This window comes from Malus sylvestris, chromosome 5, assembly GCF_916048215.2.
Source record: "Malus sylvestris chromosome 5, drMalSylv7.2, whole genome shotgun sequence".
NCBI classification, from domain to species: Eukaryota; Viridiplantae; Streptophyta; class Magnoliopsida; order Rosales; family Rosaceae; genus Malus; species Malus sylvestris.
Window position 1 is genome coordinate 8,034,431 of NC_062264.1, and position 60,948 is coordinate 8,095,378.

General features: G+C 39.1%; 3 protein-coding genes across 9 annotated transcripts; 2 read left to right on the forward strand and 1 right to left on the reverse strand.

Moving 5' to 3' along the window:
* Positions 1-9,497: 9,497 nt before the first annotated feature.
* LOC126623165 (pentatricopeptide repeat-containing protein At3g24000, mitochondrial) lies at positions 9,498-14,905 on the forward strand. Of its 5 annotated transcripts, XM_050291962.1 has the most exons (4): positions 9,498-9,740; positions 9,912-10,066; positions 11,165-11,241; positions 12,212-14,905. In XM_050291962.1, the coding sequence occupies exon 4, from the start codon at positions 12,308-12,310 to the stop codon at positions 14,354-14,356; it is 2,049 nt and encodes a 682-aa protein (XP_050147919.1). In that variant the 5' UTR covers positions 9,498-9,740; positions 9,912-10,066; positions 11,165-11,241; positions 12,212-12,307; the 3' UTR covers positions 14,357-14,905. The 5 variants fall into 5 exon arrangements, with proteins under 5 accessions (XP_050147919.1, XP_050147917.1, XP_050147918.1 ...); XM_050291960.1 differs by lacking the exon at positions 11,165-11,241; XM_050291961.1 differs by lacking the exon at positions 11,165-11,241 and having other exon boundaries at positions 9,933-10,066.
* A 22,337-nt stretch (positions 14,906-37,242) lies between these two features.
* On the forward strand, positions 37,243-50,643 carry LOC126623163 (copper-transporting ATPase PAA1, chloroplastic). Of its 2 annotated transcripts, XM_050291956.1 has the most exons (17): positions 37,243-37,787; positions 37,877-37,930; positions 38,037-38,190; positions 42,030-42,104; positions 42,262-42,539; positions 43,390-43,623; positions 43,947-44,045; positions 44,180-44,329; positions 44,763-44,909; positions 45,106-45,156; positions 45,643-45,815; positions 46,839-46,971; positions 47,643-47,740; positions 48,520-48,760; positions 49,176-49,379; positions 49,715-49,795; positions 49,954-50,643. In XM_050291956.1, exons 1-17 carry the CDS (start codon positions 37,344-37,346, stop codon positions 50,206-50,208), a joined length of 2,871 nt encoding a protein of 956 aa, XP_050147913.1. In that variant the 5' UTR covers positions 37,243-37,343; the 3' UTR covers positions 50,209-50,643. The 2 variants fall into 2 exon arrangements, with proteins under 2 accessions (XP_050147913.1, XP_050147914.1); XM_050291957.1 differs by lacking the exons at positions 37,243-37,787; positions 37,877-37,930; positions 38,037-38,190 and adding an exon at positions 41,287-41,439.
* An 803-nt stretch (positions 50,644-51,446) lies between these two features.
* Positions 51,447-60,120, reverse strand: LOC126623164 (potassium transporter 7-like). 2 transcript variants are annotated; one of them, XM_050291958.1, is made up of 10 exons: positions 59,644-60,119; positions 56,807-57,035; positions 56,358-56,606; positions 56,112-56,162; positions 55,676-55,936; positions 55,313-55,365; positions 55,052-55,166; positions 54,660-54,914; positions 52,634-53,156; positions 51,447-52,366 (listed from the first exon to the last, which is right to left on the reverse strand). In XM_050291958.1, the coding sequence occupies exons 1-10, from the start codon at positions 59,920-59,922 to the stop codon at positions 51,823-51,825; spliced, it is 2,559 nt and encodes an 852-aa protein (XP_050147915.1). In that variant the 5' UTR covers positions 59,923-60,119; the 3' UTR covers positions 51,447-51,822. The 2 variants fall into 2 exon arrangements, with proteins under 2 accessions (XP_050147915.1, XP_050147916.1); XM_050291959.1 differs by lacking the exon at positions 54,660-54,914 and having other exon boundaries at positions 59,644-60,120.
* Between the last annotated feature and the right edge of the window lie 828 nt (positions 60,121-60,948).

Consider the following 60,948-nt stretch of genomic DNA (forward strand, 5'->3'; position numbering starts at 1 on the left):
GGTTAGATTTTACTTGATCGTTAGATGTTTATTCCAAAGGCATTTATTGCCTTCGTCTTCTGGGGCTGTACCGCGTAATGAAGCTCAAAATGATCAACCTTCGGTGCCTCCTCCTTCTGAGGTTTTGCCTAGTGCTGAGGCTCCGAATAATCACCCTCTGGTGCCTGCTCTTTCTGAGGCTCTGCCGACTGCTGAGACTTCTCCTGAGCAACCTTTGTAAAGGCTCCCTCTTGTTGTTTATTTTGATTCATGTATATGTACATATTTGTAACTTATTGGAGATATCAATAAACAAGCTTTGCTTCATTTCAACGTATTGTGTTAAATACACCAATGCCTTATTCACTAAATTCTTTGAATTTTTCCTTTCGTTGAAGCTTGTATGTTGAAGCTTTGTGAGTGAAGCATGTAGGTTGAGGTAGCGCTCCCTTAATTTCCTGAGTGAGAAAAACTTCTCGGTTGGAGACTTGAAAAAATCCAAGTCACTAAGTGGTCGTGAGACTTCTGAGTATCAAGATGCAGTAGCATATGGTAGGAGTCCCCCAAGTCTCCGGTCGAGGAGTTGACGAAAGAGGTGTCTTGCTAGTAGCCAAGTTTCCAAAGTAACAAAACTTCATCATTTTCCTTTCTAAGTGGTAGCCCAAAATTCCTCCTTCATATATATTTGTTATGAAAGTTGTTAGGCCCAAAGAAGAAGAGGCCTAGGCAATTTTTTTTTTTTTTTGAATTTTCGAATTTTCGAATTTTCGAATTTTTGACTTTTCGAATTTCTAAAAATATATATATATTAAGCTTTCTAAGTGAAGCTTTGTTGGGTACCATGAATTGATTTTGCTTCACACTATCTTGATCAAGATAGTGTGAAGCTTTTGTAGGTGAAGTTTTTGTGTTGAAGCTTTGTAGGTGAATCTTTTGTAGGTGAAACTTTTGTGGGTGAAACTTTTGTGGTGGGTAAAGCTTTTGTTGGTGAAGCTTTCATGGGTGAAGCTTTTGTGGTAGAGGAAGCTTTTGTAGGTGAAGCTTTTGTTGGTGAAACTTTTGTGGTGGGTGAAGCTTTTGTGGTAGTGGAAGCTTTTGTGGGTGAAGCTTTTGTTGGTGAAACTTTTGTGGTGGGTGAAGCTTTTGTGGTGGGTGAAGCTTTTGTGGGTGAAACTTTTATGGGTGAAGCGTTTGTAGGTGAAGATATTGTGAGTGAAACTTTTGTGGGTGAAGCTTTTGTGGGTGAAGCTTTTGTGGGTGAAGCTTTTGTAGTTGAAGCTATTGTGGGTGAAGCTTTTGTAGGTGAAGCTTTGGAGTTGAAGCTTTGTAGGTGAAGCTTTGGAGTTGAAGCTTAATTGATTTTGCTTCACACTATCTTCATCAAGATAGTGAAGCTTTTGAGAATTTGTAGTTGTCCTCCATTGATGAAGCTTTGTTGAATTTCCTTTTTTTTTTTTTTTGGGGAAACTAGAAATTTGAAAATGTGGGAGAAACAACATATACAAATTTTGCTTCCACACTGTTGAGTAAGAAATCATGATGCAAGCCACACCTTGTAGTAGTCGAAGGTTTGGATGAATCATATAAATTGAATTTACTTCGAACAGTCTTGAATTTGTTTCGAAGGTTTGAGAATTGTAGTTGCCCTCCATTGATGAAGCTTTTGTTGGCACCATAAATTAGTTTTGCTTCACACTGTCTTGATCAAGAGTGTGTGAAGCTTTTGAGAATTGTGGTTGCCATCCATTGATGAAGCTCTTGTTGGCACCATAAATTGGTTTTGTTTCACACTGTCTTGATTAAGAGTGTGTGAAGCTTTTGAGAATTGTGGTTGCCTTCCATTGATGAAACTTTTGTTGGCACTATAAATTGGTTTTGCTTCACACTGTCTTGATCAAGAGTGTGTGAAGCTTTTGAGAATTGTGGTTAAACTACTTTGATGAAGCTCTTGTTGGCACCATGAATTGGTTTTGCTTCACATTGTCTTGATCAAGAGTGTGAAGCTTTCTACGAGTTATAGTGTTTGCATTGTTACAGAGGGGAAATGTCTGAAGCAGATGCAAGAAGGCTGAATAGCTTGATCTTCGTATACCATGCACTGAAGTTGTTGTTGGCTTGCAATAAGACTTTGTTGGTGACTATAACTCTTGTTGGCCATAAGTGCTCCCCTAGTTGAGTTGTCAAGCTTGCGAGTTTTTTATTATTTGTGAATGCTAAGAGTTCACATGTACAAGTTGTACCACTCGTCTTCTGGTAGGTGGAATGAATGGTGAGTTGTTTTCATCATTTGGTTGATGGTACAAGGATGAGTTCCTTTATCACCTTTCATCACATTTCATCATCTGGTTGGTGACACGAGGATGAATTCCTTCTTCACCTGGTTGGTGACATAAATGGCAAGTTGTCAAATGATATTAGAGTACGGGTTTTACATTTCATCACTTAGTTAGTAGCATGAAGGAGAGTACGGGTTGTACATTTCATCACCTGGTTGGTGGCATGAAGATGAGTTCCTTTTTCACCTGGTTGGTGGCATGAGTGACAAGTTGCTAAATGATATTAGAGTACAGGTTGTACATTTCATCATCTGGTTGGTGGCATAAAGATGAGTTCCTTCTTCACCTGGTTAGTGGCATGAGTGGCAAGTTGCCAAATGATATTAGAGTATAGGTCGTACATTTCATCACCTGGTTGGTGGCATGAAGATGAGTTCCTTCTTCACATTTCATCACCTGGTTGGTGAGAATAAGAGAAAGGTGTTTAGGCACATTGTAGCAAGTGTCGAATGACACAAAGTATGTTGAACCATTTCAAAGCACAGTTGGCTTATGTATGAATGTGTTGGAATGTATGATTGAACGAATATATTGTGAAGCTGTTCGTTTATTTGTATAGTCTTGTTGACATATACTTAAACTTTGTTTCATGTTGGAAGCCTTCATGTTAAAGCTTTGAACCCAAGTGTTTCATTGCTAGGAATGTAAGGGGATTAAGACCGAGTTGTCTAAATCACCTCTTTATTGAATTCATGCCAAATAATCTTCGTTACATAGGATGCCGAACGGCTAAAGCTTAACACTTGTACAATGTGAGTTTACTTGTAATAGTACTTCAAGTGATCAGCATTACATAGATGGCCAAGGGTCTTGCCATCGGAGCTTCTAAGCTTATAGGAGCCAAGGCGACTGATGCTAACAACTTCAAACGGTCCATCCCAGTTTGGACTAAGTGTTTCTTCACTCAGGACTTTGTCGCAAAGTAATCTTTTCTTCAATACCCAGTCCTCCACTTTGAAAAAACGAGGTTTGACTTTTGAGTCATAGTAGTTCGAGATGCGCTACTTGTAGGCAACATTCCTCAAGTGAGCCTGATTTCTATGTTCCTCAACTAGATCTAAGTTGAATATAAGTTGTTTGTCATTTTTTCTTTGCACGTAGTTTTGGACTCGGAACGTTGCTTGCTCAAGCTTAACTAGGACAACTACCTCTGTACCAAAGGCAAGTGAGAATGGGGTTTCTCTTGTTAATGTCTGATACGAAGTGCGGTATGGCTAAAGAACTTGGGGTACAAATTCTGGCCAACAACCTTTAGCCTTGTCCAAGCTGGTTTTCAAAGTTCGCTTGATTATTTTGTTGATGGCTTCAACTTGTCCATTAGACTGGGGATGAGATAGAGAGGCAAAACATAAGTTGATGTTGAACTTAGAGCAGAACATCCTGAACTTATTGTTGTCGAACTGTCGCTCGTTGTCAATGACTATCTCATTGGGAATGCCGAATCTGCAAAGGATGTTCTTCCATATGAAGTCTTCTATTTTTGCCTCAGTAATGGTTGCCAAGGGTTCTACTTCGGCCCACTTTGTGAAGTAGTCAACTACAACGATTGCATAGCGAACCTTGCCCTTCCCTGCAGGCATTGGGCCGATCAAATCAAGTCCCCATTGGGTGAAGGGCCAAAGGCTGATCATAGGAGTGAACGGCTCGGGAGGGGAGTGAGGAATAGTTGCGTAGCGTTGACACTTATAACATAAGCGGGATATTCTGATGGCATCTTGGTGGAGTGTTGGCCAGTAATATCCTTGGTGAAAAGCCTTATGTGCTAGGGATCGAGATCCAGCATGATCTCCGCAGACTCCTTCATGTATTTCCTGAATGACAGTTTCCGCCTCTGCAGGCGTAAGGCATCTTAGGTATGGTAGTTTAAAACCTCGCTTGTAGAGTTGGTCATTAATGATCAAGTAACGAGTATCCTTGTATCAAATCTGCTTAGCTTGGACTTTGTCATTTGGAAGGGTGCCATGAGCAAGGAATATATAAATCGGGGTAATCCAACTATCCCCCCTATTGTAAGTTGCACACTTCCGCAGCCATTATGCTTGATGTTGCCAACAATTTGACCTGAATTTTTCTCCCAATCTTGTCTTCCATCGCTGAGGCGAGGCGAGCCAAAGCATCTGCATGACTGTTTGCCGTTCGAGGAATTTGGGTGATCTGGTAGTAGAAGTGTTTGAGCAACAATTGTGTTTGTGCCAGATATACTGCCATAGAGTTATCCTTAGCGTCAAAGTTGTTGGTGACCTGGTTAACCACCAATTGGGAGTCACTAAAGATATCAATTCGTTTAACCCTAAGATGTTTAGCCAAATGTAAGCCTGCTAGAAGGGCTTCATATTCGGTCTCATTGTTCGACGTCTTGAATTTGAAACGAAGAGCATACTCCATCACCACTTTGTCAGGGGTCGTAAGGACTAATCATGTTCCACAACCCTGTTAGTTGGACGAGCCATCAACATATAAACTCCATACTGGGGTTGTTGGTTCTATTTTCGGAGCTTCCGAGGGTAATGAAACCACTTCTTTAGGCGTAGAAACAAGGTCAACAAGATATGTGAAGGCGGCGATGAAGTTTGCCACTGCTTGGCCCTTCTCAACTGGTTTTGGTTAGTAGAAGATGTCAAACTCACCCAATGTTATCGCCCATTTGATCATTCGCCCGGAAGTGTCAGGACTTTGGAGTATCTGTCGAAGAGGATGATTGGTAAGCACGATGATAGAGTGTGCTTGGAAGTAAAGGCGAAGTTTTCGAGCAAACATGATCAATGTTAGAGCCAATTTCTCAATGTTGGAGTATCGTGTCTCCGCATCTTGTAAGGCCTTACTAGTGTAGTAGACAGGTCGTTCGACATTACCATCATTTCGAATATGAATGGAACTTACTACTGAAGCCGATACTGACAGATAGATAATAAGAGTGTCACCAACCTTAGGTTTGGAGAGCATATGGGCTTTACTCATGTAGTCTTTGAGGTTCTTGAATGCCTCAGCACATTCATCAGTCCATGTAATGTACTTCTTACTTCCCTTAAGTGCTTTGAAGAAATGAGTACATCTGTCTGTGGCATTAAAGATGAACCTAGTTAAGGCAGCCACCTTGCCAGTAAGGCTTTGGATGTCTTTTGAAGTTACAGTTCCTTCATGTCGAGGATTGCTTTGATCTTCTCGGGATTAGCCTCAATGCCTCGTTGGCTTATCATAAAACCTTAGAATTTGCCAGAGCCTACGCCGAAGGCACATATGTTGAGGTTCAACCTCATTCGATACCTCTTCAGAATGGTGAAAGTTTCAGATAGGTTAGTGATGTGTTGGTCAGCATGTTTGCTCTTGACTAGCATATCATCAACGTAAACTTCCATGCTCTTCCCAATCTGTTCAGCGAACATTGAATTAACCAGTCTTTGATAAGTCGCTCCTGCATTCTTTAAGCCGAAAGGCATGACTTTATAGCAATATAGTCCCCTGTCAATAGTGAAGACTGTGTGTTCTTGGTCCGGAGGGCTCATAAGGATTTGGTTGTATCCTAAGTAAGCATCCATGAAGCTCAGGAGTTCACACCGTGCCGTAGTGTCTATAAGTCTGTCTATGAGAGAAAGAGGAAAGCTATCATTCGGGCATCCTTTGTTTAGGTCGGCGTAATCAATACACATTCTCCACAAGACCTTTAGGAGCAGGAGACTTTCTTTGGTCGGATTCTTCTGAACAAGGACAACATTTCCTACCCACGTTGGATAATTGACTTCGCGAACGAAGCCTATGCCTTTGAGTTTTTCAACTTCTGCCTGCATTGCCTCGTACCGTTCAGCGTCATAGGATATTTGCTTCTGTCTCACTGGCTTGGTCTTGGAGTTAATACTTAAGCGATGACATACGATATCGGGAGAGATATCTGGCATGTCCTCGTATGACCAGGCGAAAACCTTAGTGTTCTCTTGAAAAAAAGAGATCAATGCTTTGAATGGGTGGTGACAAGGTGGTGCCAATCTTCACCATGCGATCCAGATAATCTTTTGAGATAAAGACCTTCTCCAACTCTTCAGCGAGTTGTGCTTGTTGAGTGAAAGAGTCATATTGAGGATCGTCGGGTTGACTGTTGCCACCGTGAAGATCCAAGTTGCCTTCGTCTGGGCTGGTCTTTATGACTTGGTCATGTATAAAAAGGGTTTCCTTGGGCACAGGCAGGTGATGTTGCTTGACCGAAGTGTTGTAACATGATCGTGCACTAAGTTGATCTCATCTGATGTAACCATTGCCATAGGGGGATGGAAATTTCATCAACAACATATGTGTGGATACCATAGCCTTGAGATCATTGATGCATGTACGTCCGAAGATGACATTGTATGCCGTTGGGCAATCAACCACCAAGAAATTAGTGGTAATGGTAGCTATGTAAAGGCTTGTACCAATGGTGAAAGGTAAGTGTATGCTCCCCAAAGGTTACACGATATCACCGGAAAAGCTTATCGGAGGAGAAATCGAGCGATCGAGCAAGTGTTCAGCTACATTAAGTGCCTTGAAAGCTTCAGCAAACATGATATTGACCGAAGCCCCCGTGTCTACCAAGATTCGTCGTACTTCAAAGTTGGCTATGTGAGCTTCCACGATCAGTGGGTCGTTGTGAGGGTAGATGATACCTCTTTCTTCCTCATGGAAGAAACATAATGGATCCTAGTTAGGCTTTTGATATTTGCCTCCCTTGATGTTTTCCACGTGAAACACTTGGTGGCCAGACCTTAAAGCTCGTTCACTATTTTTCATGGCCCTGTTGGAAGATTTAGATATAGGTGTGCCACCACTTATGGAATATATCACATTCACCTGGCGTTGGTTACGGTTACCCCTTGGAGGGTGAAGGAGGAATTGATCAATTTTCCTTCACGTGCCAAAGTTTCAATATGATCACGAAGGGTGATATACTTCTCGTCGTCATGACCGTTATGCTCGTGGTAGCTGCAAAATGTGCCTGTGTTCTTTGTGTGCTTGTAACCCCATTGCCTCGGCATTGGCTTCGGTATCAAGTGTACTATGCTGGGGTAAATGGTCACGCATATGGCGTTCAAAGGTGTGTATGTCTCATACCTCAGGATAGGGCCTGTCCTGACACATGCTTGGCCTACTGTGTTGACTGCCTGAGGGCGGGCATTATCGTGGCGATACCCTTGGTTATTGCGATAGTGTCCCTTACTCTTTTTACTAAAATGAGACTGGTGAGGATGGAAATCTTTTTTTTTGCCATGAGATTGATATGTCTGTTAACTTAGCAAAGTATTAAGTAAGGCAGAAGGAGGCACCGCTGCCGTTTGGAAAGTCGATGTCTTCTCATTTGTTGGATATGGCTTTCACTCCCTACTTGCTGATAAGGGGTGGCTGTGGGGAGTTTCCCTTGATATGTCATTGCCTCGGCAGAGGCATGGTTATAAGCCTGGGCCATCACCTCAGAGTAAGTCTTCCAAGTGTTGGCATTAATCATGTACTTAAAGAAACAGTCACGTAAACCTGCCGTAAAGGCTTTGAGGGCAGTCTTGTCGTCTACCTCGGCATAACGGTAATACTCATGACTGAAGCGGCCAGCATACATACGCAATGACTCGTCTGGCTTCTGGCAAATAGTGTACAAGTCATCCGCAGAGTGCAAACAATCGGTCTGGAAAATGTGTTGAGAAACAAACAGTTTCCTCAATTCTTCAAATGAGTCTACCGTTTCAGGTGGAAGACGGCAATACCAATTTAGAGCTCCACCAGAGAGGGTAGAGGGGAAGAGAAGACATCGCTTTTCGTCAGTGTGCATCTGGTATGCCATGGTGGACTCAAAAAGGTTAAGGTGTTCAATCAGGTCCTCATTTCCAGTATAGAGTTGCAAGCCAAGCTTCTGCTTTGTTTTTGGAAATCTCGACGTTGCTTTAGGAAATCTCGACAGTTGCGAAAAACGGCTTTCGATCCTTCCACTCCTTCTGTAAGGAGGTGGTTTCCTCCACTTCTCCTGCTTCAGGTCGAAGCAGCTGGGTTGAGAGAAGTCTCATGTTGATCAATGTTTTGATGATTAGCTCGTTCCTCATCAGGGATACCCATGTCGAAAGAAGGTGACCCTTCGTGTTAGGGGGCACCCAGATGATGGTTGATGTCCACAAGGGTAACGAGTTCACGTGTTTGAGTACGCCTAGTTTTGTGGACGTGTCAAAGAGCTTCTCATACTGCTCCTGGAGGACTTCATTCTTCATTGCTATCTTGTTGTTCTAAGCTTCTAGCTCATCGACTTTAGCTTGAAGAGCAACCCTCTTTCCTTCTTTCTTTCGTTGCCTCGCACCAGGAGTAAGAGGGGTGTTATTCTGTGTGCTGTGGCTTCCTTCGCTCCCCATGTTGGAGAAAGATGCCTGGTCAAAAGAGAGTGTACGAATGGTAGAAACCAGCTTAACAAAGCTGAAGATAGTGGGAATAATTGTTGTTCTCACAGACGGCGCCAAATGTTGATGCACAAAATCAGTGAGGACTTTGGTACAACAGAAAATGTCAAGTTTGTGACCTTCGCTAGATTGCTTCGGTCACTAGTGTGGATAAGTATGTAAATGGATAGAGACAGGGAAGCAAACACAAGATGTACATGGTTCACCCAGATTGGCTAAGTTCACGGAGTAAAGAAATTCTCATTAATTGTGAAGGGTTTACACAAATGCATAGGTTCAAGCTCTCCTTTATTGAGTACAAGTGAATGATTTAGTACAAATGACATTATGAAATATTGTGAGAGAATGATCTCTATTTATAGAAGAGAGTTTCTAGTTTCATTCTGACATTGACACGTGTCGTGTTTTGATTGGCTTCTGATGTTGACACGTGTCACGCTATGATTGGCTTCTGATGTCAACATGTGTCGCACTGTGATTGGCCTCCTAGTTGGAGGGAAACTCTTCTGGGTCCTTGACGGTATAACATTGACCGATGCTCAGTAGTTTCGGGATTGGTCAAGTATGGTACAACAAATACACATATATGATGGGCCAGCCATTAACCCTAGAAAATTCTGGTCAAAATTTGTCTCAAAAATGAATTTTGGGTTAAAAATTATATTTGACCCAAGGATTAAAGTAAATTAGAAGAGATTTACAACTTAATATTTGAATTTTATAGAGTATGTATCAAAAAAATAAAATATAAAAATGTAAATTAAAATTGTAAAACCAGCCATACCTTTGCTTCACCTGTTGCTCCAGAGAAGCCATAAACCCTCCCTTCTTTCATGACGCCATAGGGTTTTGGTACCTTACATTGTTTATCAAAACCCCACGCTGTTCTCTTTGTTTAGAGCGTAATGAAGCGAAGCGGAACCAAATTAGGTTTTTTTTTTCCCTTCAGATTTTTGAGTTTTGCACTACGATTTCTTAGTTTCTCAATTCACTTTTTCTTCTGATGTGAGTTGCTCAATAGTTGGTAAGTTCTCACTGTCAATGTTCAGATGTTAGTGGACTAGATTTTATTAGACTTGGGATAATCACATGATTAGAGTTGGGATTTTTGTTCCAATTATTTGGGGATTGGGAATTGGGGATTTCAATTTATTGCTTTGATATTGTATAGGCTTAATTCCTGTGCCATTTACAGATGATTTGGATACAAATGCAGGCCCGCATTTGACACCAAGTGCTAGAAATTATCCAGTCCTGTGCTTCTATAAGGAAATACAAAGTAGCACATATGAAGTTGTCAAGGGAAGATATGTACCTGCAGCCGCTGTAAAACCCGAAAGCAAGCTGAAGGTATTTCTCGTTGGTATCAGTATTTATTTGGTCTCATAACCAGCAAATCTCAGTATGGTAAAAAGAAATGGTAACTATTATATGGTAACCATCATTTAGGTTCAGATGTGATGAAGGTTGATTTTGTTGGTTATCTTTTATTAGCATAAATGGGGAAATTTATGGGGCTTATGTTCAGCAATTCATCTTCATTGCTAATCAGGTTAAATAGTAAACATTCAAGTTTTGCAGTCTCTAAGTTATCTTGTTATGTCAAACAGTTATTCTAGTTAATACTGAAGTCAACTTATGAACGGTACATGAAAGGAACTTAAAGGGTGATTATTTAGGTCGATGTTATACGAGTCCATCTGGCTGTCCCATACTCTGCAAATCTTAGTAATAATAAAAAGAAATGGTAACTATGCTAAGTTAACCATGATTTAGGTTCACATGTGATGAAAGTTGATTTTGTTGATTATCTTTTAGCATAAGTGGGGAAATTTATGAGTCTTTTGTACAGAAATTTATCTTCATTGCTAATCAGCCTTAAATAGTAAAAATTCAAGTTTTGTAGTCCCTAAGATATCTTGTTATGTCAAACAGTTATCCTAGCTAATACTGAAGTCAATTTATGAACACATGAAAGGAACGTAAAGGGTGATTATTTAGGTCGATATTATACTAGTTCATTTGGCTCTCCCTCTCTCGCTCTCTCTATATGTGCGACTTGCCAGTCTATGTTACTCTTTTTTTTTTCATGAAAAAGGTTGTGTTTTGTATATGAAATATTGTTTAACTAGGGGAGAGCCAGACCTGAAGAAAAACCTGGGATCTGGATTATATCAAAACCTTATGAAACTGAAATAGGCAAGTCAGGACGACTACAGTTTCACTGTTTCCATTACATGTGCTCTCCTTTTCTTTATTATTTATTACTGAAATTTGCAGACTACAGGATTCGTTCAAGTTAATTAATAGCTTTTCTCTCTTTCTCATCTTCTATTTAAATCTGTTAACGTTAATATATATATATATATATATATATATAGATATTTTTAACAGCTATAAAAGTACTTAGTGTTGCCATCTTCTTATGAAATGTATTTTTTTTTACAGGATTCATATCACTTTTCTTTGCTTTGGACGTGGTTTTGTTTATGATTTCTTGTCTTAAAATTTTAAGTAGTGTCCAGGTTAGTGGGCTTCTATGTATTTATTAAAGTTCTTGGCTTTTAAGGTTGTAATCAGAGATGCATATTGGGGGAGCATATGGGTAAATGCCATGTCCATTTGACTTGTTTCTAAATATAAGGGTAAATATCTTATATTTGTCTTGGATCTTATTAACTAAAAACATTTGGGTTGTGGCTAACTCAACCATGGATACTTACTGTTGGCTGCCAGGAAGATTTTTTGCGCTGTTTTTAGTCTCATTTGGTGTTTTATATGTTGTTAATTTTCATTATTATTTTTTATCTAGTGTTAGTGCTTATAGATGATATGGATAAGAGTTCGATGCAAATTCAAAAGAGGCAAGACACGATGTATGAGGAAGGAGTTGAATAAGTTCCTAAATTTTGGGTCTGGTAATACAATCATGTATTGTAACACTGCTTCTCTGCACCTCCATGTCATGGTTGGCCGATGACGAAGAAAAAGCAATATGTAATGGTATTTAAACATAAAAGTATCAAGTGTGGGAAGTAAATTTTCCGTTCTGTTTATTGAATAGTGAGATATCAATGTTATATTTAGTGGAATAACCGCCATACTCTGGAGTGCTGCCTTTTGTTTTATAGGTTTGGTCATGTAAGATTAATTCTCATTGTGTAATTAATGAAATTTACCTTGGTTCATTGCTTTGGTATACACACTCACACATATATATTAAGTTATTAACGGTCGTTGTTGTTTGTTTTAACACTTATGCTGTCGGGTTTTCTTGAAAAATGAGCATTCTTATTTTTTATTTTTACGTACCATGAGAATGCTATTTGTTTGGTTAATCTGTTGAACATTTTTGTTTTAAGGCATATTTGTTTGCTGGAACAGAACTTTGGATGTGCGTAAATGAATCTTAAGGTGTTATCAGTTCGTAACAAATTTTGATGCAGCTGGGTTGTATTTGATTATACATTGACTTGAGGGAATCCTTTTGTACAGGTTGTTGGGTTGCAGAAATGAGAGTTGAAATTGAAACAACTGGTGGACTTTTTCTGGCAGAAAGTTTGTATCTACACACGTCCATAGTCCATATTGATGAACCGATGTAATCTAATGAAGAGACATATTTTGGGAAGTCGATCCAAGGCTTTGCTGTTTCTGTACAACTACAACAATACTGCCGCTGCTGTTGGCATTCAAAAACTCTTTTCGTTATCAGCACGGTTTGGGACATTGTCTGCAACTCGGGCTTCGTGCGCCAAACTAATTGGGGATGAAGACTCTGAAACTTCAGAAGACGAAGACTGGTTTGCTTCTCGTATCATCCAAGACAAGGACCTTCTCCGCAGCAGCCCCCATATTTCAGGAACAGGGCTTCATGTTCTTGACTTGGTGAATTGTGGTTCTTTGGAAGCAGACCGGACTCTGTACAATAAGCTGCTACACCAGTGCACCCAGACGACCCAACTTAAACAAGCCAGAATTGTGCATTCACACATCCTTACTTCTCAATTTAAAGATGACCTTCCCATCCGCAACACCATCCTTCACATGTATGTCAAATGTGGCAGTTTGGACGATGCTCGCAACCTATTCAATCAAATGCCTCACAAGGATTTGGTCACTTGGACTGCCTTGATTTCTGGCTATTCTCAACATGATCGACCTCAGGATGCCCTTGTTTTGTTTCCTGAGATGCTCCGCCATGGGCTGGAACCCAACCAGTTCACCTTGTCTAGCTTGTTGAAAGCTTCTGGCGCTGTCTCTGATGACAATCATGGCAGGCAGCTTCACACTTATTGCTTTAAGTACGGTCTTGATTCCAATGTCTATGTGGGCACTGCTCTTGTGGACATGTATGCTAGGTGTGGTCATATGGATGAATCCCAATTGGTCTTTGACGCCTTGGACACCAAGAATGAGGTGTCCTGGAATGCTTTGATTGCTGGGCATGCTAGGAAGGCTCAAGGAGAGCATGCACTCAGGTTGTTCTGGAAGATGCTGAGGGAGGGCTTCAAACCTACGCATTTCACTTATTCTAGCGTCTTGACTGCTTGTGCTAGTGCAGGGTCTCTAGAGCAAGGGAAGTGGGTTCACGCCCACATGATCAAATCAGTTGTTACCCTCGTCGCTTTTGTGGGGAATACTCTTCTCGATATGTATGCCAAATCAGGCAGCATTGAGGATGCAAAAAAGGTTTTTGATAGGATGGTTAGACGAGACGTCGTTTCTTGGAATTCGATGCTTACTGGATATGCCCAGCATGGGTTTGGAAAGGAAACTGTGCAACGGTTTGAAGAAATGCTGAGAATTGGAATCCAACCTAATGATATAACCTTTCTTTGTGTTCTTACTGCCTGTAGCCATGCCGGTCTCTTGGATGAAGGACAATATTATTTTGACTTGATGAAACAGTACAACATAGAACCACAGGTTTCACACTATGTGACGATTGTTGATCTTCTTGGTCGTGGAAATCTGCTTGATCGAGCTGAGAAGTTCATAAGAGAAATGCCGATTGAACCCACTGCAGCTGTTTGGGGAGCCTTATTAGGTGCTTGCAGGATGCACAAGAACGTAGAGTTGGGTGCTTATGCTGCGGAACGTAGTTTTGAGCTGGATCCCCATGATTCAGGGCCCCATGTCATACTTTCTAATATCTATGCCTCTGCTGGCAGATGGATTGACGCAGCAAAGGTGAGGAAGATGATGAAAGAGGGTGGGGTGAAAAAGGAACCTGCTTGTAGCTGGGTGGACATCGAGAATGCGGTCCACATGTTTGTAGCGAACGATGATGCTCATCCGCAAAGGGTAGAGATCCTTAGGATGTGGGAGATGATTAGCATGAAGATAAAGGAGATTGGATACGTCCCAGACACTAGCCACGTACTTTTCTATGTAGACCAGCAGGAGAGGGAAGTCAAGTTGCAGTACCATAGTGAGAAGCTTGCTCTAGCATTTGCGCTTCTTAACACTCCTCCTGGCTCCACCATACGGATTAAGAAGAACATCAGGGTTTGTGGTGATTGTCATTCAGCAATCAAGTTCGTTTCGAAGGTAGAAGGGAGAGAAATCATTGTGAGGGACACCAATCGGTTCCATCATTTCCGTGATGGCTCTTGTTCTTGTGGGGACTATTGGTAGTGCTAATTTTATGGTCCTAGTTGCATTGCGTACAAAATTAACCCATTACCTGGCTGTTCATGTTCGAGTCCCCTGTGTTTTACATGCTTGTGATCTGTGATGAAACAAGCTTCCTCTTTAAAGTGAGAAGAGGAATTTGAGACTTCTACACACACAAATTGTAAAATGGTTATTGCCAATTGTGCCTTCCGGAAGCAACTTCAAGTTCAAGGTAGCGAAATGTTATTTGCGCAGTTGTTACCTCATGGGCTATGCTAGGAAAAATGTGTGCCGAAATGCTGTGAATTATGAACACCAAAAATAGACGACACAGAGACAAAAAGGTTAGATGCAAGTTTTTTTTTTTTTTTTTTTTTCTGGTGTATTGAAGATCATGAATACTACCTGACGACATGTAAGGTTTCTGCATACGGTGAGCTCTGAAGGGCAACAACCGACGAAGGGCCCTGTTAAAGAATGAATTTATATCCTATTTTACAACTAAGATATGCAGAATTTCTATGTTTCTTCTCTTGAATACAATTGAGGATGAACATTTTATTTCTTGAATTCAACTGTGGATACCTTCACTCCTTTTCTAATCCTACAGAGAGTCAGTTCAATTTCTTTGTTAGATGGAGATCAGGATCTGCTCTGAGTTAATACCTAGTTTTGTTAGACAATAAAATAGAATGAACTTGATTGCTTTTGCATCTTTTTTGCTTTTTCTGAACGAAATTGTACAACATGGCAAAACTAGTGGAGACAAAAAGAGGAAGAAACAGCAAGGTAGAAAAAGATTGGATCTGCTGATTGCCTGTGGTATTTGGAAAGTTGGAAACTGAAAAAATAGAGAGGCAAGAAAGAAAGGAACAGAGCACAAAAGGAGGAACTAACCCAACCCAATTCTTGCAAAGGGGGAGAGATGGGCAGGTAAAAAGGGTGATGGAAGTGTGCATGTGTTTACGTGTGCTTAGAGATGGTTTAGCTGAAAATTGCATAGCGTGTGAGCAAAACTCCTTTGTAATCACCATTCTTCTTAAGCCAGCAGATGTTACATTCATTTAACAACAACTCAGATATACAAACTGCCTCAACCTCAGCATCACCCTCAGCCTAAGCCCAATATACAGGTACGTAATGAATGACATGTTTCGATAAGTAGCGCTAGCATTTGCATGACACATTGATAGATTTGATGTTCAAAGTTTCAGCATTACCACCAGGTCGGACTCGCTCTTTAATACCACTTCAATTCAATCTTTGAATCTCAAGGTCACACTTTTTGAGGTTCATCTTTTTCCTACATTCAGCTCATGCATTCGCTTTATATATTTTCAAAATTTCTGTATATATACGTATGTTTCCTTTCCACTTTTAAATTAAGCATCTAGCTAATAATTTGACCTGTAACCTAGCCACCTGATTTTAATTAGCATGTGTCCTTGCTCAAGAGGTCGCTCTTGGTGCGATGGCAAGTGCCTTCGCCCATGAGCGGTAGGTCTCGGGTTCGAGACTTGGGAGCAGCCTCTTCATAAATGGGGGTAAGGCTAGCCGACATTCACCTCTCCCAGACCCTGCGTAAAGCGGGAGCCTTGTGCACTGGGTACGACCTTTTATGTGTCCTTGCTCAGAATCAACTTCAAACTTTAAGTTGTGTGAAAAAATTCCCGTTTGTATTAGCACTAACATTGTTAGCTGTGCATTCTTTTGCTAAGTACTTTCCTCATATGTTGTGGACAAACTAAACCCGTAAATCAGATCAGAAGAGGAGCGTTGCACTTGCTAACTCTCCCTAAGTTTGTTTCATTGTATTAATATTTAATAGTCCATATATCGTGATGTTTTTATTTTTTTTGTCGAAGTATCTTGATATTAATTTATATGTACGTAATTTTTCATTTGCAGGGAGGATTTCGTTAAAAATCATGGAGTGTGACAGCGAACAGAGAGTAAGAGAAGGAGATGAAGACAACAACAATTCTTCTTCTTCTTATTCTTCATTAGAGAAGCATGCAAAGAAGAATTAAGTTGATCCTAACTGCGGTATGTTGGACTTAAAAAACAACCTTGAATACAACAGCAACAGCAGCAGCACTACTAGTACTAGTAGCAGTTATACAATATCGGCTTCAGAAACCCACTTGGCATTAGGAGTATTTGATTTTCCGTGGCTGAAAGATGGTGTAATCTCCAAACCGGAGGACTTGAATTTTGGAGGGACATTTTGAAGGGACAAGGATTGTCTGCCCTCCTGTTTGTGTGGTCATGGTTAAGCCACGTCAACATTTTATATTACTATTTATTTTTGTCTTAAACAAAACAGGAGGGCACGGGAGGGCGCTGGAAATGGGAGGGCAGACAATCCTTGTCCATTTTGAAGACGTGTTCTCATCACCATTGGCAGTACTGGATGTCGACACACTCCCCTTTACCACCAGTCAGTGAAGAAAATATCGATAATATCGGCGATATTTCGCCGATATTATCGTTTTTTTTTTGGTCCGATATTTGTTTAACTATCCAAATTGTTTTCGGCAAAATATCGTGATATTATCGATAATATCGATAATATCGCGATATTTTCGAAACTATCGCGATATTTTGGAAATGTTCAAATCGGAGAAGAACGCCGGAGCAAATTAACCGAATCCCTAAATCCCCAAATTCGAATTCAAAGCAAATAAACTGAATCCCCAAATTCGAATTCAAAGCAAATGAACGGAATCCCTAATTCCTAAATCCCTAAAATCGAATTTAGTACAAAAATGAAATTACATGCAGAAAATTCGAAATCTGTACAAAAATTAAATTACAAACCGAGAAGAAGAGAAGTAGAAGCATGGGAACGTCGTCTTCCTCACGAATCCAAGACGGCTGGGACAACGTCGTGCTCCTCACCGACGACTACGATGAATTCCGGTCCATCGTCCGGTGTCCGCTGCCTCCGCTCAGTTTCTCCACAACCATTGATTTGCTATGACGCGACAGTTACGACTCGACGACTGGGACTAACGACACGGCTTCTCCATGGAACAAGGTGGTTTAGAAGGCGGTTATGGAGTGGTGTCGACGGCTGGGTTTGAAAGCAGCTGCATGCCGGATCTCAACGCACCCTCTCGAAATACCGCAGCAAAACACAGTTTGAAAGCAGCTGCATGCCGGATATGAAAGATGAAGGAGGATGATCGTCGCTGAGGGTGGGTAGGAGGACATGGCCGGATCGGGAAAGGACGCAGGGGGAAAAGAAAAAACAGAAGAGAAAGCAAAAAGAAAAACAGAAGAAGAAGAGAAAGAAGAAAAGACAGAGGAACAGACCGAGAAGGGAAAAACAAGAGAAAAACAGGAGGAGGAAGGGGGAAAGGGCAACCGACTCCAGCCGAAGCCAGAGTCGGCGCTGGAGAAAATGGGGTGAGAGAATGAGAGTTCGAGAGAGAGATAGAGTTGAGAACTGAGAGAGAGTGAGGGGTCCGAGAGGGACTCGGGAAAAGAGAGAGATATAGGGTGAGGGTTAGTGGTCTGCCACGTGGCAGCGTGACAGAGAGTGAGAATCAAGATGGAGGGTCCAGATTAGATTAGGATAAAAGACTCAATTGTACAATTTATATAATTTCAGGGAAAGAGTGAAAATATAAATTAATCTGGGTGTCCAGATTAGATTAGGATAAAGGACTCAATTTCAGGGAAAAAGTGAAAATATATAATTTCAGGGAAAGAGTGAAAAATATGAACCTTAAAGAGTGAAAAATTTGCTAGCTCGCTATATAATCAACTTAAATCAGTTAAATCCATCATGCAATGCATTTCCTTCCAATTTTTTGTGATAAACTAATAGATAATTGACTAAATAAACATCTTGCAAAGTTTCATTAAAAATTTCCAAGTTTTTCTTACAATTTCCGTGGTTTTCATGTAATTTTTATCGATATCGATATTATCCCGATATTTCCATCGATATTTCCGTATTTTCGGACTACCGATATTTCCGTGTTTTCGGACTACCGATATTTCCGATATTACCGATATTTTCTTCCTTGCCACCAGTAAGGTAGTACTACTACTACTCCTGGACATGTTATTGATGATCAATTTTCTTTCTACGGGCGGTGTTTCTATCATCATCACCAGACTGATCATCCTGATGCACTACTCCTAGACTTTATAAATGACAAGCTTGAGGAAGATTTGGAGCGACTGATATCTTAATCAAGGTGGTGGCCTGGAGACTGAAGCCGGTGTGGTGGCCTCTAGTAAAAAAATTATGAACTGTCTGTGTATTTATTATAATTAAGGGGCTAAACAACCTTGTTTTCAATAGATTTTTTATAGAAATGATCTTTACTAAATGATTTATAATATAAACAGTTCCGATAAAAAGTACGGAGTTCCATAAATCAATTATAAAGTATCTTGAGAAAAATTCCTCAATTTTAAAGAGTCAAACCTCCTCTCTTTACAGTTGACCAAGAAACAGCAACAGAGCAATTTTTGGTGGAACATGCATATAAATAAATGGAAATGCACCTTAAAATTATTTATGAAACAAACAATGTGTAAAACACACTATACACGTGATGATATGGAGATGGTGCTTTTTCATCTGGTTCAAAACTTTTTATAAAGTTTATATATTAATGAGGCATACTAATAAGTTAAAAACCTTGTTAAAATATTATATTATTTGTTCAAAATACAACCAAACTTATTAAATACAACACATATGCCACAACAGTTTAACATAATGTCTATTCATAGATGCATTTTATTTCTTATATTTTCTTATCAATTATTTCTAGGTTTTGTTAAGGAAAGGATTTTAAAAGAGTTCCTCCACTCGCATTTTCTCAATTTCGCCCATCTGCGCACTTGAGATGTTTTTTTTTTTTAATAAATCAACTTTCCGGACGAGTTTTGGCGTAAGGCCAATGGAATTTTCCATGAATCTGTTTGTATATAAAACACAAAATAAATATTGAGTAGACATTTAAAGAATTTCATTTCATATAATTCAATAACAAAGGCTAAAAAAAAGTGTATACTCACGGAGAATTTTAAACATAATTAGTGCTTTATCATTTCCCTCAAGCACGCTTTATCATTAATAAATAATATACATTCTTGTATATATCTCTTTGAAATGCTGGTACGAAAATAAGTTCATCAAAAGCAATCTGTGCCATTGATTATCATATCGACTGTCAAACAGTAACATATCAGATATTTATCAATATTTACCCAACTAAAATAAATAATATATAATATAAAAACCTACTCCTGAAAGGTGAACCAGTAGTAGGAATCTTTAGTCCAGCTTTGAACAAAACATGGAACACGTCATCCTTTACTTTTTCTTGTCCAATAGGTAAGTTGCATAAAAACTCAAATTCAATTACATAACACTTCCACCATATTCGTTTTTCTAAGTAATTGGTTGTAGTCAGTCTGAAATTTCTTTGATACTTTCGCCATTATTTTTCTAAGTAATCATTTTAAAAGTGACAGATTTTGTTGATATTTTTGACCAATTGGTTAAATATTGAAAAAATTATTATATTTCGTACAAACTAGTGTTTGACATTCCCTCAAGTTTAATTTTAAATTTTCATGTTTTCCATCGCAAGGAGCCGATATTGAAATCGATAATCCATCGATATTTCTACAAATTTGTTTATCGATATTTCTACCGATACGGATATTTTAAACATTGGTTGTAGTTAAAAAGCTGGATCTCATACAAAAGACCCCTTCGGTCATTTTGAAATATTTCATTTGAGGGATGTATGGACAACAAGAAGAATTGTTTTGGCAGCTCATAGCATGCTCGATTTCAGGAAAATAACTAAAATGATGTCCGAATCCAGCATATTAAACAACAATATAGAAAACTATCGGTTTCGACAAAAATAAAAAACTATCAGTATTAAAAATTAAAAAGAACTTATGCATTAAACACGTGCCTTACCGTATCCTTCGATCAGGTTGGATGGGCCTGAGAGGGTTGTCAGAGGTGCATTCTTAGGTACGAAGTTAGTGAAATAGATGCGTTCACGCAAAACAGTATGCGTGGTTGCACTATCTGCCAGACAACTAACTTTCCCACTAGTCATACCTAGAATGAAAAATTAATTTGAATCGGTCACATGCATAAAAGTTTATAAAAACAAGTATCAATTCAAAATAATTTCATTTATTCAAGGATTAAAAACTTAATATCCAAAATAAATAGCCAACTAATAATCCAAAACATAAAGGAAAATTGTTCAAAATCAACCAAAAAACAAGGTGGGGTTCGGCCACAAGGTGGAATTCGGCCCCAATTGTCTTATTTTAACTGAAAAATAAGTCTATGTCTAAGATTCTAATCTTCCATAGGAGTGGTATCTTCCTGAAAATCAGAAACCTCCATCTTTGTAGTCTCCGGTTCGTCCACTTGCAGGAAGTTTGATTCAAACTTCGTACGACGAGAATGATATGCATCCACAACCTTCTTGGGAGCACGGCAAATACGGGACCAATGGTCCTTGGAACCACAACGATAGCACATATCGTCATTCATTGTGGCAGGTGCTTTGCCCTTATTCTTGAAGTTCGGGGCCTTGGGAGCGAGGTTTGGGCGCTTCTGGGCTTTGTTTCCTCCCTTGGATGGTCCTTGGCTCTGTTGACCTTGGTGGGATGGCTTCTGGCCGCCCTTACCACGCCTCTTTTGGCGTTTTGGGTGCTGATTAGTGCTATAATGTGCTTCAGGCGCAGCAGTAGCCCCAGTAGGTCGAGCTTGATGATTCTTCATCAACAGCTGGTTCTGCTTTTCAGCAAGAAGTAAAACAGAGATCAAATCCGAGAACTTAGTGAACTTCTGAGCTCTATATTGTTGCTGTAGGACAATATTAGAAGCAGAGAAGGTCGAGTAGGTCTTCTCCAGGAGATCCTCTTCAGTCAAAGTTTCATTGCAAAACTTGAGAAGTGATCGGATTCGACAAACTTCAGAATTATATTCATTCACAGACTTAAAGTCTTAGAAGCGCAAGTGCTGCCAGTCGTGTCTTGCTTCAGGCAAGAATATGTCCTTTTGGTGATCGAAACGGTCAGCCAAAGCGACCCATAATGCACGTGGATCCTCCTCAGCAAGGTACTCAGTTTGTAGAGCGTCATGGATATGTCTTCGGATGAAGATCATAGCAGTGGCTTTTTCAGCCTCGCCAACAGGTTTATCTGTTGCTTCTTCAATAGCAGGACGCAAGTTCTTTGCAGTGAGGTGGAGCTTCACATCTTGAACCCACTTGAGGTAGTTCCTTCCAGAAACCTCCAAAGCGGTGAAGTCGAGTTTGTTCAAGTTCGACATGTTCCTATCACAAAATAGATGGACAAGATGTGGTTAGTGTAATGGAGAAAATCAATCCATTCACATAGGAGTAGAACATACAGGTTCTAATAGACATGTATTGGTTGAATTTTGCATGAAAAACTTCGGGTTTTCATGGGTGATATGTTTAAGTGAAAACTTCGGGTTTTCTAACAAGGCATGTGTATAAGAAACTTCGGGTTTCAAAGTAATTATGAACTTCAGGTTCATATATTCCTGCAGGCAAACACAAATATATATGCAAACAAATATGCAAAGAATATATGCAGAAATATTGTATAATGATAAGTGAATTAATTTATTTTTTGGTCTTCGGGGCCAAATTAAAGTGTGGGTGAAAATATAAAAACCCATATTATTTAAAAAAATTAAATAATAAAATCTCGGGGCCTAAAAATATAGGCCGAGTACCCCCGGGTGTAGGCTGCAGGCCCACGGGGTGAGAAAGGAATGGGCTGCTGTGTGCAGCCCTAAAAAAAATTTCTTTTTTTTGGGTATGGGCTGCTGCAGGCGAGCCCAGGAAAATAAAAAAAACAAATTGTTTTCTTTGTGGGCTGGGCCGCTGCAAGCGAGCCCAGTAAAAAAAATTGTTTTTTTTTTCTTTTGTTACACGGGCCGAGAGGCTGGAGCCCAATAGGGTTCGGGTTGGAACTAGGAACACCCCAGCTTTTGCTGGGAACGGTTGCCGGAGCGCCGCCACTGTAGGTGGCCGTGTTCTAGGAGGCTATCGATCGTGGGAAACACGGGGGTCCAACTGGGGAACCAAATATGAACGGAGATTGGAGAAATCTCGACGTTATATCAACCAAACCCTAGAAAATTTCAATCGGATTTATGAAAAATTCCGATGAGATCTCAGCAAATCTCATACCATAGGACACCGTGGACGATCTGTAGGTCGTCTGAGTATGCTAGGCACGGCGACAGGCCGTGCAGTACGGTGATGGATGGGTGGCGACACCTGCTGGGTGTCGGGTTTGGGGTTTGGACGAGGAGCAGAAGCTCCAGCCGTGGTCTTGGGCTCGGAGGATCGATGCAGGCTGCAGGCCTGGTGAGGAAACCGAGCTGGGCCATCGCAGGCTGCGGGCCTGGTGGCTTGCGGCTTGCATGGTGCAAGTGCATGGGTTCGAAGAACCCTAATTCCCAAATCGCAAATTTTTTTTCAATTCAAATATAATTATATGCATGTGGATTTCAATGAATCACATATTTACGTTGATGCATATGCAAATAATAGTTTCAATGCATGTACATATGTAGGATTCAATTCATGACAAATATCAAATTCACATAATTGTAGCAATTTTGATTATGAAGCATACACAATTTATGTAGAATCTAAAATACGTTAAACATAAAGTTGGGTCATGCATCATGGTGAATGTTCATGCTATCAGGGCTTGCAAAATATCGAGTTAAAAACCGTTGTTTGGAAAGAACCTGATTGCGTGATGATATGGATGAACTGGTTTGATGCAGAAAAAATTTCCAACGTCAGATTCCTAAGCGCAGCGGTAGAAGCGTGCTGATAACGTGTTGTGGTCTATTTTATCTGACAGAGGGACTAGGGCCGGCGGCAGAGAGAGAGAGGAGAGAGATGTGTGTTTGTAGAAATGTAGGGGAATGTGTGTGTTGTTATCCCTCCTACATTGTGCCTTTATTTATAGTAGTAAAGGGAGAGAAGATATTCCTTCTTCTCCAAGTAATACAAGTTGTAATAGGAAAGGATAACTAGAATCAAATCTTATCTAGGATTTACACAATCATACTTAAACTAGGAATGTTTACAACATTTAAAACTTATATTTGCACAGTAGGTGTAAACCTCAAATGATTTTGTAGACATCGAAATTTCGGTAAATAAATGTTGACCGATAAATCAAAGTGTCAACGCTCATATATTACATAAATTTTACACGTAGCGTGTGTCTAAACAAAAAAAATCGAAATAAGTTGGAAAAGTCATCAAATAGGACACGTGTCAACACCTGGCAGAAACGACTTATTTCATCTGGAATATTATATTCAAAATTAGGCCTTGGAAAATTCTATAAATAGAAGGCTAATTCATTCATTTGGGAAAAACCAAAAAATCATTAGGCAAAATTCTTGAAGCTCTGAAGCTCTGAAGCTCTGAAACTCCGAAACTCTCAAGCATCCAGGTTCCCGAAGAATCAAGAAAGCGTTCTTCGTTCTTCGTTCATCGTTCTTCCAAGATCAAGCCCCGACGGCCCTTGGATTAACAATCACCAATTCAAGATCAAGCCCCGACGGCCCTTGAAGAAAGTGTTCTTTGTTCTTCGTTCTTCCAAGATCAAGCCCCAACGGCCCTTTGGATCAACAATCATCCACCAATTCAAGATCAAGCCCCGACGGCCCTTGAAGAAAGTGTTCTTCGTTCCTCGTTCATCGTTCTTCCAAGATCAAGCCCCGACGGCCCTTGGATCAACCATCCACCAATTCAAGATCAAGCCCCAAAGGCCCTTGAAGAACTTCCACCAATTCAAGATCAAGCCCCGACGGCCCTTGAAGAAAGCACCATCGTTCATCATCCGTTCATTCTTAACATCAAGCCTCAACGGCTCCTTGAAGATCCGCTCAAATCCACCTTCAAAGATCAAGCCCGCGGCCCCTTGAAGAAACTTCCAACAGTTCATCCAAGATCAAGCCTCAACGGCCCTTGGATCAACGAAACATCCACAAATCAACACCTTACGGAGATCGAATCAGATGATCAAATTTGAGAGAGATTGTAACCCAAAATCATCAAATACAAATATTTGTTTGTGCACGTTGTTCTTGTCTCATTCGTTTCAGGAATTTTCCGTGTTCACAAATTGGCACGCCCAGTGGGACCATCTCTACCTCTCATCTCTTTCTCCGTTCAAGAAATTCAAGCACACTTCCAAAGTCAATGGCATCAAGCAAGGGACAAGCCGTTCTCGCAATCACTGAAGGAAGGATCCTAAGCACTTCTGCCGCAAATGGACAATCCATTGGCGCCACAACCGCTCCTCAAAATGCCACTTCAAAGTTGGTGCCGCTAAAAGAGCAAAGGGAGCATCAAAGGTGTGAGTCTGTCATCAACCTGACCTTGCTGGGGGCACCGAAGAATGCTGCTGAGGCACACAAGATGACATCCTAAAACAACCAACGACGTTCTTCGTCAGCATCTTGGATGTCTAAAGGAAAGTCACGTCTATTGGTTGCACAAGTCATGACCATTGGCGTTACCTCCATCGAAGAACAACTGGCTCAAATGAATGAAGAAATCGCAAGGCTAACCCGAACTGTGGAAGAAAAAGACTTGCAAATCGCTGCACTCGTTAGTCGACTGGAGCCACAGGACGGCGAGAACCCTAACCCAGAAGATGAGCCTACGGTGGAGAGAATCGATGTGAAGCTGGAGCCAGACCAAGAAGCGGCACTCATGGGATCTCTTTCTATCCAGCAGTTGCAAGAGATGATTGCCAGCACCGTCAAGGCACAGTACGAAGGGAGCTCAAATACCTCCGAGTTGTACTCAAAGCCTTATTCAAAGAAGATTGATGCCCTAAAGATGCCGAGGGGATATCAACCACCAAAGTTCATGCAGTTTGATGGAAAAGGAAACCCAAAGCAGCACGTTGCACATTTTGTCGAAACTTGTAACAACGCGGGGACGGAGGGAGACTACCTCGCCAAGCAGTTTGTGCGCTCGCTGAAAGGAAACGCCTTTGAGTGGTACACGGACCTAGAGCCTGAGTTCATCAACAGCTAGGAACAGTTGGAAAGGGAATTCCTCAACCGCTTCTACAGCACCCGCCGCACTGTAAGCATGCTAGAGCTAACGAGCACAAAGCAGTGGAAGGACGAGCCAGTCATTGACTACATCAACAGATGGCGCACTCTAAGCCTCGACTGTAAAGACAGGCTATCGGAAACCTCTTCAATCGAGATGTGCATCCAAGGTATGCAATGGGGTTTGCAATACATCATTCAAGGCATTAAACCACGGACCTTCGAGGAATTGGCCACCCGCGCCCATGACATGGAGTTGAGCATCGCCCATCATGGGAAGAAGGAACCGATCGCCGACTACAAGAACGACAAAATTCTTGAGACAAAGGTGGAGAAGGCTACGTGGAAATCCACCAAGGAAGCAATGATAGTCAACACATCTCCCGTCAAAATCCCTACACGAGGCAAGGTGATTCAAGCTGAAGCTTTTCGTGATCAAGAGATGCGTAGACGCACTTTGAAGGAGCTTGAGGAGAAAACTTATCCATTCCCCGACTCTGATGTGGTTGCCATGTTAGAAGACTTGCTGGAAAAGAAGGTGATCGGCTTGCCTGAGTGCAGACGGCCAGAAAAGATGAATCGCACCGACAGTCCAAGGTACTGTAAATTCCATCGCTTCATCAATCATCCGACAGAAAAGTGCTTCGTGCTGAAAGATCTCATCATGAAGTTGGCTCAGAAAGGAATCATCGAGCTAGATCTTAACGATGTGGTGAAGTCAAACTATACCACCATCACTTTTGGCTCTTCCGACTCAAAATTTTTACCTCAACCTCAGGGGGCATCCTCCAAGACAAGCAAAGTTGAAGGATGGACTCAAGTCACTCCTAAGAAATTGCACAAGAAGCATACGTCTCCTCCACAAGTCCGCCAATCGGAAAGGGGGCAAAACAGCTCTTGTCAACCTTCAAAGCAACGTGAAGGTGTTGAAGATGATGAAATTTCAACACATAAATCGTCCATCCCCATCACGATGCGCGATTTCTTTTCCAAAGACTTCTTCAATCACTTGGTCAAGGCTCCTTGCTATGAAGATTGTGAGGAACGCCTCTCCAAAATTGCTTGACAAAATTCACAAATTCTCTTTGCCCGCACGAGTCTAAACTGCATGGCACAAAGCTCCTGGTCTGCACGAGCATAAAAGGCAACACCAATGCTCATTGTTCGCACGAGCCTAAACTGCACGAACCAATGCTCCTTGTTCGCACGAGCCTAAACTGCACGAACCAAAGCTCCTTGCCCACACGAGTCTAAACTGCATGGCACAAAGCTCCTGGTCTGCACGAGCATAAAAGGCAACATCAACGCTCCTGACCCGCACGAGCATAAAAGGCGACATCAACGCTCCTGGTCTGCACTAGCATAAAAGGCAACACCAAAGCTCCTGGCCCGCAAGAGCATAAACTGTGTATGGCAAAATCATCATCAAAATCACTGTTAAATTCATCACTCATTTGAACTACGTTATGGCTTGATCTCTTCTTTGGAAGGGTACGTAGGCGGCTCAAACATTCAATTTCGAGTTCAGTCATATCAAAATAAAAAAATATATATAAAAGTTTTATTAAAGAAAGTCAATTTTATTACAAAAGAATAAATAAATAAATACATATGTTATTATGTATTTACAAAAAAAAAAAAGGGAAAAGGTTTTGGAATGGCGGATCAGTCCATGTGAAAAATTAATATGTATGTATGTTTGTGTGTGTGCATAATATATGTATGTTTACAGCAAAAAAAAAAAACAAAACAAAACAAAACAAAACAAAACAAAACAAAACAAATGCATTGAGAGAAATAAAGTCCGTTTTTATTTATTTTTTCTGGAAATTTTACATAAATTTGCATTATACATACTTAAAAAAAAATCAAATCAAATTTACAAGAGGGGATCTTCAAGGATGATCAGGTGCCGCCTCACCACTCGGCAGAGTTCCAGAAATGAGAGGCGCCAGAGGTTGACTGTTTGAAGCCACACCACTCGGCGGAACTCCAGGAAGAAGAGGAGCCAAAGGTTGATCATTTGGAGCTTCATTATGCGGTACAGCCCCAGAAGACGAAGGGAAATGCTGCTGGAACAAACCCACAAACCTCTGATGATCAAGTAAAATCTAACCATCAGATTCCTGCATCTGGTTAATCTTCCTCTTCATGTTTGTCGCATAGCTATGTGCGAGCTTAGGCAACTGTTTATTCTCCTGCTTGAGCCCTCTAATCTCCTATTTGAGACTCATCACTTCAGCCGCCAATGATTCAACTTGATGGGTTCGAGCAAATAGGCGTTGGGCCATATTAGACACAGAACCTGCACACTGCACACTGAGAGCCAGAGAATCCTTAACAGCCAACTCATCAGACCGTTTGGAAAGTAGTTTATTATCTCTAGGAGTGACAAGGTTTCGGGCCACCACCGCAGCTGTCATATCATTCTTCACCACCGAATCCCCAACGGTAAGAGGACCAGTAGGGGATATGAAGGATGGGTACCATATGTTATCTGGAAAAGACGGGACTACCTCTTCACCAAGGTTCAAATCAAAACGACGGTCGGAGGGTCCAGACATTTTCAAAGGTGTTGAAGAAAGAAGAGGTCGGACAAATCAAGATCTTAGAAGTGCAAGAAGGAAGTTTCTACAAGCGAAAATTCAAGTGTGCTTTGAAACGAACTGCGTGCCTCTATAAAGATCAACACTCGACGGGATTTCAAAGATCGAAGAGGCGAGCTCAGAATTCGAAGAGGCCAATTCAAAAATCAAAGAGGCAAGCTCAGAAATTGGAGAAGCATCTTGCTTTTCCAGACGCGTTAGCACCCGTCACGCGCAAACTCAGCTTTGCGGAAATCATGGGCAATTTGTTAAAGCGCCAATCCCAGATATTGAAGAGGCGCCAGTCTTTTTCAGCCTCGTCAGCACCTGTCACATGCACACTCAGCTTGACGAAAATTACGGACAATTTGTCGAAGATTTCTGATAAAGAAGAAAGCACGTGAAGCCATACTGATCAATCACGCATTGGTTGCCGACACGAGTAAAAGAATAGTACCTCTACAGGTACTAAAGAATTTCCTATAACTGTCCACCTTCACCCTCCATAGCAAGGCAGACATACATAACATTTCTTCATCTCCGAGAACCTTTCTTCATCTCCGAGAATGCCTTCCCAACGAAGCCTCTCGAGTCACTCAATGTTTCTTATTCCTTGGGGTACCTCTGCAAACAAATGACACCAAAGCAAAAGTATCTCATATCACCAGGGTAGAAAGCAAGAGTATCTCATATCATGCGTTATCCCTGTCATTTCCTTTGTCCTTGTTCTTACCTACAAAGACAAGGATAAAGAAAACAATATGTCGGAACCTCTACTCAAACTCGGATGCCACATTTGCCTGGAGAACAGATAAGGCAAGTGAAAATGATACCTTGCAACATGTGGAGACAACGTGCAGAAGAAACAAGCAGAGAAGAATGCAGTCTTCACAGTCAGCTCAGCAGAAGGAGTCCGAGCTGAGGAACTCAAGAAGCTGCCACATCTGCCTAAAGAAACAAGCAGAGAATAATGCAGCCTGCACAGTCAGCTCAGCAGAAGGAGTCTGAGCTGAAGAACTCGAGAAGATGCTACATTCTGCTAGAAGAATAGATAAGACAAGGGAAAATGATACATTGAAGCATGTGGAGACAAGCACAACAAAGCACATGCCGATTCATCCGCTACTTCTTCAAAATCAAAAGTATCTCATATCATCAGGTTTGCAATCACTCTGGGTGGAGGACTCGTTTTGACCCTCAAATTCTTGGGTCGACTTGCTAGGCGTTGTGGGCTGCATGTGCCGTTTCACCACCCTTGAATCAAATCCTTAAAGATCAAGTCACCAACTGGAAGAAGAGCCTATCAATCTTGAAGATCATACCGTTGACCAAACTGCTCAAGTGTGAATTAGAAAGATTGAACAAAGCAACAAGTCGTTACCTTCACCTCGTGCCTGCTTGCCATGTGTTCGAGTCAACCTTCAAGAATCAAGCCTCAACGACCCTTGAAGAAGTTTCCGGCCAAATTCAAGATCAATCCTCGACGGCCCTTGAGGAAATCACAAGTCCGATTCAAGATCAAGCGACCACCATATTTGAATCAAATCCAGTTCAAGAATAAGCTGTGGAAAATCAACAATTGGAGGAATCCAAAAAATCCTCCAACCCAGTTCAAGATCAAAGCTGTGGAAAGTCAACAAAGCGCAAAAACAAATACGTGCCGATTCATTCACTACCAAAGCCAAAGATCATCTACCACATGAAGCTCCTTGTGGTCCAATTTCAACCTTCAAGATCAAGCCTCGACGACCCTTGAAGAAATTTCAAACAAAGTCCAAGAACAAGCCTCAACGGCCCTTGAAGAAATCTCCAGCCCAATTCAAGATCAAGCCTCGATGGCCCTTGGATTGACATCTATAGTAAGGGACTTCAAAACGCATCTCCTACACGTGACAAGCACATGTATACGACACGCCTTGAAGTGGGGGCATTTGTAGACATCGAAATTTCGGTAAATAAATGTTGACCGATAAATCAAAGTGTCAACGCTCATATATTACATAAATTTTACACGTAGCGTGTGTCTAAACAAAAAAAATTGAAATAAGTTGGAAAAGTCATCAAACAGGACACGTGTCAACACCTGGCAGAAACGACTTATTTCATCTGGAATATTATATTCAAAATTAGGCCTTGGAAAATTCTATAAATAGAAGGCTAATTCATTCATTTGGGAAAAACCAAAAAATCATTAGGCAAAATTCTTGAAGCTCTGAAGCTCTGAAACTCCGAAGCTCTCAAGCATCCAGGTTCCCGAAGAATCAAGAAAGCGTTCTTCGTTCATCGTTCTTCCAAGATCAAGCCCCGACGGCCCTTGGATTAACAATCACCAATTCAAGATCAAGCCCCGACGGCCCTTGAAGAAAGTGTTCTTCGTTCTTCGTTCTTCCAAGATCAAGCCCCAACGGCCCTTTGGATTAACAATCATCCACCAATTCAAGATCAAGCCCCGACGGCCCTTGAAGAAAGTGTTCTTCGTTCCTCGTTCATCGTTCTTCCAAGATCAAGCCCCAACGGCCCTTGGATCAACCATCCACCAATTCAAGATCAAGCCCCAAAGGCCCTTGAAGAACTTCCACCAATTCAAGATCAAGCCCCGACGGCCCTTGAAGAAAGCACCATCGTTCATCATCCGTTCATCCTTAACATCAAGCCCCAACAGCTCCTTGAAGATCCGCTCAAATCCACCTTCAAAGATCAAGCCCACGGCCCCTTGAAGAAACTTCCAACAGTTCATCCAAGATCAAGCCTCAACGGCCCTTGGATCAACGAAACATCCACAAATCAACACCTTACGGAGATCGAATCAGAGGATCAAATTTGAGAGAGATTGTAACCCAAAATCATCAAATACAAATATTTGTTTGTGCACGTTGTTCTTGTCTCATTCGTTTCAGGAATTTTCCGTGTTCATAGATTTCCTTCAATTTTTATGTATATGTAAGGGCACAGTGGATTAAATTTTTATTGGATGGTGTGCCCTAGGGTTTGTGTTTCCAATTCTAACTCATCAATATGTTCATCTACCTCCAAAACTTTCCCTGCAAAAGTTGCCAATGATTCATTTTAAATTTTTATGTTTTCCATGAAAAATAGCCGATATCGAAATCAATAATGTATTGATATTTAACAAATTTGTATATTAATATTTTTATTGATACTGATATTTTAAACCTTGATTGCAGTAAAAGCGTTGGATCCCATACGAAAGACCCCTTCGGTCATTTTGAAATATTTCATTCAAGGGATGTATGAATAAAACAAGAATTGTTTTGGCAGCCCATAACATGCTCAATTTCAGGAAAATAATTAAAGTGATGTCCTGTGTAATCCTTCATATTAAACAATAATATACAAAATAATCGGTTTCAACAAAAAAAAAAACAACTATCAGTATTAAGAATTAAAAAGAACTTATGCATTAAACGGAAGGAAAATTAGTTTAAAACTTACATTTGCAATGTAAACCTCAAATGATTTCCTTCAATTTTTTCTGTATATTTACAGGCATAAAGTTTCCTTCAATTCGTCCAAACTAGTGTTTGACATTCCCTAAAGTTTCATTTTAAATTTTTCATGTTTTCCATCGAAAGCAACCGATATCGAAATCTATATGGATTTATCCATCAATATTTCTACAAATTTGTATATCGATATTTCCACCGATACATATATTTTAAACACTGGTTGCAGTAAAAGCATTGGATCCCATATAAAAGACCCATTTGGTCATTTTGAAATATTTCATTCGAGGGATGTATGGACAACAACAAGAATTATTTTGGCAGTTCATAACATACTCGACTCCAGGAAAATAACTAAAATGGTGTCTTGTGTAATCCTGCATATTAAACAATAATATAGAAAATTATTAGTATTAAAAATTAGGGTTAATCTCTGTTTACTACCCTGAAGTTTTGTGGTTTTCAACATTTGGTACATGAAGTTTTTTTCATCCCAGAATCATACCTCAAGTCTTAATTTTGGGACAATTTCATACATCCGTTAGGTTTTCCGTTAGAATTTCTGTTAACTGATGATGTGGTGCCTACATGGACAATAAATGAGCAACACGTGTCAATATGGACCCACTTCAATATTAAAACATTTAAAAAAAATACGAAAACACAGAAAATAAAAAAAATCCCCACCCCACCCGTCTTTTACCTCCCCAACCCGATCAGTTAACTTTTTTGGGCATCCTGCCCTACCCTTCCCGACCCCCTCCCTCATTCTCCCTCCCTTCTCTTTTCTGCACCCATCCATCCTCTACCCAACCTGTTCACCCATCTACCTATCTACCCCGCTTCCTCATTTCTCATCGCCGTATTCGAAACCCCCGCTCCCTCACTTCTTTTCCCTCTCGAGTTGGTTGAAAACAACTCAAGCAAAAGGGTCTTGAAGCTGTGGCAGGCCTCCCCGCCGCACAGATAGGTCAGCGTTATTGAAGGTCGGCCGCGGGTGGCGGTGGATCAACGAAGCCAGTAGCAGATCGCCGTTTCGGAGATAGTGAATCGTAGTAGATAGATGGACTTGCCATCGAACCTCCATGGACATTGAATAAAATACAAATCAAACAACCCAGAAGAGATCTTCTCTTCCTTGTTTCTTCAACCCCAAAATTTACCCTTTTTTTCCTTCATTTCTTGTGAACTTTCTCTCTACTGCTGAAAGGCTATAGCTAGAGACTTTTTTTCCTTCATTCCTTCATTTCTTGTTGCTGCCTTTGTGGTGGGGTTTGGTTTAGGGGAGTAGGCCCGCACTGAGAGAATTTTAGGTAGGAAACAGAAATAGTTTGTCTTTTTTGATTTACATAGATTAGGTTGTTCTTGGGGTTTTTGTTGTTTTTCGATTTCAAATTTGGAAGATGGTAGATGGTGCAGAGGTTGGGTGGGTGCAGATGAGAGAAGAGGGGAGTGGGGTAGATGGGTGGGTATGCAGGGAGGTGGGTGCAGGGAAGAGATGGGAGGGAGAGGGAGGGAGAGGGAGGGAGGGAGTCGAGAAAGGTAGGGCAGGATGCCCAGAAAAGTTAATTTTTTTAATAATGGATATCCCAGTGGTCCTCAATCGTCCTCGTCTGCAAATTAATTTTCTAGGGTTTGGTGGGCTGGTGCAGAGGAGAGAATGGAGTAATAAGGGAGGAAGGAGGAGAGAAGGGAGGGTGGTGCAAGTTGTAGAAGAGATAAGGGATGTAAGGGGTGCGTGTTGCAGAAGAGAGAAGGGAGGGAGAGGTTGTGGGAGGATGAGGGAAGGAAAGGGTGCGGATGGTTGTGGGAGATAGAAAACGAGGCTTTTTTTTTTCTTTTTTTTTTAACACCTTCTCCAAAAAAAAAAAATTCCACGCGGACCCTTAATGACACGTGGCTCCCAGTCATTGTCCACATATACGTCATATCATCAGTTAACGGTAGACTTAACAGTTTGACTAACGGATGTATAAGACTGTCCCAAAATTAACACTTTAGGTATGACTCTGAGACGAAAAAAACTTGATGTACTAAATGTTGAAAACCACGAAACATGAGGATAGTAAACAGAGTTTAATCCTAAAAATTAAAAAGAACTTATGCATTAAACATGGAAGGAAAATTAGTTCAAAACTTACATTTGCATTGCCAATGTATTAAAAGGCCGAGGCGTGGGCGAGGCATCCAAAGGATAGCCCCGCCTAGGCGGGAGGCGAAGCCTCACGAGATTAATTTTTTAAAATATATATGTTTTAAATATTATACATATAATTGTATAAAAAATAATACTTTGTAAAATAAACATCTATTCTCAATTTTTCATTCAAATCTATAGTCATTCAAAAGATAATATCATCTAAATTCATCATTCAAATGTAATATCATCCAAATTCATCATTCAAAAGGTAATACAAAGAAAGAAATCAATCATTCATCCAAATCCTCTTCATCTAAATCAAAATACAAACATTTCAATGCATATTCTTCAATGCATAAATAATATATAAACAAAACTATATAATTAGGCCATATGAACATACTATATAAACTATATAATTAGGCATTTATATGTCTTGACTTCACACTTGCATAGGGACCGTGAAAGTATATGTCTTGACTTCTTATAATTATATGAACATACTATACAAACAATAATTAGGCCTTTATAGGGCCGTGACTTCACATTTTCACACTGGTGTAATTACTAATTAGGCATTTATATGTCTATAACCTACTAATGCACAACAGTTTTGTAATTTGTAGTTACACACAAACTATATAAAATCTATATATTATGCACAACAGTTTTGTAAGCACAGTAGGTCCCTCAAGTAATCATTCAAATCAAGTAATCATTCAATTGATCAAATCACACAACATAGGCCAGTAAGATAACACACAAACTATATAAAAAAAATTTTAAAAATCAAAATCACAAACTTTTTCAGAAACCCTAACCTTTAAAATTGGGGATTTGTGGGCGCTTGCTGACGACAATGTTGTTGGGTGACGGCGGTGGGGTGACAGCGGCGTTGTTCTAAAGTTGGTGACCGTTGCTGCTCCAAGCTGGCGGCTGCTGATGCTGCTGTGTGCTCCGGCAAAATCGCACGCGAGGAAGAATAAGGAGTGAAGAAGGCAGAGAGGACGCGATCGAAGAAGAGAGATGAGGTATAGAATTAAAAACCTTTACCCAAACGACATTGTTTTGGGTTTAGGAGGTTTTAAAAAAAAAGAGCCAAAAAGACGCCTTGAGGCCCGCCTTTGCCGCGTCGGCATCTCCGACGAAGCCTTTCGTTGCCTTGGCATCTCCGGTGAAGCCTTTCGCCCACTCCCTCAAAACAGAGGCGGGAACACTAATGCCCAACCTCAGAGGCTACCTAGGTGCGCCCTAAGGCGAGCCTTTTAAAACACTGTGCACAGTAGATGTAAACCTCAAATGACTTTCTTCAATTTTTTCCATCGACATATGTACAGGCACATTCGACTAAGTTTTTATTGTATGGTGCCCTTAAATTTGTGCTTCCATTTCTAACTCATCAATAAGTTCATATGCCTCCGAAACGTTACCAAACAAAAGCTACCAATACGGGTGGTTATGTCATTATCTGGCGAACCTTCTTTCTTTCACGACAAATCAATTATTTCTAAGTTTTGTTAAGGAAGTGATTTTAAAAGAGCCTTTTTACTTTCATTTTCCCAATTTCACCAATCTATGCATTTGAGATTTTTTTTTTCTATGATAAATCAGCTTTCCGAATGAGTTTTGGTGTAAAGCCAATTGAAGGAAGCTAAGAGGATGTCTCAAAATTTCATAATTTTCCATGAAGCAGTTTGTTTTAGTTTTGCAAGTTAATCCCACAAAAGTTACAATCCCGTCAGAACTGCGCAACTGTGGGAGAATGAAGATTCGAAGTCTTTCTTGATTTTTCCTAGCAATATGTGATAGGTGCTTGGAAAACTAAGACATAGAACTACAAGTTTCCTATTTTTTCTTCAGAATTTTCCAGAAGCTGAATCTAACCCAAAACAGGTGTGCAAAACAAACAACATGTTTCCCAAGCCAAGAAGGATGTTTTCCTAGTTTGTATCATTAACTGTTTAGAAATTTGTTTCTTTTTAGGAGTATTTCTACCAGACCTTTTAAGGGTTTTCTAGAATAAATAGGGTCATTGTTTTATTTTTATTTCTATGTGTAACTAAGCTATTTGCTAAGGTTTATGATGAAGTCATGACCTAGATACTTGTGAAGTACTTTGTTGATTTGTATTCAATTTAAAGTTTTGTTAAATTCTTAATCTTTGTAATTAGTCTATTCTACATTCGAGTTTCTAATGGCTAATCACCCTTAAAATTTTTGCATCCGAATACTTAGATAAATCCAGGGGAGACACGCTATCCACTAGGTTTATTGGCACTGTGATTAAGAAAAGTAGACAACTAGGAGAGAAACACCATCCATTAGATCATTCGGTTGACATAATTCTTCTATGTGTAATGGATCTTGCATGTTAAATTTAGCACATTGACATGGTAGAATTACATATAAGGGAACACATTTTATTGACTTTGATGGGCTTCGTCATACTTTAGAAAAAAAAAACCTTTAAAATTGGCATGGTTTAAAGGAAATTGAATTGTTGGTGGCGGTCCTTTGGCCTAACAATGTCCAACCCCAATCTTGTAGCTATGGATTTTTACAAAACTGTTAAGATTTAACTCTAATGGATCATGAAAAGGACTTGTTGATAGCAGAGGTGAAGAGATTGATCCATTGGCCTCTACTTACAACTTCTTCAATCTCTTATCAAGGCATGTTGAGACCTAGCTAGATAATAAATACAAAACTTTGTAGAGAGAAGGACATGCCATTAGGACTGTTGAGCATGGATTTGGGAAGAGATAAGAAGGAAGAGGATCCTCTCAAGATCCACTTTGTGGGGATCCTCACATCCTAGCCGTTTATCGTACATTATGCGGCTGTTTTTGCCAAATACTATTTGTGTTTAATTTTAAATTTAAAAAATAATTTTTGACTGCACAATACATGATGAATGACTAAGATGTGGGGATCCCTAGGATCCTCACAAAATGGATCCGAATGGGATCCAATTCCCTTCGAGAAAGATATGGAGAGAGAGGAAAAGGCTGGACATCTTTATTCCGACATTTAACAGAGAGTTAACGAAAATCTCACTTTTGGATAAATTTGCTAACAATATTTATCACAAGGGTTTACATCTTTTTTTTTTTTTTTGTTATCATAGCCTATCTTTCAAATACTCTATCATTAGGAGACCATTAATTCGATTTCGCCAAGTTATAAAATTAGTTTAATCTCAAATTTATGACTTCTTAAAAGTTTTGTTGTATTTAATTTTAATCAGCTCAACATTATAATTCTTGATCATTTTAGTAGTGAGAAATGTTAAAGAGTGTCTCTCAAAGTAGGACTAACCATGAACTTTCTGTCATCTCATAATTAATGTCAATTTTATAAAATATTGTGAAAAAAAATAAAGTGACGGAATGTTCATAAAGAGTTTGAGTCACCTTGGCATTTCTTTGTTTTTAAAAGTATAATCTATTAAAAAAGATGAAGTTATGTTCCACATTTAAAACGCACAACCATCACACGGAACATATTTGATTCGATTGTCACAGCGACATTATTCACGTGTCGCTCCCACTGCGATTATCTCATCACATTTATTACTATTACAATTATATAATATTTTCAGATGATAAGATAGATTGTAGAGGAGAAGCACATAAAACTTTGAGAGGAGCCGCGGCGATTTACCAACCCATTCTCTTCAATGTCAATGGAGGCCACATTGTCCGCCGCGACGCCCACAACGGCAGCTCTCCTTGCCGCCTCCAAATCCCTCAACCGCCGACTCGCCAGGACTTTCCTCAGTCAACGCCTCCCCAGTCGTCTCCTTGCTCGCAGGCACCTGACTTCCCTTCACACCAACTACTACGGCTTTCAGACCCCTAAACCTAATCCTCTCTCTTCCTCGTCTCTGAGGAGTCTCTGCGTCGTTGATCCGCTCTTACGGCGCCGTTTAGAGTGCGTTGGTAGCTCCGCTGCTTCATTTGCCTCTGGTGGTGGAAATGGTGGCTTTGGCGGAGAGAGTGGCGGCAGAGGAGGTGACGGCGAGGGAGGTTCCGGCGGCGGCGATGCCAAGTCCAAGGTTGTTGCTGCTGGAGGCGATGAGGTTTCGGTGCTCTCCACTGATGTCATTATTCTCGATGTTGGAGTATGAATACACTATTATTAAACCCCTCTCTCTCTCCCTCTCTCTCTCCCTCCTACTCAATCTGATTGATTGGTGATTTTCTTGGATAGGGAATGACATGTGGGGGATGTGCAGCCAGTGTGAAGCGAATTCTAGAAAATCAAGTAAGTTTAATTTCATTTTTTCATCTTTATTGACATGTATTTCGGTTGCAATCAAAGTTTCAAGTAAGTTTAATACCCGGCATATATGTGTGTATGTATATGGCAGCCTCAGGTGTCGTCTGCGAGTGTAAATCTCACAACAGAGACGGCAATTGTGTGGCCTGTGTCCGAAGAGAAGGCTGCACCAAACTGGCAAAAGCAGCTAGGAGAGACACTTGCAAACCAATTGACCAGTTGCGGTTTCAAGTCTAACCTTCGTGGTAAGCATTTCACAATTGTTTTGCTTTCAGCATGTTACGATTATTTATTGTTCATATGAACGTATGAATTCCATGGTTCTCATTTATTGGAAAGTTGTATGTTTGGTTAATCCTTGTAATGGCTAGTCTTTTTTACTTTTCAAGGGCATTGCTAAAGTTTGCGGATTATTTTCTTCGAGTGTTTTCGGTGTTAGTTATACACGTTTAGGAAAAGTGTGATGAAACTATGTTGCTTTAGAGTCTGCTTAGACTAACATTGCTTGAATCAGTGACAACATGACTTTTTTAGTAATTGAAAACACCAAAGTGTTAATCTTTAATGCTAGATGTTCTTGAAATTCTTGACACATTAACATGATGTTGATTAAGATTAACTTATATTGGCACTTTGGCAGACATTTAGTGGCGATTGTCTGATGTTGGCTGTCAGAGTTTTATTAGCACATTAGTTGAGTGCGTAGGAGGACTAGGCTTTCATCTTTAGATTGTTGAGTTGCAAAATGAGACCAGCTAGGAGTAAGTGGAAACTGGATTCATCAGGGGTTCTCCTTTAAGAAATTAAAAAAATTTCTGTCTAACAAGCAATCACTTCCTGAGTTCCAGTCTACTTAAATGATTTGGAAATCTAATGGTCCTACGAAGTTTCATGTTTTGGTTTGGATCATGGTTCATGGAAGGGAAACTACTTGTGCTTTGGAACAAAGAATATCACTTTTTTGCTTGTCTCCTCGTTGGTGTATTTTGTGCAACAAAGAGGAAGTACTTGGAAATCATTCGTTTCCACATTGTCTGTATGCATTGAGATTGGTGGCAGTGAGTTAGGGTGGGGAAGCAAGAGTTCATTGGGTTATTCCTCAGTCACCTTCAAACATTTTTGTGAAAAGAGTATGCTTTGGTGGTAGAAAAAAGGCAAGAATTTGTGAAGTTGCATTGTGTTAGCTTTCTTTTGGGTAATTTGGTTGGCAAGAAATAGAAGATCTTTGAGAACTATAGTGGGGATGTAAAAGAAAACTCTTCAGTCAGGTTCTGAGCATCATTTTGGGCTTCTGTTTCTCTAGCTTTTAGTGATCTATCATTTTCTATAATTTTATCAGATTGGGTAGTTGCTGTAGGGTAGCTATTCAAGTTGTAATGCAATGTGTGTGAGTATTTAGGTTCTGTTTTTGAGGATTGTATCAGTTTGTTGGTGGACCTCGGGTCAACTTTGTATTTTTATTATGCTTTAGTTCTTTAATGAATTTTTGGTTCTCACAGAGAAAAGGGTGCAAAAAGAAAAACAAAGTCAGACATAAGAGAATGAGAAGGATCTATCTTGCTTGAAAGGGTTTCTTTTCTATCTCTGTTTGATTTCAAACCCAGAAAGCTCTTTCTCTTTTCTTGGTACTCAAGCACGCCCCTTTTACATCTAAAAAAATTGTGATGCTGCGGAATTTGCTATATCCTTTTGAGAAGTTGAGGATTGAAGTTTCGTAAACTTTGGGTTGTACTGTTGTCATAATATTACAATTGCTGTGGAAGGTTGAAATTGTTTCAGCTGCTATCCATCCACAAAACAAGTTCCACAGAAACTAAGTGGGGGTAGGTTTTGTGCTGCTTTAGAAATGACGATAGTACTCATCGCGGTTTACTGGGTCAGCTGAATACAAAAGACTATTATCTATTTAGTCCTTCGAGCGTTGTTTCTTTACTTGTGGTTGTCCAATTAGAACCCCATAGCTTTAAAATAAGAGTATACATTTCGCCTGCTTAGGATTTCCAAATGATTTATGTGAAGCTTTCTGGGTTTAGTGGCAGGTGAGGGAGCTACGGAAGGAGATATATCACCATAAAAGATCAAACAATTTCTTGTCAGGCTGAACCATAATAGTTTATGGTATGTCCTCAAACTGTTGGATTTAATTTCAGTGGAGTATATGTACGCATAATGTCTTACGTCTCTCCACTTTATCAGATGTAACAAAAGAGGATTGAAAATCGTTATTGATTCAGAACTACTTGCTTCTTTAGGTAGTCTCAACCAGCAGCTCATTTTGGTGGATAAGTTTGAGCAGCATTTCTGTTATGGAGCACCCATTTGGTTTTGGAGGATTTTCGATTCCACTTCTACTCTCCGAGCTTAGCAATTCCTTGGTTGTCATTAGGAAATCGAGGACTCCTGCCTTTCTATAAGTTGGCTGTATTCTATTCATAAGATATTTGAGAATTAGACTGATCGTTTGCCCATAGGCATTGCTAGTGTTCGTATATGCTTATCTACAATTACGGAAAGCATTCAATATTTTCTCTTCTGTTTTTGTAATCTGTACTTTGTAGTAGAGGTATCGCTATTTACAAAGATTAAATTTCTTTTGATGTCAGCATCCTTCAAACCAAGGAATAAATTACGCCCTATTTGATTTGGCCTTGTATTTCTTAATCCTTGTTTCCATTATTTGTTTTACTAGGTTGGAGTGAACTCAGATCTCTTCTTATATTCTCATCTATTCCAGTTGTCCTACATCAAGAGGCAAAGTAAATTAGATAATTTGCTGGTTTTTTCTTCTTCAAGGAAGCTATTTTAAGGAGGGCATATAATAAAAGAAAGTAAAGGAAAGTAGTTATGCAAGACTAAAAGTCAGCTCACTACAAATTTATAACTAATGACACAAATGAACAACTAAGAGGTATGTACTTTTGAAGGATAGTCTTTACAAGGAGGGATGTTACCTTGATACAATCAGTTTTGAGCAGCAATCCTACTTCACGTAGAAAGTAAATAAAGCATTAGATAAATGGTCAGTGGCTTTTCCAGTTGATTCCTTGTTCCATCATTAGGAGCATATACGAATTGTATTGTCAAGGGTGATCGTTTGAGGATCTTCCTTATGGTACCCTTGGAAATACATCTCTCCAAGGCTTATCTCTTTGTCAAAGTGTTTGGCACAGAAATGAGGCTGTTCTATCTCATCTTTATTAGTTTTCTTCATGTCATAATACAGTGAAGTACAAGTTCTGAACTAAAGTACAAGATCTTGTTGGCAGGCAGTTCATGGTGAAATAAAAATTATAAGACGCTTCAAAAAGGAGTTTCCAGGTGTAGTGCATGATGTGCCTAGAAACTCCTATTCCTTGCCAACCTAAATTGCTGGATAAACCAAAAAGGGTGTTACTCTTTGGCATCGTGCAGTTCTGCCTTCCATTCCGACGATGTAGTTTTAGAGGAAGAGAATAATTTTCGTCTATGGAGAAAACAAGGTGGTTTTTGTTTAGGTACACAATTAGATAGTTTTCCACTCTTTGGCTGTTACCCATCCCCGCTTGGTGAGCTGTTCTTGTGTCTCTACCTAGATGTTTGCATCTCCAATCCGTTTTTCTATGGAAATTCTTTGTTCGTAAATAGAAAGGGAACAAATGACTCTCTTGAAAAGAATATTGGCAATGGAAAATGAATGTCATCCCTTTGTATTTTTTATTTTCTTCAGTGCTTCAAATATATGATCTCGTTTTTGTTGTTTGGTGTGAACAACACTGTCCACTATGCACCATCTATATGTGACCTGGAAATTTTAGTCTATTGTGGCAAATAGATTCTATCAATCTGTTAGGTTTTGCTTTGTGTGATAAAGACGTGTTTTCTTTCCTAGATTCATGTTTTGATTGGAAATACTGCATACTTACCAAATTCAAGACCCCAAACATACATTCTTGTATGATATGGCTCTTCATGTCAGTCATCTTTAATCTCCATCATGGCAAGAGGACTTGATTATTACCTCAATGTACTAATTTGATTCTGTGTAATTGACCAAAAAAAAAAAAATGATTCTGTGGTTGAACTAATTGGTTATTCTTGTGTGCAGATTCAGGTCGAGACAATTTTCTCAAAGTTTTTGAAAGGAAAATGGAAGAAAAGCGTAAACGCCTAAAAGATAGTGGTAGACATCTTTAAGTAGTGAGCATCTCTAGTTTACTTGTTATATTTTTTAAGCGTGTCTAAACTTCTTGTAAACTACATCAAAGCTTCATGTCGTTAAGCACTTATGATTAATATGCATACACAGTGCAGCTAATTTTTGCCTTTTCTTTTGTTAGGAAATGAGCTTGCATTCTCTTGGGCTCTGTGTGCTGTCTGCCTAGTTGGCCATGCATCTCATTTCTTTGGGGCTAAGGCTCCATGGATCCATGCGCTCCATTCGACAGGATTCCATTTGTCCTTATGTCTATTTACATTGCTTGGTCCTGGGCGTCGACTTATCTTTGATGGTTTGAGGAGTCTTGTTAAAGGGGCTCCAAACATGAATACTTTGGTTGGTTTAGGGGCCTTATCGTCATTTACTGTCAGTTCATTAGCTGCCTTTATACCAAAACTGGTTAGTGCTGATCTTTCTTGTTATATTTTTTGGGTTCCAGATCTAGTCGGATCTGCAACTTTTAATTTCTATTGGTGGATGAGTAAGGATCCTCTGTTATAAGTAGACTGGCTTGATACATATATTATTGTCATGTGTTTTGAATGGTCAAAACTGTTTTATGTCAATACCAAGAATTTTGGTCTGTTCACCGTTTAATCGAACAAAGATTCTTATTTAATATTGCCTGTTATTCTCTAATGGTAGCGTCCACCTGCAGCGTAAAATCCGTGTTTGTAAACTCATTACAAATGTTTCATTGCTGATCTTTGCAAGGTGTAGCCTAGAAAGTAACTGAATGCGTAGAAGGGGATGATATATGTTTATCTCTGTTCCCACATGCATTCTTGAGGAATAATCTTATGCTCTAACTGTTTGGGCTATCAAGTCAATTAGGCTCCAATTCCAACTAACTAGTTCTTTTAGTACATAAATATCTGAAGTCATATTGGTTCAACAGGTTAAAGTTTGGACGACCTGGCCCAAACACTTGGTTTTAGACTAATTACTTGCCCTATGTTTGTGTATGACCCAACAATGTCTATATTTCTGTTGTAAAAAAAGTAAATTTGCCCTTTCCATTGCCCTCCCTTTCTGCCTCCCTCTCTTTTTATAAATCTCAAAATTTGATAGACTTGGCTAAATTTGTATTTCACTTAAACATATGCGTATCCTTTTCCTTAACACATGCACACACACACACACACACACAAAAAAAAAAAAAAAAAATAGAACTTATGTCTCTTAATAAAAAAATGTGTATTGTGCTTGCTAACTCCGTAGCCTTGTTCAATGGACCTTCTGGACGCAGGGCTGGAAGACTTTCTTCGAGGAACCAATTATGTTGATAGCTTTTGTCTTGTTAGGGAGGAATCTTGAACAAAGAGCTAAAATCAAAGCAAGCAGTGATATGACTGAACTTCTTAGTATTGTACCGTCAAAGGCACGTCTTTTGGTCAATAACGGTGAACAAGAGTTGGAATCAGTAGTTGAAGTTTCTACTAACAGCCTCTCTGTTGGAGATAAAATTGTTGTACTACCTGGAGTAAGTATTACACCATCTTGTGTTCATTATTTAATGTTTTTAATCATCTCAGCCCCACTTGGAGGAAGTAAGTATGATACAATCTTGCTTTTGCTATTATTAATGTTTTGTACCCTCTACCACCTCTACATGACTATCAGTTATACTCTTATTTGATTTGTCCTTTGCTAAATTTGTTATTTTCTGTTGTATGCCACTTTTATTTTGTGGATCGGTAGTCTCCCAGCTTCTGATGCAAAGGATAAAATAGTTGTGAATTATATATCCTTTTAAAATTCTGAACTGTGGCATGCAGTTATAGTTTCCTTTTTGCATTGCTTTAGGACCGTGTTCCAGTAGATGGAATTGTTAAAGCTGGTAGGAGTATCATTGATGAGTCAAGTTTTACAGGAGAGCCGTTGCCTGTAACCAAACTACCTGGGGTATGTTGCTTATTATGAGCATGTGCCTTTTTCCCCTATCTTCTGTGCACATATTTAAATTCACTTAGGTAATTATAAAAGCTATCTCTGATATGAGGTTATCACAATGTTGGAGAATTTTATCTTTATGCTAGAGTCAAGTTGCCGCCGGAAGCATAAATCTCAATGGCACTCTTACAGTTGAAGTACAGAGACCAGGTGGTGAGACTGCTATGGCAGACATTGTTCGCTTGGTAGAAGAAGCACAGAGTAGGGAAGCTCCTGTACAGCGCTTGGCCGACAAGGTTATCCATTCTTTCTTACAGTAGTTGGACTGAGTATTTTACAGTTGGCAATTTTGCAGTAGAGATATCCAAAATAAGGTATTGTTATAAAACTAGCATATTGTATAGGGGTGCACATGGGTTTGCTTGGGTCGGTGGCCCCAAAGTGTGCCTTGAACCGACATAGTTGGATATAGGTTAGATACACTTGTCAGTTGGTATTCCAATAACTTTTATCTTCTTCTAATTCTATGTATGGCTTACTAGTATTTGTCTTTCGTATATATATTTGGTTCTCTTATTTGTTTTTATTATATTCTTTTTCTTGTTTCAGAGCCAAAAAATTGAATCAAGTATAACCAAGTAACTTACATGCTTAGCGTTGTGGTAATATAATTTGTTGATCTCACTTACTAGAATTGTGCTCATCTTTTGATTTCTTTGGGTTCACCAGGTGTCTGGACATTTTACATATGGAGTAATGACACTCTCTGCTGCTACATTTCTATTTTGGAGCTTGATTGGTGGTCATATTTTACCTGCTGCTTTTCACGGAGGAAATTCAGTTTCGTTAGCATTGCAACTCTCTTGCAGTGTACTGGTATGAATTAGAGGTTTATGATTTATCTCGCTTAAAATTTTGAAAGGGACCCTGATTCTTGAATGCCATGAAGAGATCATATATTATTAAAAATAAATAAATAAATAAATAAACAAGATAGGTACCCTTTGCAATTAAGTTTTACTTTTCAAAGTGTAAAATAGCTGTTGGTGAAGCTCTGTTTTTGTGATTGCAGGTTGTTGCTTGTCCATGTGCTCTTGGGCTAGCCACACCTACAGCTGTGCTGGTAATCTCTTTGCAAACTCTAATCACTGCTACACAACTTTTCTTATTTGAAAAAAAAAAAAAAACTGTTTCGGCCATTACCAACTTAGAAATGATTTGTGCTTATTAGACCTTAAATTTTTATTTCTGTTGTTTTTGTAATAGAATGGTTTAAACTTTAACCAATTCAAGATTTTGATTGCAACACTTTTAAGGGCTCAGATTTTGAATCCAACTCTTTCTGTTTTATGTTTGAATTAGAACTATATATGATTCCATAAAATGATAAATAGAACCGGAGGGACATGCTAACTTGTGAACGCAATTTACTTTGCATTTAAGCAATTGAATTTTAAAGATACTACTCCCAACACCTGACCTCAGGTAAGGTAGGCACACACTATCTGAACAAAATCCTTACCTCCTTAAACTTGTTTGATAAGTTCTAAATTTGAATTTTCTTGCTTATGATATGTCAAATTTATCTTCAGTATTGAGTTCTTTCCAGGTTGGGACTTCATTGGGAGCTAAAAGAGGACTACTTTTGCGCGGCGGTAGTATTTTAGAGAAGTTTTCAATGGTGAACACTATAGTGTTTGATAAAACAGGGACTCTGACAGTGGGCAAACCTGTTGTGACTAAGATTGTGACTCCTGAACGTTCGAAAGTTACTGACTTAAAGTTGAGTCGTGACAAATCTTCATTCTCACATTACTGTTTCATTTAAGGATATTAAATTTATTTGAAGCTTTCCGGTGACATAGAAAAAGGGTTGCTTTAATTTTCCATGATATCAAAGGGAGTTCATTATACTTCTAGGATCTCATCAACCCTTACCAGCTTATAGTTAGGGAATTCACAACTCTTAACTTCCTGTAGCCCAGGTCCTAAAAAATTGCAAAAAAAAAATTCTGGTGATGGTGTGAAACAAGTAAAATAAAATAACAAATATGTTCTTCAATCATACTAAAAAATCTCTTTAATCAATACCTAAACCCTAAACAACTTCTCTGATAACTTAATTTTGTAAAAAGGTTTTGGAAGGACTGTTCTAAACATGTTGACGCAATAACTTTGTGTTATATATTGGGTGCCTTTAAGCTTTGAATTTCTCCATTTTACAATAAGAAACGTGTCTCCAAGGGAATTAACAAAAGTCAACAAGGAGACAGTTTACTGAAACTGTTCGTCCTGCATAGTTGAGACGTGTCTTAGACTCTTAAGTCAGGTAGCTTCTAGATTGCAATCTAGCTACATGTGTTGATGAATGTGCTTAGGTGGTTTACTGACATGTGGATTACCAATTCTTTCCTGGATTGGAAAACTATCCAGTGGCTTTGCATGCTGATCATATCTGTATCTAGGTACAGTGCATTTGTTTGATCTGTTTCACATTTTACCTGTACTACTAAATTTGTGTTTTCTGCGACAATTTTATGCAGTTTTGAGGATCCAAATGAATTTTCATGCATGATTTGTTTTTGGGATTTGAATTATTAGAGGCACAACTCGAACAAATAACTCATCTTTTTAGTGACTAGAAAGATAACCACGTATTACCCTATACTAGAACACTATCTTTGTCTGAAAAAGAAAAAGTCTTTACGGTTAGCTCAGATCCAGACTGTTTCCAATTCAGAGATTTTCTTACTAGGGTTTGCCACTAAGAAAAAAGATGGAGTGATTTTTTTTTTCTTTTAACAGAGAAAAGATAAACCATACTTGGTCAGAAGTTGATGTTCTGAAGTTTGCTGCTGGAGTAGAATCGAATACAGTTCATCCGGTTGCAAAAGCTATTGTGGAAGCTAGTCAGGCTCTTAATTGTCAGAATATGAAGGTTCCTTCTTCTCAAGATTTCTAAATTTGCTTCTTATGGATCATTTTATCTTTAACTTAACTGAATATATCTGGTTCCATAGACTGTTGATGTGGATTTTGAGTGTTTTGCAAAATACTTTCTGGAGTGCATTCCATACAGGATTTAATACAAGTCAAAGTTTCTTAAGAAGTGAACTTATGATTTTTTTTTCTCCTTGATGATTGCATATCGGGGTTCTTTGTCGTTGTTTCAAGTTTCTATTATATTCACAAAATCCCACTGTACAATTCTCCTTTGGATGGATCGGTATGCAAGTTATGCCAAGTGAGGTGTTGCTTGTGGTTGTCTCTATTCACAGGTTATATTTTCTCTAACTAATGGATTTTATTTGGGACAACTAGATATTGTATCTGTTTGGGAATCTTTGGTCTAAGCACTTTAAGGATGTCCCCTTAGTGTGCTTTTGTCTTAACTGGGCTAGATTTTTGTATAGAGTGGTGCTGGAGTTCTTCATTTAATTTCTCCCCTATATGAGCATCATCTCTTACAAAGAAAAAGAAAGAATGCAGTTCTGTGAACAAATCCTTGGTGTTCTAGAAGAGGATTATATCATTAAGTGCATGCATTAGCTGGATAAGGTTCCGAAAAAATCATGATGCTCAGATCCTAAACTGTGCACTTTATTCCAGGTTGCGGATGGAACATTCTTGGAAGAACCTGGCTCTGGTGCTGTAGCAACTGTTGAGAACAAAAAGGTTTCTGTTGGGACTTTGGAATGGGTTCAAAGGTAATTACAGGGTATAATGGAATATAATAGTTTGTATCATTGCATATTTGAATGTGAATTTGCTTCTTGTAAAGGTGTAATGCTGATAGGCATTGGCCCTGGACCATTGTTAAGGGAATTTAGAATCCTATTTTTGAAAATTTAGATTCATATAGGACAACATAAAGAGAGTGCTGTCTATGATCATGATGAACTCTTTAGGATACAAATAACAATGTAAATGGAGAATTAATGCTTGACAGATTCGACTTACAGGAGCACTAAACAGAACCAGCTTATTGAGACTAAGAAGATATAGAGGTTACTTCAACAGATGCTTATTTCTTTCACTCCAATTTGACTTTGGCTCACAAAAGTGAGCCTTTTCTGAAGGTTTTTGGAATCAAAACGACTTTAAAAGAAAATCCTAGAGACTCATTAAGGATTTGTAGAATCTTAGAAAACTTCTAGGGCTCATTTGGTGTTAGGGAATTGAAGGTATATTGAAGGCAACCAAGGGCACACGTTTTGTTAAATTTAGGGATCTCAATTAACAAAGTTTTGGTTCATGGACCAACTCTAAATTTTACTCTTGATTGTTTGCCGCAGTCTTAAATGACCCCAGAAGATGGATTGACTGTTTTTCTTACCATGGAAATTAATTTTGGGAACCAAGGGCTTAGTTGTTTTCATCTTCCAAATATGATATCTTTTGTTTTTTGTTTCCTTCTTAATATGACTTAAATAATTTAATCTTGGATCATGTATTGAGGTCCCATTGAAAAACTAAATATATGCAGGCATGGAGTTACTAAGAATCCATTTGACGAAGTAGAAGCCCATACGAGTCAATCTATTGTATATGTAGGCATTGATAGTACTCTTGCCGGTCTCATTTATTTGGAGGATCAGATAAGGGAAGATGCTGGACAAGTTGTTAAATCTTTATCTAAGCAAGGGATCGATGTATACATGCTATCTGGGGACAAAAGAAATAATGCGGAGTACGTCGCGTCTGCTGTTGGTATTCCGAAAGAGAAGGTAAGGAGTTCTTAATTACTTCTTTCTTTGATGGGAAACAAAAATTTTATCAATTTGGAAAAATGTAAAAAATAGTGAAACAACTTCAAGCAGAACACCAAAAGCTTGTCCTCTGTCTTTTATTTTAATTTATATTTTGAAATAAAACAGATTTTTAATAATATCATAAAAAATACAACTTTTGGATAAGGTATCCACAATCTGTATATCGAGCCTATAATACAAAAACCTCAAGACTAGAAACCTAAACTTAATCACAGCTGCTAACACATCCGTCATTATAGAAGAGTGAGAATACTCAATCCCTAAACTCATTTGAAACTGATGCCCAAATAGCTGCCCAGTATCCAACTCGATCCCAGATTTTTTTTTTCTCTATTGAATTTATTTGTATAGCCTATGCTATGGATTGCAGGTGATATCTGGTGTTAAACCGACGGAAAAGAAGAAGTTCATAATGGAGCTTCAGAAGGATCAGAACATTGTAGCAATGGTTGGTGATGGAATTAATGATGCTGCAGCATTGGCTTCATCGCATGTTGGAATTGCCATGGGTGGTGGTGTTGGAGCTGCTAGTGAGGTGTCTTCTATTGTGCTATTGGGCAACAGACTTTCACAGGTAAACATTGTAGTACGATTATTTGCACAAACACCTCCTGGGTTCTTTTTTAAAGCATGAATAGGTGCCAGATTCTGCAGTGTTAGTTTTGGAAACCAAACTGTAGAGGATTACATGCTGTCGTGTAGCAAAATTTGCTTTTACACTTTTACCATCAACAAGTATGAATAAATAATTGAAGAATGCAGCGCAAATCTTTTCACCGTCTACAAAAGATTATTTGAAAAATATGCATAATGTTGAGTGCTGGAGCACTGATGGAAAAATTTGGTATCTTTCTTTTCATATAATAAGCACTGTTGTGTAGGATATTTGATCTTCATATTGTCCTGCAGTTACTTGATGCATTGGAGCTGAGTAGACTAACTATGAAGACTGTGAAGCAAAATCTGTGGTGGGCTTTTGCATACAATATTGTAAGTCCTTGTATGGATTAAGAATAGCCCGATACTCTGTTTATTTCTGGTGTTTCGTTCTGCTGAACGTACAGGAATTAGAGCCTATTAACATCACAAGCTTATTACGAAGTTTATTTACAAGCAATACCCGGTCTTATGCTACTAGAATTTTACAGGTAGGACTTCCAATTGCTGCTGGAGTGTTGCTTCCAGTAACTGGGACCATTCTGACGCCGTCAATTGCTGGAGGCCTCATGGGCTTGAGTTCTGTAGGGGTTATGGCAAATTCATTGTTTCTGAGATACAAGTTCTCTAAACAGGAACACAAATATAGTGGATCTGCTCGCTCCAAAACTAACGAGGAATCCGATCTTCTCATCGACGTAAGTGCAGAAGAAGAGCATCCTCGTTCTGATGGTAAATGGAAATAATAAAACAGCCAACAAAAACATCGGCCTCTGCGAGTTCTGCCACTAGATGTGGAGGAGCAGGGTCATAACTTGGCTTCAAATAAGGGTCCTAACCCTTTCATTTTTCAGAAAAAAGATTTTTGAAAGACGGGTCAACGACCAAACTCAATACTGCACAAGTGAATTTAGGAATAAACTGCAGAATTAGATAAAAGTTCAAAATTGAGTAGTGAAAGTATTCTTCTTGCACTGTATGTCCCGGTGCAATGCCCGGATACGAGGTACGAGTCGAGTTCATGGTTTTGTTCGTGTACGGAATTCGCTAGTAACCTATTGTAGCTATTCGATAGGGAGTGGACATACATTATGATATTTCGGCCCGATTCATTCTAAAACTTGTTTGAGAGTATAATTTGAATTTGGTTTGATCGTAAAATATTTAAAATGCTACATTTTTATTTATTTATTTATTGTAAGCAATTATTTGTGTTTTATAGCAGTGATTATATATATCTATGTGAAATGCATAAAAAGGTGTATCAAAGCAATTGAATAAATGCTAAAATGCTAGCAGGTTGAATTGTTTAGAAATCATCCACAAGCACTCTGTTGCAAACTTCATTGCCCGAGAATGCCAGAACAACTCAACAAGGGTGAAACCGTTACTACTTACATCAGTTATCATTTAATGGGTACTAATATTATCTTTGTTAGGTCCCCATTGGGGAAAAGAAGTGAGACTGCTCGTGGCCCCGTGTTTGTAACGGTTTATGAATCGAACTAAATTTAGAGCCAAATTACATTTTCAAACGAATTTAAAACGAATCAAATCAATATATTGTACATCGTCTCCTTCCTATCGAAAGATACAATAGGTTACTAGCGAATTCTCTACCTGAACCGAACCGAACCGAACCGCGAAATTGCCTCGTATCCCGTATCTGTTAATGATTCGGGAGACACCCTTCCGTTAGCGAAGGGAAAAACGATTAGCTCTATTTCCTGATGACATGGAAAGGAACAAGTTTTGAACATTCTAACTTCCCTGTAGAATGTGGGCATTCGTATTAAAACCAATTGGTAAAAACAGAGAAGGGGCTCAGGGTTGTACGACACCCTTTTTTAACCCCTACTTATTTCTGGTCATCGGTTGAATAAATAAAAGAAAACGGACAACATTAAACAAAAGTGTGAGAGGCTAAAAACGGTGTTTACCATTTCCCATTTGTACGTAATTGATCATAGTGAAAACGACGAAAGACAGATGAATTAGGTATGTACTCAATGTAAATCAATCTGAAGATGAAGGATGTCATTACAAATCACATTCACATAACTTTGACATCGTAATTACGGCACTTTCCAGATGCATAACCGCAAAAATCGATGCTTGGAAGACAAGCCAAGTACAAAGTAACAAAACTTCAGCCATGCGACATCCTCAAACGAGTGGTGGACCAAAATGACCGGCAATCAAATCCGGGCAATGAAATTCCAGAAGCTCGTGGTTTCCAACTGCAGCAACGAACAAGTCGTGCGCTACATGAAGACCACTTGTAACATAACACCAGCTGCATGTCTCGGACTCCGGTGTAAGAGTTCAAGTTGGCCTTATTTTCGTAGCAAAATCAGCCTTCATACCATATATGTCATCCCAACCTGCATTAGATGCGAATGGGGCACGCTCAAATTCGCAGTGCCCCTCCTGCAATTTTTCCTCAAGAAAGCATAAAAGTAATTGATGATTAACTTCTTAATGAACCATGAATCTTTCCTGGCCCTAATATCACCATGACCAAGAAGATAAACAACCCCCGATTCCTTGGCCTTCCGTATAAACGATAGTTCCCCATCAATACTCTGCTCAGAATCAGAAATTGTTGGATCTGTTGGAAACACTGGCTTCACCTCCTCTGATGTGCTTGCTTCTGATGTAGACTGCTGTCTTGTCTCCTTTAACTCAGCCAGGAGAGGAACGCCAAGCGAGTAAACACTTCCATTGGGGGCTATAAGAACCCTTGAGCAAGAGGACTCATCCTCTGAGTCTGTATCACCATCATCCCCGTCACTCTCTAGTGACCGCTCCTGAGCCTCCCTACGTATGAATTTCTCAAGGCTCTCAATTAGTAGCTGTTCAAATGTTTGGTGATTTTCTTTACGAACATCCTTATAGCCGTACCTGTTGAAGTCATAACATCAGACATAGAAGGCAACAAGACATGATAGAATGAAAAAGAAAACGGAAGAAAAAACACTTCGAATGTAAACATGAATGATTCTACTTCATCTGTTGTCAAGTGCACTGGTAGAAAGTAACACATCTCACTAAGGCTGAATATTTTCCGATGACTGGTTTGGCCATTTTACATTATGGATCTAAACTTTGCACTAGATTATACAAAGGCATCATTCTACCCTACCAAATCAGAAGCATTGAGCATATTACCTGGCAATACAACGAAATATGTGGTAGCTTTTTGGGCAGACACGCCGGAAAAGGAACCTTTCACTTTGAGGTACTACAGGAACTGGAACATACTTTATACAAACAAATATGATCATCGAGTGGATTGCGGGAAGTGTGGTCAGAAAATGGCCAAGAATTGCTGGAATTCCCTTCACCAGCTCATTATAAAGCAAACCAATGCCTGGAGCTCTTATTGTCCCAAGATTGGGACCCAATTGCCGCATCAAATCCATTGACAGCTTTTGCTTGACTTCAGTTTCATACTTAAGCTTGCTTCCATAGTTCCAGATAAACATTATAAAAAACATAATTATGGCAAATACCAAAATTATCCAACTTCCATCTCCCACACTCCACAAAACTGATGAGAAAAAGGTCAACTCCAACCCCAGGAAAATTATTAAGAAACTCAGCACGATGATAATGTTTATCTGCCATATAAGAAGCATAACAATTGTTACTAAAATGGTCGTCATCATCATCACTCCTAGCTCAGCAATGCCTGTAGTAAAAGAGGATTCAGATCAAGAAATTTAAAAACCTGCAAGGAAATTGATTTTATGCAAAACTTAAGTTCAACAACGGAGATACAGGAAACATATAAATGATGTTATCTGTTGAAATAATTCACGACAACGCCTGTATGTTATTTCTCAAGTGGGTAAAGCCAGATATTTAGAATGTCCCGTCAGGTAGATCTAACCTAAGAAAAATAAGAAATTGTACTGAGGTTAAAAAAAAACCTATTCACCAAATACAAAGAGAAATCATTCCATGGCATTTAGATGTCTTATTCTATGCATGTAACAGAAAGAGCAAAGACTGCAAATATCTATTTAATCTTAGATAATTTTAATCAAAATTTATTTTTTAGTTTTTTTATAATACCAATTTGTATATCTTGATAATTTTTTTTTTTTAATACTGTGATCAATTAAGGCCGGCGATGTTGTATGACACAGAATGTTGGGCGGTGAAGCATCAACACGTACATAAAATGGGTGTAGCGGAGATGAGGATGCTTCGTTGGATGTGTGGGCACACGAGAAAGGATAAGATTAGGAATGAGGATATCCGAGGTAAAGTAGGAATAGCCGAAATTGAAGAAAAGATGAGAGAAAACCGGTTACGATGGTTTGGACATGTGCAAAGAAGGCCTACTAACGCTCCGGTTCAAAGATGTGACTACGGGACAGAGGTTCAGAGCCGAAGGGGTAGAGGAAGACCTAGGAAAACTTTGGAAGAGACCCTAAGAAAAGACTTAGAGTACTTGGATCTAACGGAGGACATGACACAGAACCGAGCGCAATGGCTTTCTAGGATTCATATAGCCGACCCCACTTAGTGGGAAAAGGCTTTGTTGTTGTACTGTGATCAATTATAATTTTATTCAATAAAACGTGTAAATTAAGGAACTTGATAAATTTTGGAATACCTGATATATGTTCTTCAACATTAAAAATATAGAAATTGTAATTGGAAAGAGGTTAACTTTGGGGGCTATGGCGATGACAAGAATAAACAGCAGAAGAAATAGGGTAACTATCTTATAAAATTACACAAAAATCACACAAAAATAACGAAAGCGAGTACCCAAGCAGTATGAAAGAGGAGACTAAATAGTGTTGACATAAAAATGAATAAAAAGTGGGAAAAATTATATTCTTTGAAATAACATAATTCCAACAAGGCATTTTTGTGCAACAGATATTTTGTTGAAAACCAAAAGACAATAATAAGATTGTCTAACCAAACAAAGTTTGACTAGACAGAAATTTGATTGATGAAGTTTGTCGAGTAAACTGTGAAAACATTTGGTGAGCAATGCTAGGTGAGGGGATACGAGTTTGGTGAATTCAAACCTGAGCAGTTGTTTTCACTAAAAAGCTTATTTAGTATGACAACTACAAGAAACCCAAATTTAAAACCTAGAGTTTATTAACAAACAAATAAAAAAACTGAACAGATAACAAGACTAAATGCTTTGGAAGATGATGAGTATTACCATATGCATTTCCAATCTCATCAATGTTTGAAATAGTGCAGACAGACACCAGGCAAACCACCAGCAAAAACCAATTTACGACAGGGATATAAATTTGCCCCATAAACTTCCTGGAGGTATGTATGATTTTAAGGCGAGGGAAACAACCAAGTGCCATTGATTGTTTTATGCATGAAAAAGTGGCTGTTGTCATTGCACGACTAGCAATCAATGCGGCAATGTTAGCAATGAGGAGCATAGGCCAGAAAAAACCACCTGCAGACAACGTGATATTATTTCTCCACAATCAATTTCTCCAGAATCAGTGAAATAAGTATGACTACTGACATGTTTGTAGAAAGTTCTAACTGAATAATTTGCTTGGAATCTATAAATGCGTCAGTAAAGCTTACTTGGGATTGAAGAAAAGAAAGCTAGATCTGCTTCATCTGGGTTCTCCATAAGGTATGCAGCTTGACCCAAATAGCCCAACATAAGGCAGGGCAAAACAAGAAAAACGAACGTAAGCTGAAAAGAACAAATACCCAGTGAATTACAGTTCAAACAATCTGAAGGCTGACAGTCCGACACCGCACATTCTGACACTTGATGCATCATATAAATAAAATGAATAAAACAATCGTCCAGAAACCAATTATTATTCCATTCTTTACCTGGACTGATCGCACAGAAAAGTAGCAAAGATCCGCAAACATTGCCTCAGAACCTGATACATACTATATATATCAGTAAAGAACATGAAAATAGTAGGTGATAACCAATAATATATAGGTTTCCAGTTCACCATATAATATTAACCAAAAATTTGATATTGTGAGGGTATCATACTTCAAGATATTTTGTATACTTTTTACAAGGAAAAAAATTAATATTGCAGAAATTCATTCCAGTATAAAATCCATGTGTAGGCTAAAATATGACAATAAAACTCATTATCAAGGTTGTGAAAATTTACAAAAAAGAAAGATAGCAACTCTCATGCATCCCCAAGGTTCAAGTTTTTCCAGATTGATTACCTGTTGCGCATAAAATACAACCCCCAAGAGCATACCAAGCCTTAGTTGAGTTCCTCTTGAAGAAGTAATATATGTGAATAGGATTGAATGCCTTAAAGACACTGCTGTCATATTTAACAAGGTTGTAAATCCCAATGCCCCCAAGGGAACAAAACCATATGAATAAGGCAGGGCCTACAGCCAGTCCAACTTTACTTGTCCCAAATTTCTGTACACTGAATAAAATAACAAGAAAGGCAACCGAAATCATCACCACTTGATCTGCACCCAATAAAAAAGAGGTAAATATTAAAGTGTGGTTTAATTTATTTATAGAAGAAACAATAACATTTTATTAAAACAATAGCATGAATTACAAAAATATATGAAATCCACCACCTAGCAAAACATGCTAAGAAAGAATTTTTTTAGACTTGCTCTATGGGGTAAACAATACCTTGCTTAATTGCCTCTACTTCAACCGTTATACCACCAACAGCTGATACTACTGCATTAAGAAAATAAAAAGCAAAGGTTATATAAAACATAAAAGAATTTATGCACACCCACTCTTAACAATTGAAACAAGAACAATACATCTAAAACAGCTCTGCAGCATTTCCTCATTTCATCACATCAATAGTAGGTTGATCAGTTGCAACTTGCAACAAGTTAAACAGAATAAGAATTGATTATGCAATACCTGACATTGCTGGTGTAACAACCCCATCAGCTATCACCATCGCAGTACCAGCAAGAACTAACGTCAGAAGAAGCCTTTTCAGAGTCAGTGAAGCCTCAAGCCTTTCCTTGATTTTTAAAGATCTCTCAAGTTCAGGAGATGGCACCTTTAGCCTGAAGCTTGATATCCGGGAATCTGACGGAAGCTGATTGGGAAGAAGACTGACCTTAGCATGTCGACAGATCAATGAATACAAAGCAAATGTACCACCTGGAAAAGTTAAATGACCATGAAATAGATAATATGCATTCAACAAAGCATTGACTTTGTACTGCAATAACTGCATACACAATAGGTTTGTTTGTACTGTCAGAGAGAAGGGAGAAGGGGGAGGGCCCCCCCCGGGGGGGGGGGGGGGGAAGAGAGAGAGAAAGAGAGAATAACGACTTGATTTACTGAATCCCACATACCTTCACCATCATCATTTGCCCAAAGAACCACCAGCACATACTTAAGCAAGGGGATCAAGATTAACGTGTACAGGACTAATGACATTGCTCCAATAACATCCTCATTTCCATTAATAGGTGCTTTTTTAAACATGACACTGAACGTATATAATGGACTTGTTCCAACATCACCAAAGACAACTCCAAGGGTCTGAAAAGCAATTATTATTTTCCTTCCGAGACTGAAATCCTGCAATTAAAATTATTAAGGAAACTTGGTTTAGGTCAATAAATAACTTCATATTTTGGCATAGGTCAATGGTCATTAGCATAAGTTAATCAAAAAAAAATTTCCTCTTCAATTAAGGTCATTAGCATAAAAAAAAGAAAAACAATTTTCCTCTCCAACCAAGGTCAATACCCCTTCCTAATATCTCTCTTTATTGACCTCTTACAAAAATATTGCTCGACTCAATTCAAATGGGAAAAATATTTTGTGACCTAAAACAAATTACCCATGTGTTATTATTAGAAGAAATTCTAATCATAACATGCGTGCACATAAACATAATTTATTAGTTTAGCAAAAAGACAAATTCAAAATTATAAAAGCAAAAAAGAAAAAGAAACACAAGTAAAGCAAAAAAAAGGAAGATATGTGTTCCAAGTAAGGACTTTTGTAACAAGGTTCCCTCTTTCAGTAGAAATTTAAAATTTCATTTCAAACCTTAGCTATGTACGAATTCATAATAGAATACTTTTCTTACGAACTCAATATAATGCAGACAATGAACTATAAGGAAGACTAATCTATCAATCCATATTGGAGAAAAATGCCACTTTCTACAGTGAGCATAGACAACGCAAGTTAACTGCTTTTGTGAAGCAAATTTCAAAGTTACCATGGGTTGCCTAGGTAATAGTTCATTGTCAAAGTTCAACATACATGGGGTTACGATTACAATCTATATTTCTAAATATTATCATCATCCAAATGTGACAATACCAAGTTGCTGAACACTAGATCTCAATCTTCTTGACATATTCACAAAGTAAAAAGGAAAATAAACATAAGAAGATAACTAAGGTTTCTTGAAAATTATTGAGTAAAACTTCCTCCTGTCTCTAGTTGCTGCCATTGTAGGTCTTTTCCAATGCTAACTACTCTACTCCAATTAAATAATGGTCCGAAGAGATTAAAATCTTAAATGGTGAGAAAGGGAAGTCTATATTCAGAACTACATAAAAACTCAGCACATTATCCCCCAAAAGGAAAAATGTGGCACTCAATCAGCCTTACAGCATCGAGTATATAAGAGTCTTTATTAAGCGAAAGTTCAATGGTTACAGAAAGAACATAAGAAATGCCCGGCGGTGGAAAAGAGGTTCACCACCAAGCAAACCTTCTAACAATAAAAAAAATCTTCGAAACAGAAGTATACAACTCGTATCCACCAGCAACAACCCTCCCAAAATCAACTGACTGGAGCCGCTAATCCAAATGAAGAATGAAGAAATGGAAATCTCTAAATACGGCCTCTACCATTGGTCGCAAGAAATTTGAAAGCCTCACCCTACCCATAAAAACTATCCCCTTCCCCTCCTTCCCTAGAAAAACAGCTAACTCAGCCCCGCCTCAGCTTCTGTCACAATCCAAGAGCTACTGGGGAATGAAGTAATATATAATCAACATTTTCTACTCCATTCTCGCACATAGAAAACTAATCTGGTCCCTGACAAAGGATAATACCAAAATTTATTGACCCTATCCATGTATACATATGTACTTTACTAGGTAACTCAGCCATCCAAAGCAATTGAGATGGTTCAAGAAAAGGTTCCATTTGAGGAGAAGAATGGATTGAGCATGATTACATTGTCATAATTGCTTATCATTTGAAATTTGGTGTTGATGATTTATGACTTGTACTTTCTATGGTGTATGTGATTGATGTATGAGCATTCTGTTTCATAAAGAAGGTTCTGGAGGAAGTCAAAAATCATCACAAATTCCAAACTTAGAATGGTAAACAAGTATGCAATTTGTGACAATGTAACTTATGTTCACTAAAAGCTGCCATTTTGCATTAATGAGTCTCCATACTCCTCTCTATGACTCTATCCCCACCCCCAACATTATGTAACTGCTTTGAAGTTCTGCTCAAAGATTCAAAAGATTCAAAATAATCCAACCTTAATTGTTTACCACAATTAGAACATCAGCTACTCAATTACCTTCACAAAGCCACTCATGCCATGCTCATGAGCTCTTAGATAACATTCAAAATTTCAATAAAGCAGAAAAACCACGTAATCCTAAAATGTATATGACGTAAATGCTTAGGCAGTTCATTTTTTTTAGCACTGCGTTCTACCGGAAATCGAGCTAGCCAAAAAGAGTAACCGTTCACAAAGTAAAAAATTAAACTCCAAGGTCTGAAAAATGACAATATCTTAGATTGGGTAGGATGCTAAACATGTCCCTTTAGAGCCTAAGCATCAACATTGTAAGGCATCCATTAGAAATAAAATAATTATTAAAAACAGGGATAATAAAACCTAAAAATCCAGCTTCACGTGTACGGTCAATCGCTATTGTAACACCTCTAGATACGCAACCGATAATTGTCCAATAAGTAAATCTCCCAAAATGTAAATTAGCCACCAAGCTAGAAAGGATGTATGTATGTATGTATGCAGCACAACAATATAGGAAAGTAAAGCTAATACAAGCATTGATCTACATCTCACAAAGCAATGCCGAAAGAGCGAGGCTACTCGAACCGAATCCAAAAATGCAAGTCGTAATCTCATCACAAAGTAAATAGCAAAAGTGAGAGATTGGGAATTTGAAGCACCTCGTATTCATTTCGGAGAGCGCCGGGGACCTCGAGCGCTTCTACGTCAAAGGAATCGACGCGAGGGCCAGTGCGAATCAATCGCTGCTCGGCATTATCGTCCTCCTCTTCGTCATCCTCCGAATCCACAACCGTCCGATGCATCGCATGTGCCTCTGCATCGTCGTCGTCGAGGTCGGAGTCGTCCTCGTCCTGAAAGACCCACCGGGACTCGATGGAATCCATGGATGCCGGTCCGCCATTGATCTCGCCCCTCTCGGGGCCTTCCTCATCCGCCATCGATCAATGACAACAAGTGTATAGTTGGTGTAATTGTGAAGAGGGAGGGAGGGACTGGGATTGGGGAATGGTGGAGTGGGATTTTGGGAGGGAGGGTGTTTGGATGGGAGGAAAGTGAAGGAAAATTGTTGTCTGGGTTTTTTTGGTTAAATTCAAAGGAAATTGTTGGGGAATTTTTTGGTTAATTTTGGCTATAAACATACGAAACTGGAAAAAGTAACATTGTGTATTGGTATGTACGGTCCAGGCTTCCCCAATTTAACCGGGCGGTCCAAACCGGTTATGATTTGCTCTCCTTTAGCTTTGGGCTACGTCGGGCCGGTCCAAGGAGTGACGTCGCTTCGTCATAAGGGTTGGAGGTTTTGGTGATTTATTTTGGGGTGATGCTAGGACCACCTATTTTTACTTCTAACACATTCTCAATTTTCGATAGTTGCATTGAGTCTATTGAAGAAGATAAATGGACAAAAATTAATAAATATATGTGAAAAGTAAAAATGAGTGTATGAATAGCACTGTTCTTTATCTTCTTGTAAACTTGTGAATTATGGTGTCATAATGAGACATGGGTTTAAATATTCCATAACAATATATTTCACACTTAAGGAAGAAGGGAGTTCGGCTAAATTACACAATGAAAAACCTAATTATTATCAAATTTGTTATTCACGAGACTCAAACCTAAGGCTTCTCACTTAAAGTAATAGACCATAGTACTGAGTAACTGCTAAAATATTCCCCTGGTCTAGAGTGACAAACAAATATAAAAATCATTAAGTAGATTAGATGCAAAGCCCTAATTTATAAAGGTAGCTAACCTAAAAAGATTCACAATGTATTTTGATAATCTCCTCTATCCAACATTTCTTTTGTTTTTATAATTTGCTTTCAATCTCGTGACTTGAAAATCACTCACCCAAGTCCAACGCATGGCCTGAAAACGTGGCTTTGCGGGGTCAAAGTGGGGTGGAAGAGAGAAAATCCAATTTGGGGGTGTGAGGGGATGATCAGGGTAGCATGCACGTT

Bases quoted from the DNA above. Each gene is read 5' to 3' on its own strand.
- LOC126623165 (XM_050291962.1), top strand. From the start codon at position 12,308: ATGAACCGATGTAATCTAATGAAGAGACATATTTTGGGAAGTCGATCC.
- LOC126623163 (XM_050291956.1), top strand. From the start codon at position 37,344: ATGTCAATGGAGGCCACATTGTCCGCCGCGACGCCCACAACGGCAGCT. The intron at 37,931-38,036 runs GTAAGTTTAATT...TGTATATGGCAG, and splicing joins AGCGAATTCTAGAAAATCAA to CCTCAGGTGTCGTCTGCGAG. The intron at 42,105-42,261 runs GTAGACATCTTT...TTCTTTTGTTAG, and splicing joins TAAACGCCTAAAAGATAGTG to GAAATGAGCTTGCATTCTCT.
- LOC126623164 (XM_050291958.1), bottom strand. From the start codon at position 59,922: ATGGCGGATGAGGAAGGCCCCGAGAGGGGCGAGATCAATGGCGGACCG. The intron at 57,036-59,643 runs GTGCTTCAAATT...TTTTAATTGCAG, and splicing joins CTCTCCGAAATGAATACGAG to GATTTCAGTCTCGGAAGGAA. The intron at 53,157-54,659 runs GTAATACTCATC...CTTTTACTACAG, and splicing joins TGAGATTGGAAATGCATATG to GCATTGCTGAGCTAGGAGTG.